The following is a 72,089-nucleotide window of genomic DNA, read 5'->3' on the forward strand; positions in this document are numbered from 1 at the left end:
CTCTTCCCCTATGATCCTCTGATTTTTTTCTTAAATTCCACACATGAGTGAGATGATATGATAATTGTCTTTCTCTGAGTTATTTCACTTAGCATAATACCCTCTAGCTCCATCCATGTCCTTGCAAATGGCAAGGTTTAGGGTTTCTTGATGGCTGAGTAATATTCCATATATATGTAATATATATATATATATATATATATATATATATATATATATATTCCACATCTTCTTTACCCATTCATCTGTTGATGGACATCTGGACTCTTTCCACAGTTTGGCTATTGTGGACATTGCTGCTATAAACATTGGAGTGCAGGTGCCCCTTTTGATCACTACATTTGTATCTTTGGGGTCAATATCTAGTAGTACAATTGCTCGGTCATAGGGTAGCTTTACTTTCATGTTATTTAAAATTGCTTCTTGAGACAGTTTTGCTGATTATATCTTTCTAGGAATTGACAAATTTTGTCTCTGTTTTAAAGACTATTGGCATATATCTGTTAAAAGAAAAGATAAGTGTAACAAAATACCGACCACAAGGAGTTGCGGCAAGGATTAAATGAAGTAAAAACTACATAAAACACCTAGAGCAAACCTAATTCACGTCAGATATTCAATGCATGTTAGTAAATTGTCATTACTATTATTATTATCTTTAAAATATCTGTCCTATTTGTAGTTCTAGCCCATTCTTCACTCCTAACATTGATTTATCCCGTACTTCTTTTTCTTCTTCAAACTTGCCAGAACTCTGTTGATTTTATCAGTCTTCTAAAACATCTTTTACAAAAATATTGATTCTACTATATTGTCTTTTTCTGATCCATTAATTTTTGCCTTGATTTTTTAAAATAGTTTTTTCTACTTTTCTTTTCTCCTCTTGCTTTTTCTCTGTCCTCTTACATGGCATGTTTAGCTCATTAAATTTTGTCTTTTCTAAACATAATGTTTTTGAGAATTATATATATGTGTGTGTGTGTATATATATATATATATATATATATATATATATATATTATGTCCAACAAATTTCTCCCTTCTCATTGAGGATAAAAATGCATGTAGGAAAATAAATAAAATGCACTGATCTTAAGCATGCAATTAGAAGAACTTAAAGGTTTATATACCTGTGACTACACCCAGAAAAATGTATGCAGCATTGCAGGCACTCATGTTCAGTCAGTAAAACCTCAACTTGAGATAACCAGTTACATTGACTTCTATTGTTGTGGATTCATTTTCCTTTCTTTATTGTGGAATAATGCACTGCATTTTCTCTAGTCTGGCTCCACTGGCCCCAAACCATGCTTGTGATATTTATTCTTATTGTGTATATCAGACACTCATCATTTTTTCCCAGAATGAATATAACATGCTTAATCTTTTCCAATGTTAATGAGCATTTGGGTTTTTTTCCAGGATTTGTGTATCATGAATAAAACTGGTAAGGAAGGGGATCCCTGGGTGGCTCGGCGGTTTGGCGCCTGCCTTTGGCCCAGGGCACGATCCTGGAGACCCGGGATCGAGTCCCGCGTCAGGTTTCTGGCATGGAGCCTGCTTTTCCCTCTGCCTGTATCTCTGCCTCTCTCTCTCTCTATGTCTATCGTGAATAAATAAATAAAATCTTTAAAAAAAACTGGTAAGGAAGTCTTGTATATGTCATTTGATGGACAGATGCATCCCACAGGTTTCATTATGTATGTATTTCCATTTTGATTGTGCCCCAATATCTCAACTAATACCTTCAGATCTATCTTTCAGTTCACTAATTGTCTCTTCAGTTGGATATAGCATAGTTTAACATTAGTGGTGTTTTAATTTCAATTTTTATACAAAATGTATAAATTTTTTATACATTTATATTCTATTTTTATGTTGTATTTTCATTTGTATTACATTTCCACTTTATTCTAATATTTTTGTTTGTATTTCATTTTTCCATTTTTAAAAATTTTATTTTGTTATTTCCAAATCTCATAGGTTAAGTTTATAGTCTCTTCTTTTGTCATGTTTTAAATTATGTCTTATATTTCTTAAAACATATATATGTTTTATGTTCTTTTTCTGATAATTTCAGCATTTGGTGTTTTTTCAGGTTTGATTCTGCTGTTGTTTCTCCTGACTCTTGGTTAAGTACCTTGTCTTTCATGTGTATTGTAATTTTTAATTTTTTAAATTTAATTTGTTTCTTGAGAGAGAAAAAGCATGTGTGTGAGACTGGGAGTTAGGGGAGGAGGGGCAGAGGGAGATGGAGAGAGAGAATCTTTTTTTTTTTTTTCTTTAGATTTTATTTATTTATTCATGAGCGACACAGATTGAGAGAGAGGCACAGACACAGGCAGAGGGAGAAGCAGGCTCCATGCAGGGAGCCCGACACGAGACCCGATTCTGGGCCCCCAGGATCACACCTTGGGCTGAAGGCGGCGCTAAACCACTGAGCCACTGGGGCTGCCCAAGGAGAGAGAGAATCTTAAGCAGGCTTCATGCTCAGTCTGGAGACAGATGCAGGGCTCCATCTCATGACCCTGAGATCATGGTCTGAGCCAAAATCAAGAGTCAGATGCTTAACTGACTGAGCCACCCAGGGGCCATTATAATTTTTTAATAATACACTGTTTTCATTAGAACTTTAGTCATGGGAATTATTTGAGGCTTGCCTGGGGGGAGAATTCCTCCCAAGAAGCTTTGTATTTGTTCGTGAAAGGTGACTGGGGCATGAGCAGCCCTGAGCCATCTTAAACTACTTTTAAACTCCAGATTGTGTTTTTGTTTTGTTTTTAATCTCATTAGGCAGTTCAGGTTGTTCAATACTTTCTAGAGGTCAATGAACCGACTTGGTAATAAAGAGGTTTGGAGGAAGAGATTATTGGAGCTTTACCAAAACTTTAGCTATGCCATACCCAAATAATTTGCAAAAAGCTTTGGGATTTCACATGTTCTTTTTCCCCCCTGATACAGTTATCATAATGCTATACAGAAATTTCCCATCTCTATCTTCTTTTATTTCTTTTTTCTTTCCATTCCTCAAATTAATATGTACCCTAAAAGGACATAGCATTGATATTGTTGAAAAACATCTAGCAAGATATTTCAGGCAACTTTTCTCTCGTATACACTTTTGGGAAATCTCTTCATCCCAGATTATAGCACATGCTCTCCTCTTCCAATGCCAATACTACTTATTGATTATACTACTAATAATGTACTTCCTTCTTTTTTTTAGTTTTTAGTTTTGTTTTTGTTTTGTTTTGTTTTGTTTTAGGAAGTACATACATATCTTTCTTTATAAACAAACTGTATGGTTCTACAGTCAGGGACTATGTCTTTATAGTTGCATATCCCTTATCAACTTTACAATATGCAGGATAAAGGGGAAAATTTGCTGATTGATTGGAGGTGCACCTCTGCCAAACCTTGGATTGTGTTGTGAACATCTACATCAACACTTCCTCATGTTGCATAGTTCTTATGTTTGGCTTGCTAACTTGATCTTTCTTTCTGTAGGCTGCTCTGCTTCTTTCCTGATTCTAATTCCTATTTTTCTGACCCTCATCCACTTTATCTTCAACCTCATCCCTTTGAAAACAACAATCCTTTTGGGCAGCAAGTATCTCAGTCACAAATATAGTGAGTTTAACCTAAAAGCAGATTAATTGTCTTTTATCTCAAATGTCTGGCTTTCATCACTCTTGACTTTGTTCCTTGGAATCATACAGGTAAACTAATGCTTCTCTTTTAATAGAAAATCATTAAAGGCAAAGAGGAAGAGCCGTCATGAAACCAGGTACCAACTTGTAATGCTAATAACTTACTTTTCTACTCCTGCAGCCTCTGGGATCATTTCATTACCAACTACATGTTTTACACATTGCCAAATCCATGGATCCATCCTGTCCCTGAGTGTGAATGTATACAGAACTCTCACCCATGTTCCACTGGCATAGCATCAAGAACACCTTTGTACTCTATTCCTTTTATATGTTGCTCTGTATCTGAATTTTAGCAACTTAAATATTTTCTTTTTTTCTTTTCCTCTCATGTCTGTGTTCCTTGACAACACACAGCTGGTTTGGTAGCCCTCATTTTTTAAGGTTAGGTCTTGTATCTATCTTCTGGCCTTCCCCTTTTGCTAGGAGTTTGGATTTCCTCTGATAGCTTGCTCCACACCTGAATATACACCTGTCATCTGAGTTTACTTGTTTTGGTGATTCACAGAGTATTCATATAGGCTGCTGCTTAAGAAGACCACTTATTACCAAGCTGGTTACTAAAACTTTTAGAATGGTCAAGGGAAGAAAATCAAGTTGCAGCAGTTAACGATAATTGGAGACAGATAACTTCCACCTCTGCTTCTAAATCTTGAGTTTTGATAGAGTCAATATCGTTATGTTTTGGACAACAGATAGAATATATCTGGAAATGGGTGAAATGACTGTTACAGGTATGGCATAATTAGAAATATAAATTTTTAGGGAGGGGGGAAGAAATATAAATTTTTAGGAAGCATATAATGTAGACACATAATAGTGTCATTAAACAAAAATATTAAATAATGCCAACAGCTCCATAGCCTAGTGTATCTTTACTGTGCTAACTCATTTTATTTGCCTAACTTGTTTACAGAATACAATAAATTGTACAGCATAAGAAAATTTATAATAGAGCCACTAAAATTAGTTTTCATGTAGTGTCATGGTTGGCCAATATGTCATCAAAATCATATTTTAATCCCCAAATCTCTAAAGAAAGCCATACAACTCAGTTTTCATCTTAGGGATTTCTGAAAACACCATCTCTGAATTCTTACTGTTGAATTGGATGGGGTCAGCACAGAGAGAACAAAAATTGATAGAAACATACTTTCTACAGATAATATTTGGCAGGAGTGGAGGACAATCAATACGAAACCTCTAGTTCAATACTATTACACATAAAAACACAACACCAAACTTTTTAGCGGCACAGAAACATATTAAAATCAATATTAAGTACAAGTATGTATCAGCCCAAAGAAAATGTCAGATGAAAAACCTGTGGAGATCAATACTAAGGCCAAAAAATTCACATATTTTCTTTGTGAGGTTGCTGTGAAATGAAGAAATCTGTATTAGTGACAGTGACAATGTGCAAGATTCTCTCATTAAAGAAAATCCAGCTTAATAAGTACATGTTATAGTGCTGGATTTCTTCCAAACTCTCTCTCCACCCTGTTTTGGCATTTACTCATGAAGGAGATTCTGTGACACCTGGTGAGTATGACTTGTATTAGTTTCAGCCTGGGTGTAGGAACAGTAAAAGGTGTGAGTTGGCAGTGGTGGCAGTCTTGAGAGAGGAGGGAGGATGGCAGGTTTGGGGATGTGTATACACACACACACACACACACACACATACATATATACATATGTATCTGTATATGTATCTATGACATTTCTAGTGTGTTCTTGGGGGAAACAAACATTAAGAAACATCATTTTATCCTATAGGATTTATTTCTCCCTTGAATAATAGAATGAATGCTCTGTCCCTAAATATTTCTTAGTAATGTCACCTAGTCTCTTCATCTCCTAATCAGAATTAGCCTTGCGTATCTGAAAAAAAGCACTAACTTACATAACAAATTTACTTTGGGTACATTTATTTTAGGTTGAGTCTCCCTTTCCACCAGAGAACAGTTTTGCCTGAGACATTTGCAAATTTCAGCAAAGTTTTGTGTATCACAACACAGCACCTCTCTCAACACCTCTTTGCATGATGATGATTAGGCTCATGAAGGAAGCACTCCATAAAATCCGAGAGAGACATCTCATTCCCCTTTTTGTTGCTTTGCCAAAACGTTAATGTCAATAGTTAATATCCTGTTGCTAACTTCTTTATGTAATTCGTTTGTACCATGTATTAGCCGTAATATCAAGACAGACCTCACAACCTCGTAGTCTGTGTTTCCTAATTTGTAAGATGTAATATTTCAACCGCATGCTTCATGGGCCATAACAATCAAAGAAAATGATAAGTGTAAATATGCTTTTGAAAGTTGCAAAGGGCTGCAAAAATGTGAGGTGGCATTCAGTATGGAATGAAACCACATGAGTAGAACTATGATGCTGGTGGCAGAGGCACCAGGGAGACTTTCACATCAAGATCCAGATCCTGTTTCAGGGCTAGAAAGCAACGGTATGGGCAACTGAGTTGTGCCAGTACTAGATTTGTCTTGGCCTTTCAGTGCATTTTGTGAGTCTGCGATCTCAGGTACCTGAAGATGGCCCTTGTTGGGAAATGATTAAAAAAGACGCAGTGATCCTGACTTGTGGCCTTGAGGCTCAGAATTGTTTGATGAATGAATCCAGAACAGCCATTCTCATCCCTCAAGACATAAATGTGATATTATTTAAATATGCAAAATTAGAAAAAAATTTGTGAAACACATTTTCTAACCATGTTGAAAGAGATTCATAATTTGACAAGGATGTGTGAATCTAGGTTCTGACGCTCAGAAGTATAAATAAAGCAATTTGCAGCCCACATTGTAAAAACTAGAGCTCTGCATCCCCCATTAGAAAACTCCTTTGTCTTTCCCCATCACCATAATTAACTAGATGCTATTCATTAAACAATGAAACAGACAATTAAATAGTAATAATAGTACTTTAATTATGAAGGTATTGTTATCTGCATAGAATGTGGAAAGAGAGATCACTTTAGCTGCATTTAAAACGTTTGCTTGTCTGCTTTTTAAATACTGAAGAAGAAAGTGTTCATATTTTCAGAGCCTCTAACAGGAAAAAGGGTAGAATCTATCTCCTCATAAGGCCATTTCTGATAAACAGGAGTCTCATTTATTAATGGAGTAAGCATTGATTAAGATGTGTGAATTCTTAATAAGCATCCTCAGTCTTTTTTCGAGAGGCATCTCTAACAGTTCTAAGAATCATCAGCAAGTATTTTTAGACACAAGGATGCATGATTAAGATGAAAGTCCTGTGCGTGATGACTTTCAGAGTTTATTAAGTACCATGATACTGGGTTTAAATCCAATTTAGACTACTCTGTAACTTGCCTTCTCTTTGTTCCTTTGGGTTGAGTGTGATTTTTAAGAGTATTATGTATATTATGAGTATATTATGATACAACTAAATAAATGACCATATTTCGAGTTACACAAAAGCAAGCTGAATCTCCAAAATAAGTTTTGTGCCTAACATTGGTAACAGTTCCCCACATTTGGGTTTCTATTACTCACAGAGGGGTTTCAGATAGAAACAATGTTCTCATTTATTACAGTCCCCTTTCACCCAGTAAAATCTTAAGACATGGATAGCTTTGTCTGTGTTTCCTTTCTATATCATAATTAAATATAAACTTAGTGTTTCAAAAATGTCACATGTTCATGGAAAACAAGGTAACATTGTGTGGCCATTACATCTAGGTTTGAATCTATGCTTTGCCACTTAGTAGCTCAATGACTTTGGGGAAATAACTCTTCTGAGCCTCTGTTTCTTCATCTGTAAAATGGGGTTACAGTCTAGGTTCTGAGGATTAAATGATCAATATATATAAAACATTTAGGATGGAGCCAGGCTTAGTGAGTCCTTAATAACCTCATTTGTTGTTATCATAGTACATTTCTTACCCTTAATTTCCTTTAATATTGGCATGGTCCTTGGTACAGTGAACTACTGAAATCTCAAAGGTACAAAGAAAGCAGTTACTCCTATTTAAGAAACAAAGCAAATGAGCAAAGGAGAGAGAGAGAGAGAGAGAGAGTGCCAGAGCCAGAGCCACAAGAGAGAAAACAAAAAGCAGACTCTTAACTATAGAGGATTAACTGATGGTTACCCAGAGGAGAGGTGGGGAACGGAGGGTGGTGGGGAAATAGGTGATGGAGATTAAGGAGTGTTCTTGTCATCATGAGCACCAGGTCATGTGTGGAAGTGCTGAATCACTATATTGTCCACCTGCAACTGATGTAACACTGTATTTTAACTATGCTGGAATTAAAAGCTTAATTTAAAAAAATGAGTTATTCTGATAGGTGTGTAGTGATATCTCATTGTAGTTTTGATTTGTATTTCCCTGATGATGAGTGATGTTGAGCATTTTTTCATGTGTCTGTTGGCCATCTGGTTGTCTTCTTTGGAGAAATACCTATTCATGTCTTCTGCCCATTTTTTAACTGGATTATTTGTTTTTTGGGTGTTGAATTTTAGAAGTTCTTGATATATTTTGGATACTAACCCTTTATCAGATATGTCATTTGCAAATATCTTTTCCCATTCTGTACGCTGTCTTTTAGTTTTGTTGATTGTTTCTTTTGCTGTGCAGAGGTTTTTATCTTGATGAAGTCCCAATAGTTCATTTTTGCTTTTGTTTCCTTTGCCTCTGGCGATATACATAGTAAGAAGTTTGCTGCAGCTGTTGTCAAAGAGTTACTGCCTGTGTTCTTCTCTAGGAATTTGATGATTTCCTGTCTCGCATTTAGGTCTTAAATCCATCTTGACTTTGTTTTTGTATCTGTTGTAAGAAAGTGCTCTAGTTTTATTCTTTTGCGTGTTGCTATCCAGTTGCCCCAAAACCATTTGTTGAAGAGACCGTTTTTTCCCCACCATTGGTTATTCTTTCCTGCTTTGTTGATGATTGATTGACCACATAGTAGTGGGTTCATTTATGAGTTTTCTATTCTGTTCTATTCATCTATGTGTGTATTTTTGTGCCATTACCATACTGTCCCAATCACTACAGCTTTGTAATATAACTTAAAGTCTAGAATTGTGATGCCTCTAGCTTTGTTTATCTTTTTGCTTTGGCTATTCAAGGTATTTTATGGTTCCATACAAATTTTAGGATTGTTTGTTCTAGCTCTGTGAAAAATACTGTTGGTATATTACAATTCAGCAATTGCACTACTAGGTATTTACCCAAAGTATACAAAAATACTAATTTGAAAGATTATATGCCCCTTGATGTTTATAGAAGCATTATCAACAATAGCCAAATTATGAAAAGAAGAGCCTAAGTGTCCATTGGCCGTTGAATAGATAATATATATGCAATGGAATATTACTCAGACATAAAAAAGAGTTAAATCTTGCCATTTGCTATGATACATATGGAGCTAGAGAGTATTATGCTAAGTGAAATAAATCGGAGAAAGACAAATACCATATGATTTCACTTTATATGAAATTTAAGAAACAAAACAAAAGAACATAGGGAGGAAAAAAGAGAGGCAAACCAAGAAACAGATCCCTACTGTGGAGAACAAAGTGTTGGTTACCAGAGGGGACATGGTTGGGGAGATGGAAAAAATAGGCAAGGGGGATTAAGGACACTTGTGACGAGCAGCAGGTGTTGTACGTAAGTGTTGAATTACTAAATTCTACACCTGAAACTAATAAAAAATATCAGTTATTCTTGTATTTTTTCCTTAATTAGATACTCTTTGGCTTTTGAATATTCCTGACAATTTCTCTCACACAATCTGAGAAGTCTTCATGAGACTCAGGAACTTATCTGCAGTCATCCCTTCATCTGTCTGAGTTGGCTCTACTACCCAAGTATCCCAAATAGCCTCTTCCTATTTCCAAAATACAGCACCCCTTCCTTTCTTTTCCTAAACTGAAAGACATTTACTTTTACCCATTATAGACATTAAAAGATCATGGAAGACTAAAGTCTTAAAGGTTTAAGCAACCATAGATTCCTTTAGAAGTTTATGTCCCTTTCATATTTTTCTGTAGATAATAATGACATTCTCTTCAGGGTCCCTCATCTTTACTGATCAACAGGATACTAGCCAGCAAATAGTTAAAAACCGGAACCATGGAATATTTGCTGTAAACCCACATATCAGAAAATTCTGGCTGGATGTATGAAATTTTAATTTACAAGGTCAACTACAAGAAAGGTACAATTACACAAGTGAATATATATTTAGAACTCTGGGTTATGTTTTTTGCTCTTTGGGTGCCCAATACATCAGACTTTAGACAGCCCTTCAGGCTAATGTTAGATGTGAGGCTTTTATGCAACCCTAAGTAAATAAATAATTCTCTGTCTTTTTAATTAAAAAGCAATGCTTCTTAATAAGTCTGTGTCAAGTTACACAATCAGTCTCATTTTCTTTGGAGAGTAGGAGAATTAACCAAAGAAAATATAGGAGATGTGACCCCGGTATTATGTGAGGAAACCCTTTAGGTTGAGGAGTGATGAACTCTGTGCTTGACCATGTCTGTTAAGACTCCCCATTGGATCCAAGACACATATTGATCATCAAAGTGCCAGATGGCTATTTGAAGCTCAGCAGTCTACTTGTGGCTCTTTGCTGAGTCCTACCAAGGAAGAATTGTTTTGATCAATTTAATAGTCATTTTTTTGCCAAGGTCATATTGTATTTTTTAATTTACTGTCTAGTAACTTTCTTTATTAATTAGTGAGATCATGAAATCAGAAAGAATTAATATCCTTACCTTTATGCACACAATACTCCTGAGTGATTTTCAATGTTATCATCTACAGTTATTCAATTTTATTTTCAACCTATACTTCAAAGTTTATATAAACACCATTTTGTATTTGAGTGTAATCTCATTATTATTTTGATTGATTAGAACAAATGTTTTTTGAGTTTGTAACTTTAAGGGCATTATCAGGGAAGGTTCCACCATGAATAAAACATAGACCTGTCCTCAGTTGCTTGATTCTTGGTTCGGTGGGGTAAAAACATATCACCTTTTAAATGAGGTAGAATAGACAAAGAATAAGAAGGGCAGACTATAAAAAACAGTCATATGGTAGATTCTGTGCCAAGTGCCTTATATACATGATCTCATTTAATCCCCCCAATATCAATGTGCTATGCATGACTATCCCCATTTTATGGGTAAGAAAATCCAGGCAGGGATATTAAATAACTTGCTTGGGGTCATACATCTAGAGAGTGGCAGGAATGAGATTGAAGTCACTCTGACTTACAGCCATATATTGCCCCTGTCTATACATAAAACATGCAGACACAAGGTTGTAATCCAAGAAAGAAGATAATAAATGTCTTAAGAGAAGAGAAAATCAATAATCATGGGAAATTCAAAGGAGGGAAAGAGATTACCCGTGACTCCAACTCATCAGGGAAATTTCACTGAAGTAGTGGTGTTTAATCAGAATTTTGAAGGACAGGTAGGTTTAAGCTATTCTGGAATAAAGGGCATTCTAGGTGGATGAGAATGCTTATGTGAGAAAAAGGCATTGGGGAAAGGGAAAGTCATGTTCTGGAAAAGCAAATAGTCAAGTTTGACTGGAATGTGGTGTATATGAAGAAGGAGAGTAGGAGGTGTGTTTGGAAAAGTAGGTTTTGAAACTGGTGGCCTTTGGTTCCTGGCTAAGGGATTTGGATTTAATTGGAGACACAACAGAGAGCTCTAGAAAGTTTTTGAGTACGAGAATGGCAGGATTAGCTATGCTTTTGCGCATGTATCTAGCATTGCTATAACAGACTGCAGGGGTCAGCGTGGTCATGAGTCTATGGGTGAATTCAAAGGGATAGAGCTGGAAAGATGGGGGCAGATATGCAATAGAACAAAGGAGAGAGGAGGGAAATGTATCCTCAAGGTTCTAGAATCCGAATGACTGTAAAAATTTTGTGACAAACAAATAATGATATCAGTAGGACAAAATCTTAGCTTTTTGTGTTTCTTTAGTTTTGGAGAATAGGTTTATTTGCTTTGATAGAAGGTGAAGTTGAAGTGGCCATAGGACATCATCTTAGTCCATTCAAACTGTTATAACAAGATACCATAGACCGTGCAGCTTCTAAAAAACACATTTCTCACAGTTCCAGAGCCTGGAAGTCCAAGATCAAGGGACCAGTAGATTTGGTGATTTGGAGTCTGGTGGAGGCCCACTTCCTTTTTCAAGGATAGTTATCTTCTTGCTATATTCACACATGGCAGAAGGAGTCAGAGAACTCTCAGGTGTCTCTTTTATAAGGATACTGATTCCGTTCGTGAAGTCTCCACGTTTCCCAAAGGCCTACCTGAAGATTCCACAATATTGGGCATTAGCTCTTCACATAAGAAAGAATGTGTCTGGGGCCACATTCAGTCTATAGTAGACATCCAGGTGGAGATATCTCAGAGGCAGTGGGGAAATTCCAAACAGAACTAAGAGAAGTGGGACTACAATGTAGACAGAGGAATCATCTGCCCCAGTGAAGAGCTGCAACGGAGAGAAATGATGGGAGATTGGCAGGAGCAAATCCTAGAGCAGAGAGCCATGGTAGAAGTTCAAGGAATATGTAAATTTTGAGTGAGAAGAAGAAAGTCGCCTGGAGAGAGAGAGGGCGAAATGGAAAAGTGCTGAATGCCTTGGTGAGAACCACTGTGGGCCAGAACCAGAGGTGAATGCCTTATGCATGAGAGACAGCAAGCCTGCAAACTAGATATTATCACACGTGGGTACAGACCAGGTCACTGAGGCACAGAGAGTTGAGTTTGCCCAAGATCTGACAATAATAGTATGGTAGGTGAGGAGCCAGAAATGGGATTTGCTGCTCCTGGTTCTAAATCCTGTGCTTTTTTCTAGGTCAGGGGTTGCTAAAGTTTTGTGGGCCATATGGTTTCTGTCACTACTACTTGATTCTGCTGCTGTTGTGCAAAAGCAATCACAGACAGTAGTAAATGGGCATGGCTGTGTTCCAATAAAACAAATTTATGGACACTGAAATTTGAATTTCATATAATTTTCATGAGTCACAAAGTAGTATTCTCATTTTGCGTTTTTTCCAACCATTTGAAAACATAAAGGCATTCTTTAAGCACAGAGAGTGCAAAAACAGGTGGCAGACCAGATTTGACCTGAAAGCTATAGAACTTCAGCAGAAATGGGTAGGGAGAGGTGTCAGAAACATGTCATATCACAGAAGTTTACAAAACTGTACCAGGACTATTGGATTCCAGTCTTTTCTCCGATAATTTGTACTGACACAGGTTTTGTTTGATGTCTTCTCCTTGAGCCTGTAACAGCAAATAGCTTAATTGCAAAGTTACTTCTTAGCTTAATGGTTCTTCTGGAACTGGGGAGTCTCCTCAGGCATAACAGGATCAGCTCTATTTTCCCACTTCACTCAGCCTATTTTTTCTTTCCTCTTTGTAATTCTGTGGCGAAGTCTGACCCTACCCTTCAAGCCTTTTCTCCAGGTGCATGAGCTCCATTTTAACTCTGGTTCTTGATTTGGAATAATTCTGCTCATTAAAGATGCTGCACTCTACCTTCTTCCATAGTAATGAACTTTCAGCATGAGAAGCAAAACAAAGATCACCGTTTTCTTCTCATTCTTCATTCAAAATCACTGTTTCCAGTTTTGTTCTTCTTGTTTGAAAACCAAGTGTGGGAATTTTTGTACATTCTGCCTCTCACCTCCTACCCACTTCTTCATGTAATTACATTTTTGTTTGAACGTCAGTTCTTGTGACCTACGTTCCCCTCTCATACACACATATGCAGGTCCAAAGCAACTCTTTGTTTCTGAAAATGTGTGCTTCCTTTGCTTATTTTTTTTCCTCAGTGCTATTTTCTTTTTCCTCCATATTTCTGGTAATGCAATTGTACTTAACTACTAATTTGGAGGGGATTACATTTACTAAAAAAAAAGACATGTTGGAGAAAGATTTCAGATCCTTGGTTAGCTGGAAGAATATTTGGCAGGGATAGAAGTACATTTCATCACGCCATGATTTACCTAGTTCTCCATTTAAAGTGGACCATACATTTTGAAAAGTTCAAGAGAAGACATCAAAGGTAGGGTTGACCAGAAACCATGCAAGAAACTGGGCAAACATGTGGGAAATCTACAACTTCTCTTTTCAGGTATACTCTCTCCTCTTGAGTTGTTTTCAGAGAGATACTTTTCCTTTGTTTCACTCCTTGCATATGGCAGGGCATTAACACCCCAGCTATAGAGGTGAACAATTGGATGGTAGATGTGGATGGATTGGCATCTCCTTTGCCTGCAACTAGAATGGCTTAGGATGCCCTACTGGCCACTAAGCTTATACCTTTCCCAAATTGCTTGACTTAAAAAAAGGAGGCCATATTCATCTCATTTTTAAAAAGAGACCTATTCATTTATTTTAGAGACCAAGAGTGAGTGGAGTGAGGGGCAGAGGGAAAGGGAGAGAGAGAATCCCAGGTAGGCTCCAGACCCAGTGCAGAGCCAAACATGGGGCTGGATCCCACGACTCTGAGATCATGACCTAAGCCAGTGTCAAGAGTTGGTCACTTAACTGATTGAGCCATCCAGGTGCCCCTCATCTCATTCTTTGTTGATAAATAGTATCAAGTAGTAATATGATTCTGATAGGGGCCTTTTGGAAACCAGAGAAACCCAAAGAAGAGCTTCTGACTGAACTCAGTCCCAAATCACTGCTTTGAAAAAAACAATATGAATAATAACTGTTTCCATGTCATTAGCACTAATTATGCACCAGATCCTGCATTGGTCCTTCACATACATTGTTTCACCTAATTCCGGTTCTTTACATGAATTGCCATTGCCCTTCCACAGCAAATGAAGAAACTGAGACCCACTGAGTTTGTTTACCCTGCCAGGACTTAAAACCAGGTGTGATGGGTTCCTAAATATTGTATTAGGCTACAAGGACCATTTATACTGGTAATCTTGATTTCATATTGGATTTTTTGTTTTTTTTTGGAGCTCTGTGACATCTGTAAGCCTTCAGGCAATTTTAACTAGGAGAGCAAAGCAGCTTTTGTCCAGGGTATGCACAATGAAGCCAAAGGGGCAGCCTTACCAAGCCCATTCCTAGTTTGAATGGTTGCCTGGGCCAGAGCTGCATGATTGGCCTGCAGGTGCCATCATTCCTGAACAGGGTTGTCTCTGTATGAAATGGATTCGGGTTTGCAGGGCTGCATAAGGGGCTCTCTGGTTCCCTAGGAAAGAGTTAACTCTTAGTACTATGGAACATTTAGATGTGGAAGGAATAGATTCCAACATTTAATGGGATCTTAGATGACACCTTGTATAAAATTTTCAAAGTGGGATTCTTACATACATAATTTATCTCTGTAATTAAAAAGCCTAATTTAAAAAATAATACAGATGCAACACATAATGGTGTGATTTCTTGTCACAAAACAAATTATTATCTTGATAATGCAATATTGTAATTTACGTTGCTGCAAAATACAGTACTTTTATGAATTGCATGATAAATGTTGTCTAATTATTTTTCTCCCAATCCTCTCTTTCTTCATTTGTTTTGCTTATTAGATGATAGGAGTTCAGTTGGCATTGGTAGGTTGAGACCTCTCAATCAGCATCTGTGGGGTGAGAATAAAATTCAGGAAGTTCTCTTGGCTTTGTCCCATTGAGTAAGCAAAGCAAATGCCATCTTGTGCTTTAATATTGCTAAAAAAGAAGAGACAACAGTGTCAAAATGGAGTCACTTGTGCTAAGTCCACATCACCAAACCGAGACTTAATACCTAAGATAATTGCAGTTTCAGCCTCTCTCAAAAATGTAATCTCACTGAGTCTGGAATTTTCTGGTCAGCACTAGTGAGGTAATCTGCCTGATAGATCCCTGCTGTTCCCCAAAGAAAGGTGACCTTGCCTGAAACAATCTAATCTTTGCTTGTTCCTGCCCCCTTCCTGCCTATAAAAGTCTCCCATTTTGTACAGCTCCTGGGAGCTCTTTCTATCTGCTAGATGGGATGCTGCCCAATTCATGAATTGTTGAATAAAGCCAATAGGATCTTTAAAATTTACTCGGTTGAATTTTCTTTTTTAACAATATGAATGGGCATGTCACAGAAGGTCTCGGGGGGGATGGGGGGCTGTGTTTTGTGTGCGTATGTTTCATTGCAAATTCCTCAAGTATGCTGCAGAAGCTAGGGGCCTACTGTTATGGAGGTACTTTAGCCATAAATGACCATTATATTTCTGAGCAGCCCCTTCAATTCCCCTTGCTTTCCTCCTGGTTACAGAACCATAATTCTTGACCGGGAAGGGAGTGTAAATAGCTCTCCCACCGCTGATGCCACTTAGCTGGCTGCAAATTGATGTGGATGGCTCTTTAGCTTTGGAGACTATGCGGTTCACCTTCACAGCGCACACGGCTTTCATTGGCCTGGGGCTTCGGAGCCTGAGATAAATCCTTAAGTAGAGCTTGGCTCTCTGCATTGCAACACATCAGAACTAGTAGATGGAAATTTCAAACATTTTGGAAATTTACACCTTGTCACTCTCTGAGGGCAATGATTTTAAGAAATTATGCCATCTCCACCCACCTTTGCATACTAAGTCTAAAAACCCAGAGCCATTGCTAACTCCAGCTAAAGTGCTGAAGGTCAGGGAGGTCAAGACGAGTCAAAGCTTTGTACGTGTTTTCCATTATTATGCTAATCATATGCATGGTCTTTCTGCACTTACACATCCATTTTCATGGCCAAAAAAAAAATACATTGGTGTTTTAAATAATGCTAATATTTAAAACAGTGACAAATCACTGGAAATTTCAAGTAAAGACTCACATTTTGCCCTTGGCTTGTGACGTTTGGGAGAATGAAGTAAAGATATGACCTAAAAATGTGGTTTTTAAATTCTGTTAACTCTTTCCTTTCCACTTTGTGTTTTGTCTCCCGACTTGTATTCATACCATAATATTTCTGACAATTTGTTTTTCCACTGTGAGTTTTCTCACGACCTTGGTGGCTGGTTCAAAATAAATTTTAGGATACATATATATTAACATATTTTCCATGAAACCATCTCAGGTCTTTGAGAGTGACATTATTTATGAAGAGTTTGCTGTTTTTGTTTTTTTTTAAGATTTTATTTATCTATTCATGAGAGACACAGAGAGAGAGAGGCAGAGACACAGGCAGCGGGAGAAATAGGCTCTGTGCAGGGAGCCCGATGTGGGACTCAGTCTCAGATCCCAGGATCACGCCCTGAGCAGAAGGCAGATTCTCAACTGTTGAGCCACTCAGGCATCCCAAGGATTTACTGTTTTTCTGAGAGGTTTCAAACTGATCATTCTTGTCCACTCAACATCCTGAAAACAGTTATTAGTAAATTAGCCTCATCTCTGGATGAAAACATTCCAACTGACTTAACCCCTTCCCAACCCTTTAAATGAATAGTACATTAACCATTTTTCATTTCCTTTGCTAAACTCTGTGGATTACTTTCACCAAACAACTTTTCTTAAATCTGGCGCTATTCCAGGCATTCAGCACATGGAAAGCAGAAGAAATCGGAAGTGACATAGATGACAAATGGTGCTATGCTCCTGATATAAAAAATCATACTAAAGTAATATTCTCAAGAACAGTTTTGCTACATTGGAGGAGAGGTGACCGAAAAGCTTCCAGAGAAGGGCCAGTGACCACAGGTGTGGAGGAGGAGTGAAATCCCCCTGGAAGGGCACAGAGAAGGGCTTTCCAGGCAGAAAGAAAAGCATGAGCCAAGTCATGAATGATCCAGGTGGGGAGTAGAGAGTGTAGAGGAGCCTGAGGAGCTGACACCAGGCTGCATTATAGGGTATTTTAAGAAATGAGGTTAGTAAAGAAGGGTTGGGGACCCCTTATGAAAGGTTTTGGATGATCAGCTCTGAGTTTTAGAAGCATAAATTATTCATCATCACTGACATTTTTTTCTAACTATGCCAAAATACTAGAGTCCTCATTATCCGTATCAGTAACACTGTCACTTAAACTGTTTTGTCCCTTGACTATGTCTAAAATACCACAAAATGAAGAGAAAATTCGCACTTTATATATTTTTTCTATTATCTTCTTAAACTTAGCACCATACTAACAATATACTGCTCATTCAAACATTGTAATTTAAAAAAATTGATCCTGAAGGTGTCCTTGTCTCTTGAGAATGGGAAGCAAGCGGCCCTTTGCATATGCAGTCTGAGCAGTGTCTTGTGATGGATATGTGTCTCCAACTGTTCTCAGGTTTGCTATATTCAGGAAGTTTAGCGCCTACAGTTTTGGATTAAAGTATTGTTTTTAGAAAGCTACCGAGAAAATATGCTCCCTAGTGAAAAGGAAGAGCATATAGCTAGCCCCAACATTGGATCCCTTAGGATGGAACTTTTTGTCAGGTGAATTGTTTATCTCTGAATGTGGACCACGGAGTCTATTGGGTTATGGTTCCATGGTTTTGCAGGTGAGACAGAGCAGGGGCACCATGAGATGATAGGGAGAAAGGATAGTGTAAGCACCTCAGTATGGTACATTAGGCATCCAGGAGCTAGCCTTACCTTTCTTTCTAGCCTCATCCCTCCTTGCCACCCTGTTGCACAGCATCTCTCTGTCATTACCACTGTCTTTGTGCCCCCATCCCCTTCTCCGGGCACACCATGACACTTCATCTCAGTTTCTCATGTTTTGCTCATTCTCTCCCACCTACTATGCTGTTATCCCATGTATACACTGGGCCAACCTTAGTCTCTAACAGTCCCAGAGTTATAAGCACCTGGAATCCCAATGAGCCAGGTACTCAGCACCTATAGTGTCTCCAACACTCCCCTGTTATTTATTTTTTTAAGATTTATTTATTTACTTATTTATGATAGACATAGAGAGAGAGAGAGGCAGAGACACAGGAGGAGGGAGAAGCAGGCTCCATGCCGGGAGCCCAACGTGGGACTCGATCCCCGGACTCCAGGATCGTGCCCTGGGCCCTGGGCCAAAGGCAGGCGCTAAACCGCTGAGCCACAATTTTAATAATTCCATTTACTCTCCACATTTGTTCCACTCCCAACTTTACTGGAGACTCTCATGTGTTGGGCCAGGCCTGGGGTGAGAAAAGCAAGGTAATATCCTCAGGCACAACATTTAAGGGGCATCAAAAGCCCTCTGTGCTCAAAAGAAATATTTTAATGCAATATTTAGAAAAAATTTTAAAAATCCATAATAAGCAGGACGTCAACATTTTAAAATAAACACCGAATATGCATTACTGATTTTTCTTTTTGCCTCAGGCTCCAATATGGCTTGGTACAAACCTATAACTGATCTTGTCTTTTTTTAAAATGTTGATATTTTGTTAATCATCTATTTGAACATGAATTTTGATTTTTAAAAATATTGCATTAAACCGTAACTTATCATGATTAGAGAGGATTTTTGGTACTCTCCTAAATTTTGTGTCCAGGGATAGTGTGTTTCTTGACACACAAGAACAAGGTATTATTCTTTGTTAATACCTAAAACTTGGCACAAGACCTTACCTGGGGTAGGTGCCTACCAAATTCTACTTCATCTACTTCTAGATTCAGTTTAGAATGAACTCTAGAATGTGAGCATGTGAATTTTACTCTAAACTTCAGACTTGCTATCAAGACTCCTAATTCAGTGTCTCCCTCCCAATATAATCTCAGTGGTTGAGAAAACTGTTTATTATCTAAAACAAAACTGAACCCCTCAGGCTGATCCTGAGTGACTGGATGTATCCAATCCATCAATCTCCATTCAGATATGTATTAAGTACCTTCAACATGCCGGGAACTTCCCTGGGCATCATCCCTGTTCCCATGGAGCTTCTTAAAATCTGGAAGGGAAGAAAATGTGTGAATTGATGATGCATGAAATCATAGAAATATGTACAAGATAAAGAAGTAATCCAGGTGAATGAGTGATCACAGCATAAATAAAACTTTCTCCAGCTTGCTTTCTACTTCAATGGCTAACGATCATAAAATAAGGATAAGTTTTCTTTCTACTTGTCCACCGAAAATTGTCACTTACACTGGGCGCAAAGATCTTTGCGAGGCCGCTTTTATGACATACAGCTACTTTCACCTGGAGTCAAAGCATTTCAGAGATCAATTTTCACAGCGCCAGCAGAAGACAAGGGATATATATCTGTTAGTTGCCCTGAATTTCCCTTTTGACAGTGATTGAAATGGTGAAGACCACCTCTGCCCCAACACATTCCCACTCAACATCAGTTACCTGAAAAATGACTATAGATTATCAAAGCAAAATGCTGCTTCCAGGAATACCAAAGGCTAATCATTTGGCATCTGCCTCACTGGGATGATGTTTGGACCATATTTTGTTAACATATGCATGAGACTGTCATAAAAGGAGAAAAGGAAAAGGTGTACTGAGAATTAAGCACATAATAACTTTTTCATCTTTCATAAATGGATATCTTGCTCTTTGCTTGAGTCCAGGGACTTGGTTTTCCATTTAGTTCAAGAAATGTTTATTAAGCACATACTATGACCTACCACTGTTCCATAGGTGATAGAGATACAAAGGTATATTAGAAGTGGGCTCTGCCCTAAAGGAGTTTATAGTAATATGGAAGAAGAGAGCAAATAGAAGAGCCACATAATCATAGACTCAGTCTGCATACATTAATGTGTTTTGTGCAGCCTGACCATTAATAGGATGGGCTCTGGGGTCAGGCTGCTTATGTGGCCTTGGGCAAATCACTTACGCTCCTCGTACCTCAGTTTCCTTTTCTTGAAAATGAGAATAATGTTTCCTTAAATGAGTAAACATGTGTAAAGTACTCAGAAAAGTGCATAGCACATAATAGACCTTTGGTTAATATTGGCTGTCATTATTAGTATAATATCATAATGATAGGATTACAGGGGGACTTCCGTGGGAGCACAAAGTAGAGTCACTTTTTCCAAACTGGATGGAGGCCCTGGAGAAGACAACTTGAGTTGAGTCGAAGAATTCAATGGCGTGTTCAGAGGAGAAGGAAGGGAAGTCACTCAGAGGCAACAACATGCACCAAGTGCAAGAAGGTGAAGAGGAGGGGACTCCTATCCATGTTTTACTGGAGTTTAGTGAATGAGCAAAAGTATGGGATGTAAGTAAAACAGCTGGGTGGAGGTAGATCACCCAGAGCTGTCAGTCAAAGATTTGGAAGGGTTTATAATTCTTGAGAAGCCATTGAAGAGTTTCAAGCAAGAAAGTGACATGGGCCAAATTATGTCTTGAAAAGAGAACCCTGGTTACACATGCAGATGGAGAAGGAGGCAGAGTAATTTTTAGGAGACTAATAAGAAAGTTATTTCATTAATATAATGAGTCGATGGTGGCTTGGAAGGGGATGACAACAGTGGTGGAACTTGGCAGTTCTCTGGGTGGAGAGTTATAAAGGACAAATTGGTAGCAAGAATGTCCATATTTTCTTGCTCCTACAACCTGATACACATTGATGGCATGATCTACCCGAAGAAAAACAATGGAGGAGAAGTAGGTTAAGGAAATTATAAATCACGATTGATTTCAGGTGGAAATAACAGAAGACCCTCTTAACAAGAAACAAATGTATTCCTCATATTCAAAACATTTTCAGGCTGATGTGGGCTTGTGTGACCCTCCATGGTGTAAGGAACTCATATTCTTTCTATCTTGTTATATCACATGTGTGGTTTTTGTTCTCAAGGTCACCTTGTGGACTACTTGGCTGCTATTACTATGCTATTACATCCATATTCCTACCAGTAGGAAAGAAAAAGTGAGGGGAGAAAGGAGCATCCTTCCCTTTAAGGACATTTCCTAGAAGTTGTATATACGACTTCTGCTTGTATCACTATGATGGTTAATTTTATGTGTCAACTTGGCAAGCACATAATACCCAGATATATGGCCAAACTCTAGTCTACATGTTGCTATGAAGATATTTTTTGGATGAGATTAACATTTAAGTCAGTAGGCTTTAAGCAAAGTGGAGTATCCTCCATAATGTGAATGGGCCTCATCCAATCAACTGAAAAGCCTTAATTTAAAAAAGACTAATTTTCCCCAATGATGAGGAAATTCTGCTTTTGGACTTGGGCTGTAATAACATCAACTCTTCCTTGGGTTTCCAACCTGCCAGATTTTAGAGTCACCAGTCTCCACAATCAGGTGAACCAATTCCTTAAAAATCAATCTGTCTCATTTATCTATCTATCTATCTATCTCTCTATCTATCCATCCATTCATCCATTCATCCATCCATCCATCCATCTTTCTATCATCTGTCTGTCTACACACATATACCACCACCTGTTTTGTGGAGAACTCTAACTAACATAGTCTGGTGGGACCTGAGTTAGGCACATGATTATGTGGCTGTGAGGATGGTTGAGAAATGTGTTAATTCTGGTGGTCAAGTAGCCAGCTATGGTTCAAAAGAGTATTGTGCAAGAGCAGAAGAAGATGTAGGGTACTGGGGATAGCTGGTAGTCTTAGCCATTGCTAACTATTTAAAAATGAGCTTAAACAGGTTGGACATGATCATAAGACTTCCACATAGAGTCAAGGGGTTAGTTCAGAGATCTGGACCTGAAGCAATGAAGAGAGGACTGGGATGAGGAAATAAATTTGGCCATCTCCAAGCTGTGTATAAATTTACAGTTGTGTACTGGGATAAGGTTCTCCAGGGAGAGTGTATTGCATGAGATATAGCTTAACTCTGAGTTTATGCAACTTCAGCATTTAAAGTTTGTGTGAGGGTGGGGAGAGGAGATTATAATTTGAGATATGTATAAAGGGGAAAATTAGTTGAATTTAGAAATTAAATAAATGTAAGGTAGAGAGAATGGTGAGTTTAAGATGACATCATAGTTTCGGTTTCGGGGGAGACAATGTTGTTAAGGAATAGTGAGTAGGGAATAGGAAGGATGGGGAGGAAGAATGTGGATTTGAACACGAGACTGGATCTGGACCGGTGGGACACCCTAGTGTCAGAGCCAGGAAGTGGAGCAGGAGTCAAGCCCTGAAAGATATCATCTGGAGTAGGGACTGAGGGAGGTCATCAGCTTATATGAGTAAAAATTAAGGCCATGAGACTAGGGTGTGTGAGTTGGAAGAAGGGCAATGGATGGAAGACAACATCCTGAAGAGGAATTCTCAGAGAAAGCCAAGAATGAATGGGCAGAGAGCTGTCTCAGAAACAAAAGGAATTGTTAATGTGCATTATCAAGGTTCATAACATAAAGACTGTTAGTGATCAGTTAAAGGACAGTAATGGAGTTTGTCACAGTGGTCTGGTCTGGTAAGAGTGGAGGCCAAGTTTTCCTTGAAGAATACAGTGGTGGAGAAGGAGAAAGAGGGGAAGAGGGAGAGATTTGGAGGAGGGAGGGGGGAAGGAGCTGCTGGAGGCTCACTGTAGGCTACATGAGAGGAGTTAGATGGTTGGTGTTTGGTTTTTGTCTTTATGAGAGCTAGTTCATCATGTTTATAGGCAGAAAAGAAGAACCAATGTGAACAAACAGGACATGACAGGGCTGTGTGAGCCAAGAAAGTCAGAGAGGTCCTCGCTATAGCCTTGAAACATCTATGGGCTTACGGGAGTCACCTGGGGAGGCAGGAAGACTTTTAGATAGTTGGAAAAAGTAATCTCTGTACACTCACTGCATTCAAAACAGTTCCTTGCACTTAATAAATATCACATTAGTTGATTTGTCAATCTGTTGATTATTGTTTCTGCGTTATTTATCAGGTCTGTCACTTTCATACAGAGGAAATGTTGGCTTCATTGAAGGTTTCATGCAGTTGTTCATTTGGGACAAGTTCTCCCACGATTCCCCTATTTAATTCCTAATTTATTCCAGTTCCACAGCTCACAGCTTTGTTATTGAAATGATTATCTTGGGACACAGCCAATTCGGTTCTTCTAAGAAAAAATCCTTTCTAGAAATATATTAGTAGATTTAGAACAAAAATTAAAATAAAGGTAAGTCTCCTGTTCAAAGGGAGGCTGAAGTAGGGCAAATAGAGCAGTGTTCTGGTGGGTGATGCCAGGGCCAGTGCTCCCAGGTTGAATACATCCATTTCCTTTCCAAATCAGATGCACCTTTGGTATTTTCCTATTGCATTCGTCAAACTCATTCAGGACACTCTTTCTACAAATTGCTACCTTAGTTTCAAATTAGGTAGTTTCAATCAGCTTTCTCTTTCTGTCCATAATGTCTAAGCAATACCAAATTTGGGGATAGCATTTTAATTATACCATCATTATTAAGGCAGCAGGTGGCTTTTAATGAGATCTTCTTGAAACAGAACTGTTTCCTCTATATCCTATCAAAATTTGCACTTTGCTGCATTAGCATGAACAGAAAACACTGAACTGTTTTTGTCAGTTTTTAGGGAAATGAATCAATGAAGATTGTGATTATTCTAAAAAGTTGAAGTTTCTGATTAAACCTGTTTTTATATTTTACAAGATGGGGAAATATTATTTTTTAGAAATGAATAATAGCTGCACTGGCCCCCAAATAAAAAGAAATTCATGCAAATATAGTTCAAGCCTTGTGTGAACAATTAATTCTGAACCACAACTAAGGAGCTCTATTTTTCAATTCTCAAACAGTTTTATTGAAAGAAACCTGAAAATCTGAAAATGCATGTACTTATTCAGCATGAAAGAGACTTCTAGCAAAAGAACTTATAATAGTTTGGCTGAGCAAAAAGCTGCTATTACCTATTACCTGGGTTTAAAACCCTGATAGATGTCAACATTTTGTTTTGTTTTGTTTTGTTTTTTCTTGCATATAAGTCAGAAAGTTCAGTAACATTTCTCAGAAATTACATTTTCTCAATTTTTGAAAAGCTTGTTGATTTAGGAGAAAATAGAAACCAGGTCCTCTATCAGAGGAGTAAGTACTCATATTTTATTTTTTTAATTTTTATTTATTTATGATAGTCACAGAGAGAGAGAGAGAGAGGCAGAGACACAGGCAGAGGGAGAAGCAGGCCCCATGCACCGGGAGCCCGATATGGGATTCAATCCCGGGTCTCCAGGATCACACCCTGGGCCAAAGGCAGGCGCCAAACCGCTGCACCACCCAGGGATCCCAGTACTCATATTTTAAACTATCATTTTCTTAAAGTTCACCCTCAAGACCTCTCTACATATGAGTGGAAGAAACAGATGACCATTTACATAAATGGAGAAGTGCTGCTTATACTGCCAAAATATTAAGTACTTTTGCTTGGTGGATCCCAGATATTTCACTTGTTTTACCTCTTTGCTTATAGATAGAATCAAAAGGTTTATGGAATGAGATAATCTAGATCACTCTGCTGCCAAGGTAGTCCCATAAATTAAGTTTAAACTACTTAACATAAGGGATCTTACCTTGTCTACTTCCTTGGCCCCCACAGCACCTAACACTGTTGCTCAATTGCTGATTTAACTTGCTCTATGAAGAAAATGCCATTAGAAAGTGACATGTTGCCCACACTAGGAACTCACATTAATTTAGGTTCTAGAATTTAAGAGAATTGGGAGCACATCAATGAGTACCAAGCTTTCCAGTCCCCAGATCAATGGAAACAGTGTAGTGCCAGATGAGTGACAGAACTGAAAGGAGTCAACGAGAATGGTCTTGTGCACAAATTCCTTGAGTCCAAGAGTTTGTTGCTTTTTCTTGTCTTGTCACAGCATGTGTTTGACCAATTCCCATCCTATAAAAATCCTCAAGGGGAACGCTGACAGGCACCAGGCTCAGGAGTGAATATTGGGAGCTCTGAAAGTCCTCCAGTGGGCCCTGAGAATGGAGTGAGCGCTGGAGGTGGGGATGGGACCAGCTGACTTGCCTGAGGCATCCAGGTAACTGGGACTTGATGGTAGGGGCACTAGAAATCCACTGATGGATTTAAAACAAGAGGGTGGGATGAGCACTGGGTGATATGCTGTATGTTGGCAATAAAAATAAATACTTATACAAATTTATAAAAATTTGTTTAAGAATGCAAAAATTTGTTTTTTTATTTATTTGAGATAAATAAATAAACAAATAAATTTGTTTATTTATTTATTTGAGACCGTGAAAGCCAGAGAGATCATAGAGGGAGAAGGGGAAGCAGACTCCCTGTTAAATGGAGAGCTCCACACAGAGCTCGATCCCAAGACCTCAGGACCCCAGGATCATGACCTGAGCTGAAGGCAGATGCCTAACCAACCAAGCCACCCTGGCACCCCAGAAGATGAATTTCTCAAGGTTAGGAAACCATACCGGACTTCTGTGATGTTCCCTGTGGAGATATGATGTGTGGTCAGTAAAATCCTATATTCATTCCTTTCCCATGGTATTTCTAACTTTCCTATCACATATTTTAAATTTCTCTCTCTCTCTCTCTCTCTTTCTTTAGCATTTTAACTTACATCTTGTTTTTCCTGAAGAAGTATTTAGGACATAGTAGAAATTCTATTAAATAAGCTGCCACATAAGTATGTCACATATTTAGATGCAAATTTTCTGCCTGATACTGTACATTCCAAATATTTTCATCACACCTTACTAGTTGAGCAGTGATTTGAGCATTGACAGTGCCTTATATTATGTAGGCACCAGTTTTTCCATGATTCTTAAACCTAGGTTTTACAACCAGTATGAGAAAGAGACTTAAGACATTGCAGCAATGAGAAAATATAAATATTTTAAAAGATGTGTTTTTTCACAAGTATTATTTTATTTTTAAAGATTTATTTATTTGAGAGAGAGAGAGTGAGAGAGAGCAAAAGCAGGAAGGGCAGAGGGAGAAGAAGAGAGAGAATCTCCAGCAGAGTGTCAGCTGAGCACGAGCCGGACATAAGGCTTCCATCTCATAACCCTGAGATCATGACCTGAGCCAAGACCAAGAGTTGATTGCTTAACTGACTGAGACAGGCTGTTGCCCCCATACGTATAATTTCAATAACAGCAGTACCAATAAATGCCAGGTTTTATTTTACTATTGTTATTAAACAAAGAAAGAAAAAATATTAGCTTACTTTATGTGAATGTGATGGGAAAACATAGTTCCTGATTTTGTGAGTGACATTAACATTTTCAACGAAAGCTATAGGCCTTTTTTCAAATGTATTTCTATTATGAGTCTGCTTCATTCTTAACATATTCAGGAATCAATGTTATAAACTCACAATTTTCTCTGATTTCATAATGAAAGAAAATTAGAAGAAGGGTTCACCGAAAACTATTAAAACACCTCTGTGCTCATCATCAGGCGTATTTGAATGCCTGTGATCATTATCTGACTTGTTTTTGACCATCCTAGAAGGAAGTAAGAGTTGTGATGTCTCCTTCGCAACTGTTCATCCTTCCATCCTCTCCCTTGTTCATTCATTTAGAAAATATTTATTGAGTATCTACTATGTGTGGACATTCCTAGCCACCTAGTATCCATTCCCCTTTGTAAGAACCCCTTGATTTCCTTTTGGGATATTACCTTCCCTCTGTTGGAAACCTTGTCTGGGTGGTAAATAAAAGATTCTGTCCCACCCCAGAAGCCAAACGTTACACAGAGGATCCTCCTTTTCATCACACTGGAGTGTGCAACGTGTCTTCATAGGAAATGAAAGTAGCCAGCTGGACTCTCTCTCCCGTAGTGATAAGTTTTGAGGGCAGGAGTATCCTGACCAAAAATTGGTTAGAACTGGTCCCTTCATTCCAATGTTGGAGGCAGGGAGGAAAGAGGATACAGTCCTTGAGTATGTCCTGTCTCTGAAACTTTCCATTGTTTCTTGATTCCTGATTGTTGCAAACCTGCTCTTTCTGCCTTCTATTTTGTCCTCTCTGTAAGTACCTTCTCATTCTCCTATTAACTTCTCTTTTTCCCTTCATTTAGCCAGAGATCATTGCTGATGCTTGCAGTCAAAGAATGCAAGCTAATAAAGACATAAACCTGAATCTAAGGGCCTCACAGTCTAGTAAGCAGGTAATAGATCTTGAGATCAGACCACGTTTGAGTGACAGGGATATCATGTCGCTTTCAGCACTCTGTTTTTCAAGTCACCAGCATTTCATACTTGTCAAATACCAGGAGCACACACAGTCCCATTTGTACTACACAGTAGGAGCCCAGCAGTGTAAATCTGAGTTGCTCTGTTACTTCAGGGGAGTGGACATATAACCCATAAAACATGAAGCATATATGGTTTTGTCCACATAGCAAATGGCCAGCACTCATATTAAAAATAACTTTCAATCTCCTCTACCTCTAAGTAATTGATGGCAGATATAATCTGCTACCACAAAGACCAAATCTAACCACTCAACAAGTTAATGGGCAGATCAATTTAATTTTCTTACCAAAAAAGCCCACTCAACATTATTCTTGGCATTTGATTACATTAGAAAAGATCTAAATCAAAGGAAACAAAGCATCCAATATAATTTAATGAGAAATAAATCTATTAAAGTATATAGTTTCATTGCTTTGAAAAGATAAGGAAGAGTGAGTTTGACTTTTTTTTTTTCTAAATGGATATTACTGGGCCACTTTCTCAGGCAGCCTCTGCACTAGAGTTGAAAGAGATTTTTGCACAAATGCCAGTAATGGTTTTAAACAATATAAATACTTGCTTAAAGATGGATACTAATGCCCTCTTTGGAACTATTGTGGTCTATCAGGTCAATAATATTCATTTAAAAAACTTTCCAAAAGTGTTTTCATATAATAACTCCTGAAGATAATGAAAGGGCCATTATGGTCTCCTGAGTCAATAATCTGTATTTTTCATACATACTCCAAAATTCACTTCCTTTTCTATGTCAGTGTCTGTTTAAACTATTTCAATTAATTATTGTTAAGAGGAAGAATTGCAGTGGGTTTGAACTTTATCTTTCACTGCTATTCGTCACAGATTTCTCATCACAGTTTCCTTGTCCTCTTATGTTAGTCTAGATTGTCACCCACAGCCCAGAGCTCTGGACCATGGTAAAAATCATGTCTTAGAGAGAAACAAGAGGAAACATTTATGGAAAAAAAAACAAAAAACAAAAAACAAAACAAAAGGACCTTCTGTACCAACAACTTAGACTTATCAGGCAAAAGCAAGTTTGCATGCTCAGTCAGCCAGGTTGTTGCAGATATTTCAGATTGTCTGGATTTTTTTTTTTTAACTTGGTTTGTAAAATAGTAATACTAGTGATGTTAAATCTGGCCAAACAATGCAAGTGTGACCAATGGGCGCCAAATAACTTGTTTTGAGTATAATGTCACATTCGGTTTACTTGTGATAGTAAGCAGTGCTATAATGTTTAAAATACAGATGGTCCCCGACCTATGATGGTTCCATTTATGATCTTTGTTTTTTTTTTTATTATTTTTTTTTTTATTTATTTTTTTAAAAATTTTTTTTAATTTATTTTTTTATTGGTGTTCAATTTACTAACATACAGAATAACACCCAGTGCCCGTCACCCATTCACTCCCACCCCCGCCCTCCTCCCCTTCTACCACCCCTAGTTCGTTTCCCAGAGTTAGCAGTCTTTACGTTCTGTCTCCCTTTCTGATATTTCCCACACATTTCTTCTCCCTTCCCTTATTTTCCCTTTCACTATTATTTATATTCCCCAAATGAATGAGAACATATAATGTTTGTCCTTCTCCGACTGACTTACTTCACTCAGCATAATACCCTCCAGTTCCATCCACGTTGAAGCAAATGGTGGGTATTTGTCATTTCTAATAGCTGAGTAATATTCCATTGTATACATAAACCACATCTTCTTTATCCATTCATCTTTCGTTGGACTCCGAGGCTCCTTCCACAGTTTGGCTATCGTGGCCATTGCTGCTAGAAACATCGGGGTGCAGGTGTCCCGGTGTTTCATTGCATTTGTATCTTTGGGGTAAATCCCCAACAGTGCAATTGCTGGGTCGTAGGGCAGGTATATTTTTAACTGTTTGAGGAACCTCCACACAGTTTTCCAGAGTGGCTGCACCAGTTCATATTCCCACCAACAGTGTAAGAGAGTTCCCTTTTCTCCGCATCCTCTCCAACATTTGTTGTTTCCTGCCTTGTTAATTTTCCCCATTCTCACTGGTGTGAGGTGGTATCTCATTGTAGTTTTGATTTGTATTTCCCTGATGGCAAGTGATGCAGAGCATTTTCTCATATGCATGTTGGCCATGTCTATGTCTTCCTCTGTGAGATTTCTGTTCATGTCTTTTGCCCATTTCATGATTGGATTGTTTGTTTCTTTGGTGTTGAGTTTAATAAGTTCTTTATAGATGTTGGAAACTAGCCCTTTATCTGATAGGTCATTTGCAAATGTCTTCTCCCATTCTGTAGGTTGTCTTTTAGTTTTGTTGACTGTATCCTTTGCTGTGCAAAAGCTTCTTATCTTGATGAAGTCCCAATAGTTCATTTTTGCTTTTGTTTCTTTTGCCTTCGTGGATGTATCTTGCAAGAAGTTACTATGGCCGAGTTCAAAAAGGGTGTTGCCTGTGTTCTTCTCTAGGATTTTGATGGAATCTTGTCTCACATTTAGATCTTTCATCCATTTTGAGTTTATCTTTGTGTATGGTGAAAGAGAGTGGTCTAGTTTCATTCTTCTGCATGTGGATGTCCAATTTTCCCAGCACCATTTATTGAAGAGACTGTCTTTCTTCCAATGGATAGTCTTTCCTCCTTTATCGAATATTAGTTGCCCATAAAGTTCAGGGTCCACTTCTGGATTCTCTATTCTGTTCCACTGATCTATGTGTCTGTTTTTGTGCCAGTACCACACTGTCTTGATGACCACAGCTTTGTAGTACAACCTGAAATCTGGCATTGTGATGCCCCCATATATGGTTTTCTTTTTTAAAATTCCCCTGGCTATTCGGGGTCTTTTCTGATTCCACACAAATCTTAAAATAATTTGTTCTAACTCTCTGAAGAAAGTCCATGGTATTTTGATAGGGATTGCATTAAACGTGTATATTGCCCTGGGTAACATTGACATTTTCACAATATTAATTCTGCCAATCCATGAGCATGGAATATTTTTCCATCTCTTTGTGTCTTCCTCAATTTCTTTCAGAAGTGTTCTATAGTTTTGAGGGTATAGATCCTTTACATCTTTGGTTAGGTTTATTCCTAGGTATCTTATGCTTTTGGGTGCAATTGTAAATGGGATTGACTCCTTAATTTCTCTTTCTTCAGTCTCATTGTTAGTGTATAGAAATGCCACTGACTTCTGGGCATTGATTTTGTATCCTGCCACGCTACCGAAATGCTGTATGAGTTCTAGCAATCTTGGGGTGGAGACTTTTGGGTTTTCTATGTAGAGTATCATGTCATCGGCGAAGAGGGAGAGTTTGACTTCTTCTTTGCCAATTTGAATGCCTTTAATGTTTTTTTGTTGTCTGATTGCTGAGGCTAGGACTTCCAGTACTATGTTGAACAGCAGTGGTGAGAGTGGACATCCCTGTCTTGTTCCTGATCTTAGGGGAAAGGCTCCTAGTGCTTCCCCATTGAGAATGATATTTGCTGTGGGCTTTTCATAGATGGCTTTTAAGATGTCGAGGAATGTTCCCTCTATCCCTACACTCTGAAGAGTTTTGATCAGGAATGGATGCTGTATTTTGTCAAATGCTTTCTCTGCATCCAATGAGAGGATCATATGGTTCTTGGTTTTTCTCTTGCTGATATGATGAATCACATTGATTGTTTTACGGGTGTTGAACCAGCCTTGTGTCCCAGGGATAAATCCTACTTGGTCATGGTGAATAATTTTCTTAATGTACTGTTGGATCCTATTGGCCAGTATCTTGTTGAGAATTTTTGCATCCATGTTCATCAGGGATATTGGTCTGTACTTCTCCTTTTTGGCGGGGTCTTTGTCTGGCTTTGGAATTAAGGTGATGCTGGCTTCATAGAATGAATTTGGAAGTACTCCATCTCTTTCTATCTTTCCAAACAGCTTTAGGAGAATAGGTATGGTTTCTTCTTTAAACGTTTGATAAAATTCCCCTGGGAAGCCATCTGGCCCTGGACTCTTGTGTCTTGGGAGGTTTTTGATGACTGCTTCAATTTCCTCCCTGGTTATTGGCCTGGTCAGGTTTTCTATTTCTTCCTGTTCCAGTTTTGGTAGTTTGTGGCTTTCCAGGAATGCATCCATTTCTTCTAGATTGCCTAATTTATTGGCGTATAGCTGTTCATAATATGTTTTTAAAATCGTTTGTATTTCCTTGGTGTTGGTAGTGATCTCTCCTTTCTCATTCATGATTTTATTAATTTGAGTCTTCTCTCTCTTCTTTTTAATAAGGCTGGCTAATGGTTTATCTATCTTATTAATTCTTTCAAAGAACCAACTCCTGGTTCTGTTGATCTGTTCCACAGTTCTTCTGGTCTCGATTTCGTTGAGTTCTGCTCGAATCTTTATTAACTCCCTTCTTCTCTTGGGTGTAGGATCTATTTGCTGTTTTTTCTCTAGCTCTTTTATGTGTAAGGTTAGCTTTTGTATTTGAGTTCTTTCCAGTTTCTGAATGGATGCTTGTATTGCGATGTATTTCCCCCTTAGGACTGCTTTTGCTGCATCCCAAAGATTTTGAACGGTTGTATGTTCATTCTCATTAGTTTCCATGAATCTTTTTAATTCTTCCTTAATTTCCTGGTTGACCCTTTTATCTTTTAGCAGGATGGTCCTTAACCTCCATGTGTTTGAGGTCCTTCCAAACTTCTTGTTGTGATTTAGTTCTAATTTCAAGGCATTATGGTCCGAGAATATGCAGGGGACAATCCCAATCTTTTGGTATCGGTTCAGACCCGATTTGTGACCCAATATGTGGTCTATTCTGGAGAAAGTTCCATGTGCGCTTGAGAAGAATGTGTATTCAGTTGAGTTTGGATGTAAAGTTCTGTAGATATCTGTGAAATCCATCTGGTCCAGTGTATCATTTAAAGCTCTCGTTTCTTTGGAGATGTTGTGCTTAGAAGACCTATCGAGTATAGAAAGAGCTAGATTGAAGTCACCAAGTATAAGTGTATTATTATCTAAGTATTTCTTCACTTTGGTTAATAATTGATTGATATATTTGGCAGCTCCCACATTCGGAGCATATATATTGAGGATTGTTAAGTCCTCTTGTTGAATAGATCCTTTAAGTATGATATAGTGTCCCTCTTCATCTCTCACTACAGTCTTTGGGGTAAATTTTAGTTTATCTGATATAAGGATGGCTACCCCTGCTTTCTTTTGAGGACCATTCGAATGGTAAATGGTTCTCCAACCTTTTATTTTCAGGCTGTAGGTGTCCTTCTGTCTAAAATGAGTCTCTTGTAGACAGCAAATAGATGGGTCCTGCTTTTTTATCCAGTCTGAAACCCTGCGCCTTTTGATGGGGTCATTAAGCCCGTTCACATTCAGAGTTACTATTGAGAGATATGAGTTTAGTGTCATCATGATATCTATTCAGTCCTTGTTTTTGTGGACTGTTCCACTGAACTTCTTCTTAAAGGGGAATTTTAAGAGTCCCCCTTAAAATTTCTTGCAGAGCTGGTTTGGAGGTCACATATTCTTTTAGTTGCTGCCTGTCTTGGAAGCTCTTTATCTCTCCTTCCATTTTGAATGAGAGCCTTGCTGGATAAAGTATTCTTGGTTGCATGTTCTTCTCATTTAGGACCCTGAATATATCCTGCCAGCCCTTTCTGGCCTGCCAGGTCTCTGTGGAGAGGTCTGCTGTTACCCTAATACTCCTCCCCATAAAAGTCAGGGATTTCTTGTGTCTTGCTGCTTTAAGGATCTTCTCCTTATCTTTGGAATTTGCAAGCTTCACAATTAAATGTCGAGGTGTTGAACGGTTTTTATTGATTTTAGGGGGGGATCTCTCTATTTCCTGGATCTGAATGCCTGTTTCCCTTCCCAGATTAGGAAAGTTTTCAGCTAGAATTTGTTCAAATACATATTCTGGCCCTCTGTCCCTTTCGGCGCCCTCGGGAACCCCAATTAAACGTAGGTTTTTCTTCCTCAGGCTGTCGTTTATTTCCCTTAATCTATCTTCATGGTCTTTTAATTGTTTGTCTCTTTTTTCCTCAGTTTCCCTCTTTGCTATCAGCTTGTCTTCTAGGTCACTCACTCGTTCTTCCACCTCGTTAACCCTCGTCGTTAGGACTTCTAGTTTGGATTGCATCTCATTCAATTGATTTTTAATTTCTGCCTGATTAGCTCTAAATTCTGCAGTCATGAAGTCTCTTGAGTCCTTTATACTTTTTTCTAGAGCCACCAGTAGCTGTATAATAGTGCTTCTGAATTGGCTTTCTGACATTGAATTGTAATCCAGATTTTGTAACTCTGTGGGAGAGAGGACTGTTTCTGATTCTTTCTTTTGAGGTGAGGTTTTCCTTCTAGTCATTTTGCTCAGTGCAGAGTGGCCAAAAGCAAGTTGTATTGCGAAAAAGAGAAAAAGAGAGGAGAGAAAGAAGGAAAGAAAAGAGAAAGAGAAAAAAAAGGGAAGAAAAAAAACGAAAAAAAAAAAAAGAAGAAAAAGAAAGAAAAAGAAAGGAGAAAAAAAAAAGGGGGTGGGGGAAGGAAACAAATCAAAAAGCAAAACAAAACAAAACAAAACAAAAAACAAAAAAAAAGAACCACCGGGGAGTATCTTCTGATTCTGTGTACTTTAAGTCCCTTGGCTTCTCCTGGAAGTTGTCAGTCTAGCTGGTGTTCTGGGGGAGGGGCCTGTTGTGCTGATTCTCAGGTGTTAGCAGTTGGGGGAGCTGCTGTGCCCCTGCCTGGTGCAGGGCTCAGTGGGGGTTGTTTACCCCGTGAGGCCGCAGGAGGAACAGCCCCAGTGGCGGGGCAGCTCTGGAAACCTGGAGTCAGCTCCGGCAGGAACTCCGTCTGCAGGGCCTGGAGGCTCCGGGGCGGGGCCGCTGATCTGCTCAGCTGGGGCAGGAGCGTCCTTGCTGTCCTGGGCCCTCCCGGCCTCTGCCTGTCCCGGGGGAGGCGGGATCCTGGGCTGTGTCCCGGCGCCCTGTGCTCCGGAGCCTGCGCTGGTGGATTCGCGCTCCCGCCCCCCAGCCCCCTCCGCGGAGCCGCCGCCCGAGCCCCTCCGAGCTGCTCCTGGAACCGCGCAGCCCCCTCCACACGGAGCCTCTTCCTCTGCCCGAGCCCCTCCGAGCTGCTCCCGGGGCCGCGCAGCCCCCTCCGCGGAGCCGCCCCCGAGCCCCTCCAGCTGCTCCGGGTCCCGCCGGGTCCCGCCGTGCGCGCTGCAGCCCTTAGGGAGCTCGGCGCACTCTCCTGGGCGCGCATTTGCTCTGTTAGTGTCCCCGGGAGCCCGAGGGCATCCCCGCCCTCCTGGGTCCTGCTCCAACTCCCTGCGAGCCCCTTTCCACCCGGGAAGGTCGGTGCAGCTCCTGCTCCTCCGGGACGGGGCTCTCCTGTCCTGGGGACACTCGCCCCGGCCTCAGCCCGGCTCCTCGCGGGGCCCCTCCCCCTCGGAGGCCTTTGTTTCTTTATTTCTTTTTCCCCGTCTTCCTACCTTGATAGAAGCGCGAACTCTTCTCACTGTTGCATTCCAGCTGGTCTCTCTTTAATTCTCAGGCCGAATTCATAGATTTTCAGGATAATTTGAAGGTTTTCTAGGTCGTTTGGTGGAGACAGGTGATTTGGGGACCCTACTCTTCCGCCATCTTGCTCCTCCCCCATTTATGATCTTTGAACTTCACAATGGTGCAAAAGTGACATGCATTCAGTAGAAACCACACTTGGGATTTTGAATTTCCATCTTTTCCCTGGCTGGCGACATGTGGTTGGATCCTCTTTCGTGGTCTGGGCAGCAGTGGCTCCCTGTCAGCTGGCAACCATGGGAGTGTTAAACAACTGGGCACACTGGTAGCCCTCCTGCACTGGTACCTCTGTTGGGCTTCTCACTCTTAGTACAAGATTCACTAAGTGACATGAGATAGTCAACACTTTATTGTCAACAAAATAGGCTTTGTGTTGGATGATCGTGCTCAAGTGCAGGCTAATGTAACTGAGCACATTGAAGGCAGGTGGGCTAAGTTGTGATTTTTGAGAGGTTAAGTGTATTAAGTGCATTTTCCACCTAGGATATTTTCCAGTTAGGGTGGGTTTATCAGGATGTAACCCCATCGTAGGTTGAGGAGGAGCTGTATAGACATTTTAAATATAGTTTATCTATTTAGTATCTGAAATCGAGACTAAAATTGCATGTACTTTTATAGAAACTCTGCCAAGGTTTTAAGGACTAAATTGTTAAATTTATTCTGGAGGGAAGCACTGACGATTTGAAATAAGGTTACATTTATTTTTTAAACATCTTGTTTGTATGTATGTATGCATGATTTAAAGTGTTGGTATTCTGTAATTTAACTGTATGATTTTATGCCTACTGCACATTGGATGCTCATGAAAATGAGGTGCCTGTTCTCCTTGCTCCTCTGCTGAACAATATTTCAATAAATATTTTCTTTCCCTTCCTCTCTATTGTGGTTTTATAAAAAAAAAAAAAAGAAAGAAAAAGAAAAAAAGCCTTTTAGCTTAATTACTTAACCTTGGTTTATTTTGCTGGGTGGAAAGAGGCTAGCGTTTCTGCCTAGCTCTGTTATTTGAATTTGACAAGGTTCACAATTTCAATTAAGCTGGATTTTCTAATCTGTTGATCTGCCCCTACAGGCTGCAGTGAGATCCTAGAAATAGGGCAGCACTCTGGAGATGGGAGAGGTCATAGGACTGTGTACAGAGAAAGGGTAGATGGATCCTGGAGGGACCTGAACTTGTAACATGAGGGAAAATGATGCAGCCACGGGGGTTCTGGGATTAGTCAAGAGGTACCTGAGCGGAAATGAAGCTGGACCATATATGGGGGTGGTGTGGACTTTGAACAGGAGGAGAGGGTGAGTCCCATCTTAGTAGGAAGATTCGTGTTCTTGGAACTGGGCACAGAAGGTAATGAGTTGTAGCTGGTTCAGGGCCTGTAGTATACAAAGATAAACCATGTTAGGATAATAAAGGCCATGCAACCGTCAAGCCTAGGGCAAATTCTGACTTCATAATCCCCATGCCCTCCTTGGTACCACTCCATTTATTTTACAAGCTCTGTGTTTGAGTTAGCAAGACGAATCTTTGAAATTAGACATAACTCATTCTCTGAGATTTATTGAGGGCTGACCATATGACACACCCTCAAAATTTGGGGAAAATGGTGAGCAAAGACCAGCCCTACCCCCCACCTTTATGGAGCTTCATGAGAGACATGTTTATGAGAGTGTCTTAGACAGAAATGTAAAATTAGAACCATGGTAAGAGTAGGCAAAAGTTAGGGAGAGCTGACCTGGTCAATGAATGCTGCCCTGGAAAACAAGGATTTAAGTGAAAGATGCAGAGTTATTAAAAATTAAAAACAGTGACAGTAATAATGCTAATGTTTCTGGTGTAGCAGGTAATATTTACTCAGCTTTTATCATGTTTGGGGCACAATTTTTTAATTTAATTTTATTTTGTTTATTCATGAGAGACACACAGAGAGAGGCAGAGACATAGGCAGAGGGAGCCTGATGTGGGACTCAATCCTGGATCCCGGGATCATGACCTGAGCCAAAGGCAGATGCTTAACCACTGAACTACCCAGGTGCCCCTGGGCACTGTTTAAGTATAACAGTTTACTTAATCCTGTAGCAATTCTGTAAGGTAAGTATTGTAGTTGATGTCATTTTACCCAAGGGGAAACTGAGGCATTTTCTCAAAGATATAAGTAACTTCCTTGCCAAGATCACACAGCTCATAAGGGTGGAAGTAGAGTTTGGATCAAAACAGTTTAGCTGCAAAGTTTCTTTTCTTTTCTTTTTTAAAGATTTACTTGTGTATTTTAGAGAGAGAGAGGGGCGGGGGGGATCAGGGGAAGGGGCAGAGGGAGAGGATATTCAAGGAGACTCCCGCTTGAGTGCAGAACCTGATGCTGGGCTCCATTTCACCAGCCATGACATCAGGGCCAAGAGTTGGACACTTAAAACCAATACTTGGACACTTAACTAACTGAGCCACTCAGGAGCCCCCAGAATTCCCATTCTTAACCATCACATGTGAACCTTCTAAGCAAATAGATTCTGGAATATATGGGTCCTCTGCCACTAGAAATAATTATAATCATGAATACTTACAAAGTATTTTTGATTTGTCAGACACTGTTCTAAAACTGGTTATATTAACTCATTTAATCCTCAAAACAATACTTTAAGATAGGTTCTATTATTACCCCTATTGTGCCGGCAAGGGAATTGCAAACTGCTTCCAGAGTTTTTCTCTGAATCACTTTGCTATTCAGCCTTGTACTAAATAGATAGTGGATAGAAGTGCAGGACCCTTCTAACTATGCCATGGGAGGATGTCATCTGTCTGCTTGGGGACAAAGAATGCTGTTGAAAAGTACCTGGAAAGACCCACTAGAGGATAGTTTGTACTGAGAAATTTTTGTTTCAATATTATAAATATTTATAAAATCTCATCATGAATAAAAAGTATTCATAATAAAGAAGAGGCTATGGAACAAGCCATAGATTAAAAATGTAACTCTCTAAACCACACTATTGAGTAGATGTGTAATAAGTAAACTTATATACAAATTAAATCAAATGGAATCCATGGGCTCCAATAATCTATCTCTGAATGTGGGCCAAGTCTTTTGAAATAATTCTCTGAAAAACCAAATAATTTTTATATATGATATTTTGCATATCTCAAGACATTTACAGACAAATTTAGGTTACAGGTATTGTAGTGTCTTATTAATCAAAAACATTAGTTACAGGCATCATGGTTATTTGGTTTTCAAAAAATTAAATGAGTTATATGTTATCTGCAATTTTAGAATGTAAAACAAAAATGTCCTTTTAGTTAATATTTGTGTTTAAAATCTCATATTGCTGTATACATTTTCAAGATAAGTCACCAGAGACAATATATATAATATCATATTTTCTTCTAACATTAGATTCATATGCTTTTTTAATACATTTAATATTAAAAAGAAAACACCACTGTTTGTCATGTTAATGTTTGGATCATTATTTTTGAACTGATATTCATAGAGTACATGATTATCATAAAAGGCCATTCTAGAACACCAATGAGGTCAGCATAAGTGAAAAAAACTGGATTATTACTGAGAGATTACCACAACCTGTACTGGTCTTCAGATACCTAAGAATAAGAAGTTCTAGTTCTAGTAACTTAAGATTTATTATTCATAACCCATTAGGCTAACTCTTTTAGCAAGAGCTGGTTCTTACCTACTGTCAGGCCAAATGGAGTCATGAAATAGAAAACTGTTTTCTTTAAATCCAAATTTTGGGTTGATATAGATCTATTTATAGGTGCTCCCATCAGGTGGGAAGAAAATTCATCTCTCTCTCTCTCTTTTGTAATCTGTGACAGAGCTGGGGCAGGGAGCGCTCAGGAACTAAGCCACAGATCCACATATATGACTCCAGGAGAACCTATATCCTCAAGCCTCCATGAGGAGTGCGTAAGTTGTGTTTCCTCTGACTACAAAAAAGATTCAACTCCATCTCTATAAATTCAAATGTAGATTTTCAGTGATGAAAGTTTTTACTAAGATGATTGTTAATTTCTTAGACTTCCACTTTTCAGCTTCTAAAGGGTCCAGATCCCAAATCACGAAGTTAGGAAATTATGAATTACAGATACATGTATATAAGGTCCCAAGAGACAGATTATGAGCTCTTTAAATATGTATGTCTGGAGATGTGTCACTACACAGTTGATGGACATATTGTTAAAAGACTTTCAATAACTCTAAATGTTTGGGGGAATTTCAGTCCCTCTGTTAGAAGAAAGTTGTAATCCTAGCTCTGAATCCCATATTTGTTGTCACTTGCTCCTGGTCTCTCACAGATGACAAGGAGCTCTTGGTATACATTTGAGGAAAACTGCAAACATAACTGGACTTGACAGCTGTTAGTTTTCCCATAGAGAAGTGAATTTGCACATAGAGTAAAACAATTCATGGTGAAAGATAATTTTTTTAACATGTATCTTAATAGAAAGCCTCACCAATATTTCCTCTCTAGGGATGCCTGGGTGGCTCAGTAGTTGAGCATCTGCCTTTGGCTCAGGGCATGATCCCAGGATCGGGAATTGAGTCCCACATCAGGCTCCCTCCAGGGAGCCTTCTCCCTCTGCCTATGTTTCTGCCTCTCTCTCCCTCTCTCTCCCTCTCTCTCTCTGTGTGTGTGTGTGTGTATCTCTCATGAATAAATAAAAGTTATTAAAAATATTTCCTCTCTATATTTATATTTCAATTTGTAAATTGACTTGTTCCATCATTATTAGATTTTTTCTAGCTTTTTAAAAAGTTACTTTAAAAAATCATATTGAAACCTCCTGCAACAAAGTTGTAAAAGACCTGTCTTCTTTTTATCTTATCGGTGAGAATTTATGAAGTTATCTTCTTCCTCTAAGTAACTGATCTCAGAAATTCACAGACCTTCACTTAAACCATGTGAAAATAAAAATCAGGCACAGTATTTCTATCAAGAGAGAAATCTTTCTTTCTACCTTTTTTCTTTTTTACTGTATTTGATCATGGACAATGAGATATATAGATGTAGAGAGACATGTACATTTGCTTTTCCATGGATAAAATTCTCCCTAATATTTGTCCATCATTCATCTTGACTATTTTGATTTTCTTCTGCTTGATTTTCCTCCCTTATTTTCTTCTTTCCTGTCTACTCTGAAGATTTCTGCTCAAACTACCAATTCTTTCTTTCATCTTCTTTTTTTAATCAGTTCTGACCAAAGGCTGTGAATTTCTATAGGGCTGGCCTTTTTTGGAGGGAGTATTTCTTCTTCACTGAGGATAGCCCATCTATATTTTGGTTAGGGAGGGATAATTTTTCTTCAATAAAATTGCCTTCTCCATTAAGCAAAGAAAAACAGCTCCTTCCCTTCCTACTCAAATTTTAATATAGAAAAATTTTAACATAGAAGTACTGATAGACAGTTGAATCCACAGTAAGCCATACATTTGCCAAAAGAATTCCTGAGATTTATTGAGTCAGTAATTCTATTTTACTCAATATTCTGAAAAGTAAGAACTGGAGGCAGAGCATTGAGCTTTGTTGTTGTTGTTGGGGGTTGTTTATGGGGTTGTTTATGAGGGTCATATTTGAATTACATATTCTTTTATGCCTATAAATCAGAGAGGAATAGTAGCTACTGTTGACTCATCAACTTTTTTAATTCTGTGAAGCAAATCTCTCTGGAAAAATGAATATTAATAATTAGACAATATCCAATTAAGGGCCATAGGCCAGAGCTAATCCCTCAACTCAAAAATCCACAAAGCACATGTAATAGTAGAAACTTAAGTTAACAAACACTATTAACATAAAATTAATGATAATTGTATAGAGTGAGGGATTTCAGGCCCCTCCAAATAAGAGCCTATTGACATAGTTTTTTTTTCTTTTCCTCAGGAATTCATTTCTAGCATAAAACTTTAATACTATCCTTTGAAGCAAATATATAATCTTTTACATCAGTTTAAGAAGTTGTATTTCCATCAATTCTTAGACAGAAGCACTTCTTCTCCAGTTGAGAATACATTTAACTCTACCTTTTCCTTCATTTGAAGAGAGGAATTTCTGTGTTTTCAACAAACTAAATGAGGAATTGCCCCATTTCTGACTGATGTAGTGGTGCCAAACAGATGTCTCATAATAATTTAGTTTTATTAATATAAAACTAAATGCCTGTATGTCCATATCACAGCCATTTTTCTTTTTTTTAAAGATTTATATATTATTTTATCTTACTATTTAAGAAAGATTTTATTTATTTACTCAGGAAAGGCACATAGAGAAAGGCAGAGAGAGGGAGAAGCAGGCACTCTGCAGGGAGAAGCAGGCAGAGGGAGAGGGAGAAGCAGAGGGAGAAGCAGGCACTGCAGGGAGAAGCAGGCACTCTGCAGGGAGCTGGACGCAGGACTTGATTCCAGGACCCCAGGATTATGCCCTGAGCCAAAGGCAGATGCTCAACCACTGAGCCACTCAGGTGCCCCTATATATTTATTTTAGAGAGAGAGAGAGCATGAGTGAGGTGAAGGGAGGGAGAGAAGAGGGAGAGAATATCTTCAGGTAGACTCCCTGCTGTGGGGCTGGATCTCATGACCTTGAAATCAAGGCCTGAGTTGAAGTCAAGAGTCCAATGCTCAACTTACTGAGCCAAGCAGATGCTCCAATTGCAGCCATCCTAATTAATTAATTAATTAATTAATTAATTATTTTTTTCATAGCCATCTTTAAATGGTAATTATGAACTCCATTTTACAGAGAAGGAATTGGTAGTTCTGATACATTAAATGGGATGCATAATGTCACCTGGAGGTGTCATTGGAAGGAATTCTGGGTGACAGAATGAGTCTTGAGCTGACCTGTTTTCTCCTCTGCTCATCTCCTCCATAATTCTGCCCTCTCCCAGTCACCCAGAAACCTGGGGAGAGTGTGGCTTTGATTCTTGGCCCTTGACTCAGCCAAGTGGAAAGAAAATATAAGAGGCAGGAGTGATGGAAATAAAGTCAATTTCCTTCAATCTATGCCAATGTTCTCTTTGGGTCCATTTTAGAGATTTTCACTCTGATGATAAAATCAGATATTTTTTATATCACTCTACTTCATCTTGCTGAAACTATGCAGAATATTAGAAACAGATCCATAAAATATTCATGTGTATTTCTTAGGGACACAGAACTGGAAACTATCCTTCCATATTTCAGTTTTCACATATAAATAAAATTGAACAAATATTACTGGGGAGGAAGGTATTCATTCAGCTTCTCAACAATAAAAGAAAAAGGACTCCAAATATATTAAGGCCTAAATTGTACAGTACACACAAGTGGACACAGGCAAGAATAATCTACAAACTATTCCCTTTATGTGTAATTCAGTACACAGATGCTTTTTATCTCACTAAATCAGAATTCAATAAGAAGTGTTAAAGCTTCATTATTAACCAAATGCACCTCTCCCCTCAATTAAATGGTGATCTTACTTTTCAGCTCCACAATTTAGAAATTATTCTCATGGATACATTTGGAGTACATTTGATTTTTTTTCTTAAAAGTTTCTTGAAAACAAATTTCTGTGTTATACTTTTAGTCTGGTCCTTTCCTTTTAAAATGAGAATTTCTGTTCATTTAGTTGTCAAAAGTCCTCAGCTCTTCCCAATTAAAGACAAAGAGAGGGAAGAAATAATTTTATCTTTTATTCCTTCCATCTACATGCCCACAAAATTTCATAAAATGTTTATTTTAACTGATTCAAAAATTTAACCTGAATAGTTTTTAAAATGCAGATTTAAAACAATGAAGAAACACCAGTCTTAGCCCATTGAATTGGCAAAGCTTAAGACAAATGATAATGTTCTGTGTTGGCTAGGGTGTGGAGGAATGGGTATAATTACACACAGCTGGCAGGATTTGAGAATTGGTACAGCATGTCTGTAGAGCAATTGAGAAACATCTGTCAAAATATATCAAAATGCACCTAGCTTTTGACCCAGAAACTCTTCTTCCAGGAATTCCCAAGAAAAGTATCAGAGATGTGTGTAAAGATACTTGTCCAGGGCTTTTTCTTATGCTATTATTTACACTAAGAAAACTTATAAAAATACCCAACAATAGTGGATTATTAAGCAAATTGTGGTACCTCCATGTTATGTAAAAATCATGTTGTACAAGAGTGTTGGATATGAGCACATGTTCACTATTCTTACATTTATTTTTTTTAAGTGAAAGGAGGAGTCCTTAGAACAGTACCTAGTGTTATGCTGTCCAACTCTATTAAGATCTATTTCTGGGAGAAAAAAATACTCCAAAATGCATCAGTGGTTTTATCTATGTAGTAGATTTCAAATGGGTTCCTGTCCTTCCTTCCTTCCTTTATTTCTTTTTAATCCCTTCTTTCCTCTCTTCTTTTTATTATTTCTTCTTAATTTTTATTATGAGGAAATTTGAAATAAAAAAGATTACTAGGTATCTCCAATAGAAAACTATTGCATTGTTTAGAGTACCATTTTCCATGTTATCTGATTTTAGGCTTTCATTGCATTTGGGTTATTTTACAGCTCTATAAATTGTAGGTAACTCTGAGCAATGCAAAAACTGTGTTGTCTTTACACATACACATCAATAGTCTATCCAGTGGGGCTTCAGTTGTCACTCCTTCTTCTGTTGGCAAAATCAGTTTGGTGCCCATTTATAAATTCATTTCAATTCCCATATTTCATATAAATTTGTACTGCTTTAACTTCTCCTCTGAACTAGTTGTAACACCTTTCCTGGTTCTTTCATTTAATTAATAGGTTAAATAAAATATCTGACAAGTATTCATTTTGTATCTGTATGAAAGTTATGATCTTACCTTTTCAGAAAATTACCCTTTAACATAGGTTTCCTACTTTGACAAATTAAGCAGGTATTATTATTTTTTGATTATTAAAATGAAATACCAGCAAACGTGATTTAAAAAGAGTAGACCGTGCTACAGTCCAGCATTACAATATCCACCTAACATTTTTATAAAGCATCTCACATCAAATTTTCTTAACATCTCTACAAATGAATTTAATAAACACTCATGGAGTGCATAGAGTTTTCCGGTCAGTATGCCAAATTGGAGAGTGTATAAAGATGCATAAGATTATGGCCATAACGTTCGACATCTTGTAATAGCGACCATTTTTATATTAAATATCAAAATTATCTACTATTTCATTATTAAATATATCAAAATGTCAACTATTCCAATATCAATGATTTCAACATATACTTACATGAAATGGCTTTAGCCATTTTGGCTTAGTCTCTGCATGACAGAAGAGATGTGATGCTGAGAAGCACGGGAGCTGCTTGGCACAGCAGTTTTGATTTACTGAATAGGCACCAGCAGGTGCTATAGTCTTACAATTTCACAAAGTGCTATTTGCCTTCAGAATTCAGCCATTAACATATAGTCTATAATAGAGTAAAGAGTAAGATGGGGTGGTAATAAAAAAGAATAAGACACATGACTTTGGGCAGAGGAAGTAATTCAACTCTGATTATGTATAAAATATAATACACATTAGGTTAGAGAAAATATTGGCTCTGGCCATCCCAGAATTTGTTTCAATAATAAATGGTCTTTTACGTGTACTAAGTCTTTGTTTTTGTTTTTGTTTTTTTCCCTTGGCCAGAGTAACACAGAATGACAATATGAAGTGAAATGTTTTTGCTAAGTGTCTGGGACAACCGCCCCTTCCCTGTTCCATTGGTTTTCATGAGAAGTTTGTCCTATTTTCTTTTTGCTTCTTACTCCCTCCTTGCTCTTCTCTCAGAAATGGGGAAGAGGGCAAGCATGGATTGACCGGGACTATCAAGCGGGTGGCTTTTCCTGTGTGGGAAGGAAGCATCAAAAGAGGATGAAGTGATCTTTCCCTTGGTCCAGATGACTGGCTGGTTCCACAGCAGCAGCTCTGGGAGCTGTGTGGCCTAGAAACTCTGCCTCATAAGAAAGTGCTGCTTCTCTTCCTCAGTCATAGATGCTTGGGTGCAGATTGCTATTATCTGACTTTCAGGCACTGTACTTTCCGTCTTCTAAGGGCAAAAGCAAGAATCCAGCAAGGACATCATGGTATACACACAGTTAATAGAATGTACCATCCCTGAACTCTTATGGCATCCTAGGAAGGTAGCCAACATTAGGCAAAGGTAGGGTCATAATATTTGTATATTATTAGGTTAGTTAAAGTCAACGGCTTCACTCTTTCTAGAGCCCTGAAGTTAACTATCTCTGATTTACTACACAAAATCTGAAAATATATAATTGGTCCAGTGCCATTCACAACACTGTATTTGGATTTCTCAGATGCAATTCCTGATCAGGCTGGTTTGAAGTATAAACTCTACGAAGAAGCTGCCCCTCTATTTGAACCACCTTTGGTTTCAATAGTGTATTTTGTTGTAGATCTTACTCTTTTGTGACATCAAGGACTAATACATTTCTCACAATTTCCAGAAGCAAGCATTTTAACCACAGAGGTCTCCAAAATAAATATATTCCACAGCAGGCAGAAAGCCATCATCAAGATTTCCAAAAACTCCTTTGCAGTGCTTTTTTTAACCCCTTGCAGTCCTCTGCCATGAGATGTGAATGCGTTTGTTAGCCTTTCATTGAAACTTTTAGTCAACACCTTCTACTTCCTCTTTCTTTTTTGTCAATTAGTCTTTAACATTTCCTATCAAATCAAAATTATGGCATTTTTACTGCTTCCCATTTTTTTCTCTGTGTTTTTAAGATTTTTTATATAATTTTAAAGTTAATATCCTATTTTATAACAGTAAATTTTAATTGATTTTTAAAATTTAATTTTAATAGTTTTTCTATTTAAAAAGCACTATTTTTAAACTACAGAAAATCTGAAGGAAAATCCTGACAAGTACTGGGAAAGGGAGAACTACTATTAACATTTTTGCTCATGTTCTTATGAGCTTCCCCCCAAGCTTATAATATTTAAAACAATATTTTCCCTAATAGTGCCTTGAATAGACTTGTTACAAAAATGAAACCAAAAGGGTCAAATTTGCTGCTTCTTAACCAGTCGTTCCAATCCTGTGATTATCCCACTTCTTTTCATTAATTCCACCATCCATCCATACATCAAAAGACCCAAGAGAGAAAGGGACCACTGAAAAAAATAGCAAATAACTTTTAACGTTTATGAATGGTGAGAAAATTTTTGTTATGTTTGCTTATTAGTTTTTTTTTTTTTTTCCTCAGGTAGGGGTGTTGCTAGTTGACCATTCCTTTCAATGTTCCAGGAGGTGAAATCAGAACTGAATAGTATCTGGAATTCTATGTGATTTTTTGCCAAAAATAATTTTTCTTATTTAATTTATTTATTTATTGGGTTTTTTTGTTTTGTTTTGTTTTTTAAGAAAGGCAGATTGCCACATGTGGCACATCATTTGGATGTTTCTGGAGTCTTAGAAGCTTGACCATTCCTATGTTCTTCTACAAATGGACCTTGAGAGTTTGTTTGGATGTTCTAGCAAGGAGCGCAGTCACTTGTTACCCTTGACTGAAGAACGGGCCCTCCTCTACTGGGAAAGGTCATTCTCTTAGACCTAGTGCACAGCTTCTAGATGGATGCACATGGAGCAGTGAGGGAGGAAGGGAGACACCTGCTTAGCCAGCCAGATCAGCTGAATTAACTCTGGTAATCAATGGGGTGACAGATGTCACAGTCAGATCACCCTCACATCCCTTTTTTCTTATTTTAAAAAGAAATAAATACATATTACCAAAAAATAAAAACACAAAGAAATATATATATTTATTTATTTTAAAGAGCAGTAAAACAAACACCAAACATGATATCATCTGTCACCTATTTACACAGAGACAATCAATGTCATTCCTTGTATATGTACTTATTTCATTCCAGAAGAATTTATTAAAATGCTTACTTTATGCTAGACTATCTTCTAGGCATGGTAGAAAATAAGAGAAAAGTTTTTGGTTATGAGAAGCATATATTCTGGTAGAGAAAAAGACTTTAAATTGAAAACAGACTATGAACAAAATAATTTTGACCTTGTAATTATAGTGTTGTGAAGATAACGATCAGGATGTATAAAAAGGTATCTATCTATCTATAAAAAAGATATCCATCTATCTACCTACCTATCTATATCTGGGAACTTCATATGGTGTCTATTTGTAACTACTTGGAAATTCTTTTTCTCCCATTGAGGGATGTAGAACTATATTTCTTTCTAAGGGGAAAGTAGGCACACTTTCAGAACTACCTTAAAATGGGTGGGTGATATCAATCCAAATCAGTTTTCATCTTACTTGTCTGTTCAGAGCGACACAAGGTCATTTTCTCTTAATCTCTGATCCATGGGAAGATTTGAGGAATCTGTGTACCTCCTAAAATAGTGTGCAAACTTTTATTTGCAGTGTCTAAGAGGATGGTCTAGATATCCTTTTACTCCAACCTTCAGTGACATCTTTGCCGCAGGAACATCCTGACAATATCAGGATGCATCAATATTTATGCTCATATCACATCTGGTACATTTGGATCAGTTTAGGTTTGGAGCAGTATTTTAGAGTTTCAAGTAAATTTTGTTTCTAGTTTTCTCTTGAAAATATGCATCTCTTTTCTGTTTGGGGGTCTTCTAATCTCTGCAGATTTTCATTTCTGCTCTTGCAGAGTGGCTTTGCTTGTACAGTTGCTATGCGTATGAATAAAGAATCACATACACACATAGTCTAAGTTTTGATGAATTCAAAAAGCAGAACTAAAAATGGCTACACAATCATATGCTATAGTCTGGAATATAATAATTTTAATTGCTGATCACAAAACAAATAAAGTATGTGTATGTTGAAAGCTATGAAATGAGAAGCAGCTGTCTTAAATCCTTCCTAGAATAGTCAGAGGATGTATAAACAAACAAACAACAAACAAACAAGGATGAAAGTAGCCTTGTCTTCAGGGTAGTGCAGCAGACTCTTTTTGATTCCTTTATGTACACATTTTTCATTCTGAAAAATAAGTGAAACCATCTCCTTGTAACTTATTCTTCCCAATGGAAAATGTAATCAATTGTAACTATATTTATTTATGCAGAATTTTATACCTCATTGACATTCTCAAAATGAGATCTCTAACATCCAGTAGGAAAATTCTCCAATACATGTCAAAGAATTTAAAGTACCTTCCTACTGACATATATCATACACTGAAACCAACACTGTGTTCAAGAGAAAACGTTTGTGTTCCTTCACTGACATGTCATGCATGCCCACTCATTCGTTTTTCTAATATTGAGTGTTGGCATCAATTCTCCCTTCCTCAAATTAAAAAGAAGAGAGTTCCAGATTTTAGATTAAAAGAAGAAAATGCATAGATGCATGGGTTTAGTGAATAGGAAGAAAAAGCCTAAAAGCTTTCAAGCAGATGGAAACCTGCCTATTAATTACATGTTCTATCCCATTATGGTAGTAACTATTTCTTACACAGACAGAACTCACCTTTATAATCTCTGTGCATATCGAATATGTATGTGTTGATTCATATTTAAAACCTGCTTTAAATCCTCTGTTCAAACTCTTTGAGGGGAAGTATCTGGTTTACTCTTTTCACTGTTGAGTTTCAAGTGTTAGCACAGTGGCCTCTATGGAGCCTTTTAGAGTAATTATTTGAATGAGTAAGTAAGTGAGTTAATTAATGAAGATACTAGGAAATATTTCAGGTAAGTGTTCCAATGACTTCTTTAATTTCTGTATTGTATATATGTATATTTTCTTGATATCAAATTCTCAAAACTCACTTGTGTACTCTTTTTATTCTTTTATTAGAGAGCCTCCTTTTTCCCTCCTCAGTTTTCCCAGTGGCTCTGGTCAACTAAGGCTTTTGCACAACAGCTCTATAAAAATTCATCTTTTATTTGGACATGGAATGACAAGCTGTTAGCAGCTGAACAGGCTGGATATCATAGTATGGTGTTGGTCAGCAGTGTGCCATCTGTACGTTAATCTGGAAGTTCTTAAATCATGCTACATGATTCAAGGGTGATTGAAAAAGCCAGAATAGGAAGGGACAGAGGTTTGGGAAATGTGGCTGGTTCTGGAGCTGGCCATCAGAAATCAACGGATTATTCCAAAGGCACTTAAAGAGCTCAGGCTCCTGTGGCCAGGAATGCAGACCAATGATATAACGTTGGCAGCCCAAGATGCTCAAAATTCAGAGCTAGGGCCTAGGTAGGATATTATAAGATGAAGCTTGACCTCATAACAAGACATCAATCTTAGAACCTGTATTTCCACTGGATCAATATGACACAGGTGAGGGGTAGGCCATGATTTAGAGGAGGAGATACATAGGCATCAAAGAGAAATTCCAGGTCTTCCCTACACCAGCTCTATAAGGCTGAGTTTAATTCCGGATGTCATGACTAATTATGTACTTCCCACAGAGGGGCTGAGAGTCTCGATCTGCTTCCAGGTCACTTCTAGATGGCTCAGGGACCAGCAGATCCTGACCTGTAGGTAAAGGACACCACCTACTACAGCTGAGGTTTGAGAGAGGCAAGGACTGCCAAAGTGAATCCATCAAGAAGTTAACACAAACCCTTGGTTCTGGGGATTCTCATTTATTCATAAAGAAACTCTAAATATGTGGAAATGCACTAGTTAGAAGCCCAAGGCTTCTAAAAACCTTACTTCTATTCAGTTCACTATTCAGGTAGACAGAACTCGTCAAAAAACAAACAACAAACACACCCCCCTCCAAATATGAACATAGCAAGGGGAGACTTTTATTCAAAAGGATTATTATAAGAAAAGGAAAGGAAAGTGACTTAGCAATAGGGAGAGGCAGACTCTCCTGACCAGGTGAATGCCGTGAACTAACGTCTGCAAGTGGCTCATGAGCTGGGCAAAAGGGTTTGCTTTTATAGAAATGAATAGACAAAGCTAGAAGAAAGAACTGAGTGTGGCAAGTGGCATGAGTAATAGGGTGATCTAATTCTAGATCATAGAATGTTCTACCCCCGAGGCCAGCCTTTCCTTGGGAGGGATATTCTGTGGGATCCAGTTACAGTTGGGTTAAAGTTCAGGCACTGGGGTGAGGGAGAAATGGTGGACCCCAAAGTCGGCCAAATAGTATTTTGTTTAGAATGATTAACAGTTCAGCTAGTCACTTAAGAGGTAAAGAAAGGGAATTCTGAGGATCTGTCTAGCCTCGTAATAGATAAACAAGGGGTCAGGCATCTGAGAGTCTTATCTGTCAAATGGGGAAAGGTGCTTCTTTGCAGTAAGTGGTTTCCAACACAAAAAAAGAGAGTGGAGGGATTCCTTTAACCTTCGCTGATCACAGGGCTCAGGTAAGATTCCACACTGTCGAGCTCAACTCTGGGGCAGGCTTTTCTTTGGTAGGGTCTAACTCTACCTCAAAAAGGGCATGGGAGCTGCTACAAATCCTGGCCTCTGCTTCAAGTGGCTCCTTTCATCTCAGGTCCATATCATCCTAGCTGCCCAGTGAAAAGAAGGGAGGATACTATTGAAGTTATTGCTGGAAAGTCTTGCTTAGTAGCCCACTCACTGGGTACCCACGTGGACAAATCTCGAGGCATCGAAACCACTGCAAGTAAAGTGCCAAATGTACATGAATTTAGAAAATTCCCTCCCTGCTGCATACATTTTTCAATAGTGAAATCGACTTATCAGTTTAAATATATGGAGGGATTCATAATTTGGTATCAGGAATACTAAATTTCTGGATAACTGGCTGAATTTTTTCATTCCTTGTCATGGTACTATAAGGGTTTGATCTGGCCAAAGTGGTAAAAATTATCCTGATATTGATCTAATGGTGGAGAAGAGAAAGGATGTGATATTTGTGTGCAAATGAAACCATCAAGAAGTGCAGTAGTATTTTTTTTTCCTGAATACATTAAAAAATAAAGATCCATATGGTGCCAGGCCATTGGCCTGGGAGGCAAGAAAGGCTAGCTCAAATACAAATATACTGTTTCTGATTAAGAAAACACTTTTTTATTCATATAAAGTATTTATTAGGTATTGGATTTTATAAACTGTTTGGTCCTGGAGTCTTTATTTTAAAAAGGTTATTCTGAATGCATTACCAAGTATCCTGTGGAATATTTCACATAAAAGGAAGCAGAAAATGTATAAATGTAAACAGGCTAATTGTATGCAGATATAAATTATGGATGTTGGTCTTATGAAAAAGCATTGCTGATTTGCAGGGGGCTTACTCAGCAGCGCTGCGTCTTGTCTAAGGGGATATTTAGTATGGCTGTGATGTGCAGAATTTAAAACAAAACTTTAAATTCTGGAGAATAAAATATAGCCCAATTGTGCTAAGACCACACTGTTGGGAGAATGAGGTTTTTAGTTTATTTCATTGCTGTTGAAGTTGACACTCATTAGCTCTGTTATCCTCCGTATGCTCTTGTCTACAGATGCTGTGCAAAAGCAAAGGTTTAGTAAGAGCTGTTTATAGTTATGTGACACTTCCCAATAGTCACTGCAGGTGACACTGCCTCCACTACTCCATGTGGTTTTCATTGCTCAACTAGGCATGTTGTGCTCACAATCAAAGGCAGGCTAGGGAGAGGCCTAGAGTCTCAGGAGATAGAATTACTGACACTTCTTTTTTTTTTCCTAATTACGAAACAAATACAAATATGAAACTTCTAACACATACCATGAGATGAAAGACAGTCAAATGAGTAGTGCAATGGAAAGAACTATGATAGGATTGCTCCTTATGGTGGGTAATTTGCCATGCCACCACCAATTTTTATCTAATTCATACCGATAAGCTTAACCTTGAGTTAAAAACTCTACCCCATCTCATCCCAAAGAACTGAGGATATCTGGAAAATGAACAGCTTCATAAGTGTAAAATAATTGGTCTGATATTTTACCATACATTACACAAAATATTATCGAGATTTATGTGGACAGCATAAATTTTTAGCTGACATGTGATGTCAATGCTTCCTAGTAAATAATTGACAAGCACAGCCATACTTTCCAGCCCTTGTTACCCAGAGAAGGAGTACAGAATTGAAATATGAGGAAAGGCATTTTTTTTCTTATTCTAAATCATGAGGAGGGAACTTAGTATTTCAACAAAGCAGAAGTTTCCAGTATACATAACAATAAAATATATTTTAAAATAATTTTTGATACAACTTAAAGAAGGCAGCCCTAGATATTAACTGGAATGAAACATATTGCATGGCAGTTTTCTTATCTGATATAATAAAGCCCACAAGGTTTACAGTTGTCTCAGGACAACTGTGCTTTCCCTTGAATTGTCATGTTTTTAGCCAAGACTTGCATCGAGAGGATATTTTGTGTGGATCACACTATAGACTGGATTATCTAGAAGAAGCTTGGGTTCAGCCTTTCAGTTCTTTTTCAACTTATTTTTTCTCCATATCCCTTCTCTTTATGTATCCCATTTGAAGGGCTACTCATGGCGCATTTCTTTTCTCAGCAACCTCAAAGTTTCTTAGGTAGCATGTGACACCCAGAGCTTGCCCAGCCAATTTAATGGGCTACCTAATTTGGACAAACTAGTTTGTGTCTGTGAGTTAATATATTGGCCTGCTTGAGTCGCAATACTCAGGTTTCCATTGGGAACTTCAAAAAATGTGCTTGGAAGCATTGCAGATATTCGAGTGCTTACTGTAAGCCAAAATGATACAAGAATATTGTTTAACAAGCCTACAAGGTAGGCATTAACCCAATTTTAAGATAATAGAAATTAGGGTCAAAGATTAAGTACTGCCACTGCATTATGTTGCCCTTCCTTACCATTGTACTTGGATATTGCATTTACAAAGCACTCAGTCAAGTAGAGTCTAGCAAATGATCTGGTTAATTTAAGATGCGTGGACAGCCAAATCTCATTTCAGTCTGGGGTCCTGATAGTCAAGTATAATAATCTAAACTGCCCAAATCATCCAGATAGTCACCAGTGAGGCCCTGCGTTTAGTGCTGTATAGACTTAGCTTTGTTATTCTAGAAGCTTGATACATCCACCCTGGATTCCTCAAAAATGTGTTATATATTAAGTTCACATATATGAAATATTGTTTTGTATGTATTTATTTAGTACTCATCAGTTCAGGTCTGAAAGAGGTTCCTGAAAGTGTTGGAGAATGGTATGACTTTTTGTTTAACATACAGATCTTATTTCCCTTCTCCAACTCCATCCCAGTAGGCCCAGTAAGAGTCTCCTTGATGTAAGCATTTGCTCTGGGGTAATGAGGCTGATTAATAAGTGAAGAAATATAGGCCACAACAAAATATCTACTTGGCTAGACAAATTATCTCAGCTCAGAAAAGTGGATTCTTTTACTGTAATCTAAATTTTAAAATATATTTTTATTACTACTAAGATAGCTCTGTAAATATAACAAAAAATCTGTTAATAAAGGTTATTGTATCTAAAAATTATTACCATAATAACTAGAACTCTCAATAAAATTTCCAAGAAACTTGATGGCTTTTTCTCCCTTGATAGAAATTATACTTGTATATAAAAACTTTTTGATGTTGTAAAAATGCTATAATAGGATTCTGGAAGGTACTTTCTGTGGGGCACATAAGAGCTGAATTATTAAGGGGAACCCCAGAAAAGTGGGAGGAATTCATCTGAACTTGTAAAGGCTTAATGAGCTCAACTCTGACCTTTCATCTACCTAAAGTTTGCAAATGAGCTGAAGCTAGAGTCATTTCGGGAAGACCCTGGACCTTAGTGGGTAGCCATAAAGTAGTATGTGACTTTTAATTCAGGAAAAGATAAAGAGCTATTTGTGGCTATTAGAGATGCTAGATGCTATTAGTAATGTAGACTTTCTCCAGGCAAGCAATAGCCATGAACTCAAGGTTACCTAAGCACCTAAGCTAGATATTGGTTTAGACCAGTAAGTGGCAAAGGAAGTTTTTTCAAAGCATTAGCAACCATGTTCTTAATCCTCATGTGACTTGATTCTCAAATTGAGTTTGAACCATGAATTTAGACTCTGCTTATCATTAAATAAATTAAAAATGGTAATTTGGGTATAAAGTCCATTCCATTTTTTTTTCAGATTTACTGCCCTTTTTGGTTCTATCTAGAAATCAGAAGAATTGATTTTCCATAGTTTGATGTCAAAACCACCTGATGCTACCATCCCTAGTTCCTGAGTCAGGTCGCCTTAAAATTTCAGATCCTAAAAATGAATTGTGAGCTCTAGATAAAAATACACAGACATACATAAATCTATGTAGTGATAGATTACAATGAAGAAAATGAGCAATAACAACAGATAATAATAGATACAGCCCAATATAAATTGGGAGGTCAAGGAGGTCCTCTTTCTGACCACAACCTCATGAGAGAGGAGCAGCTAAGATGTGCCGGGACTCCTAACCCATAGAAACTGTGAGATGACACATCTGTCTTTCTTTAAGCCAATAAGCTGTGGTAATTTGTTATACAGCCACACAAAACCAATACAGTATCATGATGTTCTTATAATCTGTTACTATTTTACATAAATGTTTTCTTATGGGCTCTTTTATTTGACTTTTTCTTTAACATTTTTGTTAAAATTTGAATACATGTAAATAAATATTTAAAATGTATGTAGAGTATAGAAAGTAAAACAATAATTCAAATACCTCCCAGCTGAAAAAAGAGTCTTTACCAATCCCCAAACATGTACCTTCCCAATCCCCCGAAAAAGAAGTAAATAATGCCTTGCTTTTTTGTCTATCACTCCTTTGCTTATCTTTCTAGATTTGCCACATATATATATATAGGTGTCATTCTATTTTACACACCTTTGTACTTTATATAAATGAATGTTCTGAAAATTGCTTTCCTTGTTTGATATCATGTTTTGAGCAACAATATCATGTTGATGTGTGTAGCTTTAGTCTATTATTTTTTTCCATTGTAGGATATTTCGCCGTTTTGTATGGAGTCTATGATGTATTGATCCATTCTTTTGTTAATGGACATTTGGGTTGTTTGTTTCAAGGGTTTTTTAAATTATTATTATAAACATTGCAGGAATGTATGTTTTCGTCTCTGCCTGCAGGTAGAATAGTTGGATCCCAAGATATGTATGTTTTCCACTTTCCTAGAAAATGTCACATTATTTTCTGAAGTGGCAGTATCAACTTAGTTTCATTACGGAAGTTCCCACTGTTCTACATCCTTGCCAAAACATCTCACTATTAAGTGTTTAGTTTTTGACAATCTGAGGGGTATAAAATGAAATCCCTTTGGTTTTATCTGGCATTTCCATAATTCATAATGCTGTTGAGCATCTTTTCATGTGTTTATTGGCCTTGTGGATTTCCTATCATATGAGGAACCTCTTTAAGTCATTGCCTGAATCAGTCAGGGTTCCAGAAGGAAGCAGATGGCACCCACCTTGGGCAATTTGAGGAGATTTTGATAAAAGGATGATTTACACGTGTGTGAACAGGATCCCATACAAATTACTGGGCTATTCCTAGTTATACTTTTAGACCTAAAGGTTGGGAGTGGGGGATAACTCAGAGTAGGAATGTGACCCTCTGTGGAGGATGCAGTAGGCCTCAGGCAGCCCCATAGGGAAAGAGGTGTATGTGTCTGGGGGCAGGGGGAATGAACTCTCCCTCCCTTCATCTCCATCTCATGCTTCCATTAGAACCTGCCCCCCATCTCCACCCTGGGAAGCAACAGGTAGCAGAGAACCTATTTCTGTGGTCATACAGGCCCAGGGCAGGGCAGGGAGTGGTGGAAAATAGACTTGGTGGGGAGCAAAATGGAGCCTTCAGTCAATGCACCATTTCTCTACTAGACTGATTGCATTTGTTATTGTGATTTCATGGTGTTTTACACATATAGATGTTTCTCTAGCCTCTGTCTGGCCTATTTCTGTGTGAGATCTCACTGCTTTATAGGTGCCTATTTCATATTTGATGCGAAGTTTCTCTTTATACTGAGTAGGATTTGCCTTCTTGAAATGCCCAGTCCTAGATCTTGTTCTGATACCCTTTTGAGGACAGGCCTTCAAAATTCAGAAGATGCTTTCACGTCCTCTTTATTTTGTCAATGTCTCTCTTCTATCCTCTTTCCTTTCTTTTCTTTTCTTTTTTTCTTTTTTTGGCACCCATATTCAATCGATGGTACACATAAAATTTGTAGCATACAAATCACTACCATCCACCCTCATTTCACAGGAATTGCTATTAATCCAGGTCTCCTTTATTATATTCATACACAAATTATTTTTATTTTTTAATTTAAATTATTTTTCTACACAAATTAAATCTAAATTCTCACTATACATTTATGCCTATTACATTTTTATCTTGATTCAAACCTTGGACATGTGTTCCTATTGCAAACTGTGCAAATTTGATTTCGTCATTAAATGTATTAGTCCCTTGAGTCACATATAGTCTTCGGTTCAAATAAACAAATTCAAATTTGGCTTTGCTGCTTACAATGTGACTTTGCACAGATTTCTTATCTTTTCTGAGATTCATCTTTTCATTCACAGAAAGAAGTCCAATCTGTCCTGTAGAGCTATTGTTCATTATTTTCAAAAACTTCAAGCTTAGAGACAAAGGATGAAGATAGCATATGTGAAAACATCTTTACAATAGAAACTCTGCAGTGTAATGGAGACATTGTTTTAAACATAGAATGTGCTTTGCTTTGTATGTTACCGAGTGTGAAACTTTTGCCCTAGCTTACTTCAGCCTCCACCTGCCTAAAGTGACAGAGGGATTTGTTACAGCTGAAAGGCAGAGAGAAAAGCCAATCAAAATCAGATTATGCAGCAAGGCAGCCATTTTCCCAGGCAGGCTGTTGCCTTGAGAAAATGATTTGCTCTCCCACATTCTTTTTTTCTCCTTCTTTAGCCTATTGGAAGACTCAGCAGATGACATTCCCTTGTAGACCTTGTCTGCCATCAGGGACCACCTGAAATTAGAAGGAAAATACGACAGAAGTAAAGTTTAAACTAATGAAAAGCCTACCTTCTTTCCAGCCCTAGGGTTTATGGGAAGAAGTAAAACCAATACAACATGTTTTTTGATTTCCATTCTTGGAGCTTTGGCCTAGAGGGGAGATGGTTTAAATAAGGTAAGCAAGGAATCTCTCCCTTGTACTCATTTGGAATGCTGGCAAGAAGTAACTTGTACATTGTCTTAGGTCATGCACCTTTGTGTGGTCAGGCAAGTGAAGGTGCTTGTATTTAGTGTTCTCACACTGTCCTTGTTTCTGGCTGGGCAAGGACATGACATGGAAGTCATGGAGAAAGTCTGCCTGGGAGTTTGTCCATGTGGGTTACCACAACAGAGACATGCACAGTGAATGTCACTTAGGGCTCGGGAATAGACTACTCAAGCTGGGAGTGAATGGGTGGCAGATGCTGACCCCAGATGCTCCAACAGTGACCGGGAAGCCCATATGGCTCTGAGCCAACAGGAATACCACTGAGCACTCACTGATCAGGCCAAGAGTGGCCAACTCAAAAGTCATGTCAGCTTCATATTTCAACTTTAAGTCTCAGTCTGGAAAAGACTGAAGTCATCTCCTCTGAGGAATCCACAATCTTCTTCTGCCATGAAGGTGCCTAAGCCCTCCACACCTTCTAGTCAGAGCTGACTTAGGAAGACAAGGGTAAGGGACTATTTCAAAATGAGTGTTTCCTTAAAAAGGGACAGCTTATATTATTAACATAATGCACTAAGTTCAAACAGAGTTGGATCTCAAGTTAAACTTTTCCCTACTTATCAGCAGATAGAGGCTCAAAAGGAGAATAGTTACAAATAAGATAAACTATCTTTGCACAACCATGTTGTCGTGGATTTTTAAAAATCTCGGTTCAGTAGGTATCCATCCAGTAAATGTATGTTAACTTTCCATATTTCCTTCTTTCTCCATAAGTGAATTTAAAAAAATGTTTAACAGCCTGGCCTAAATACAGAATACTAGATTTCTATTAAGTGTAGATGACAAGCACAACCTTGATAATTTCCACTTTTATCTCTTATTTTCAATTTGGTTCTTTTTAGTTTGCTTCTTTATTTCAGCTGGAAATGCATTTCAAGCTGGCTTAAGCAAACAGAAACAAAAATGTAATTCTTTTAGTTTAGGGATTTATTTCACACATGATTGGGTATAGGCAAATGGTATAAAAATACCTGGCATTTATTCATTCTATCTTTCAGCTATACTTTGACCCCATGGACCTAGAGCCCAGAATGGATGCCTCCACATGGTAACCTCCAGCAGCTCCAGGTCAATATCCTACCAGCTTCAAAGCCAGTGCAAAAAAGGGGGATATTTTTATGCTAACAACTCAAAAAATGTCCCAGAATTGAGTTTTTTTGGTATGTCTGATATCCACTTGCCTACCCTTAAAGCAATTGCTCTAGCCAGAGGGGTGGAATGTCCTGCTTGACCAGGTCTGAATCAGGTGTCTACTCCTAGAAGCAAGAAGTCAAGGCAGCTTTATCTGTATCACATGGATTAAAGGTAGAAGGGGATAGTTTCCAGAGGAAAAAAACTTCAAGGTTGCTGTCATCAGAAAAGGGAACTGGATGCTGAGCAGGAAAACCTTACAAATGTCCACCACTCACTTTCATCACTAGTCTTCTGTCCATATCTCACTCTCTGTGATTCTGAAGTTTCCTGCATAAGATTCCCTTTGAAAAGTTTCCCAAAGAATCTTCCTCACAAAAGGTTACCATTGGAAGTTGCCCCAAAAAGTTCCCCATTAGAAGGTTGACCTCAGTAGTTTCCCTTCAAAGATTTCCCAAAAAGATTCCTCTCAGAAGTTTCTCTGCAAATGTTTCCCCTCAAAAGATTTCCCTAGAGAATCCCCTCAGAAGTTTCCCTCAGAAGGATCACCTCAAAAGATTTCCCCATAAATCTTCCTAAAGATTTCCCCATAAGATTCCCCTAATAAGGTCTGCCCCAGAAGGTTTCCTACAGAAGGCTCTTCATAGAAGGTTACTTGTGTAAGGTTTCCCTTGAAAAGTTTCTCTTGGAAATTTCTCCTCAGAAAGTTTCCCACAAGAGGACACCCTCAAAAGGTTCACCTCAGAGGTTGCATGATTGAACTGGTACTTCTTTCAGGAGTGGGCAGCTTAATTTATCAGGCCTGAAGCCTTGAGTTTCCCATATTCTTGATTGAAGAGTGGTCTTCCTCTCTCTGGAAAAAGCCTCTTTTTCTTAGACTGAACACCCCACTGTGGAAGTGGTAAAATAGAGTGGTGAGGTGCAGGGGAGTACCGTTTAGGCCATCCAGTCCAGCAGAATCAATGACAGGTTGCCAACAGGTGGCAGATGCCAGTCAGATCCTCTTTACCTTATACTTTCTGGCTTCTTAATGTGGAGCTAAACTCTCTAGTATACATATTTATTTTACCTTTATTTGGATGAAGAGAATTCTTTTTTTTAAATGATTTTATTTATTTATTTGGGAGGGAGAGTGAGTGAGAGAGATAGAGAAAGCACAGGCAGGGAGAAGGGCAAAGGAAGTGGAAGAAGCAGACTCCTCGCTGAGCAGGGAAGCATCCCAGGACTCTGGGATCCTGACCTGAACCAAAGGAAGTAGCTTAACTGACTGAACCACCCAGGCACCCTGGATGAAGAGAATTCTTGATGAAATAGCAAGCCAACCAATGTTGAACGAATAAAGAAATATTGGCATGAAAGAAAGCAAATTATAAGCCTAATAAATCTGCCTTCTTTTAACTATTCACATTACCTCTGCAGTGGAAACTTCTAGAGGCAAGCAGTCAAGGCAGCTTTATCTGCACCACATGGATCAAAGGTAGGAGGGGATGATTTCCAAAAAAATAAATAAATCAATTCAGGATGCTGTTGTCAGAAAAGGAGACTGGATGCTGTGTGGGAGGACCTCACGAATATCCATCATTCCCTTTCATCACCAGTCTTCTGTCCATATCTCAGTCTCTGTAATTCTGAAGCAGCTCTGAAAGACAATTTTTTACCTGATAAAAAGCTCAGCTCATTTTGGGGTGAGGCTTCCTGCAGCTATTAAGGGCTTGAAGGGAGGGCTGTAGAATGAGCACTGACAACATCAGAAGTGATGAGCTCTAAGAACAAGAGTGGAACCTGACCCTAGTCACCACATCTCTCCAAGACCCAGTGTTCTCTATTATCAAACACACAGATTAGACCAGAAGGTCTTGAAGGTCTTACAGCAACGAACTTCCATATTTCTGAGTGTGTGGCACTCTTACCTTTGAGCTTTTCAGAGAAATCACTGTGAATATGCTCTGGTGAGTTGAATGTCTCTCAATGTTCTCCTCAGAGTATCTCATCAGAATCCCACTTTTTAAGGAGTAAGAAAGAAAGAAGCAGCCCTGACACCTGTCAGCTGGTAGCTGACCTCGAGCTATTAAGCCATGGTGTCCATTATTTAAACAATTCGGAGTTCTTCTCTCAGATCTATATCTATAGATCAATATCAATATTCATATCTATCTATAGAGACAGAGAAGGAGAGGGAGAGATAGAGATAGAGGCAGAAGTACCCCACTCCACTGATGGGATTGAAGACTATTTTTTATGTTTCCACTTCTTGAATTTTAGGCCAGGGCCAGGAGCCCTGATCTCAAGGGTAATCTCACTGCTGTAAAACTAACACATTTATCTCTCTTTTCCATCTTTTAACTTTGTGATTGTTTGGGTCAGTCTACCAAAAGCTTTCCTGAACCATAACTCAAGCTTGCTGACATATGTGGAGCTCACACCTTGGCTGCTCAGCTCTGTCCCAGAAGCTGTCTGGCCTGCAGCACCAGTCCACCCCTGGGCTTCCCATTGTGATGGTGAGCATAGGGTAACTTTATGCTCCAGTTTGCTGGGGACAGCCTAGTTTATGCCTGCTTTCCCAGCATATGACTAAGCACTTCCTTTCATGCTCCAGAGTGTATTAGTTTGGATGATAAGTTGCATGCTCACCCTAGCTAAAGGACTAGTTACGATCTGTGTGAACTGTAACCTTAGTTCAACAAAATTTGAGTTGTGACAGAATGAGTTTTCCATCACTTCTTCCATAACCCAGTTCCCTTATCACTAGGAAATGTTGTCTGTTGCATTTTTTGTTAAAAGAAAAAGCTTTGTCTCCATTTTTCTTGTGTTACATGAATACTCAAGATACTACTTTTTCTTTCTTCTTTTTGGAATAGGTAATCTGTTAAAGAAAAGGAGGAATTTGTTATTAAATAAGGCCTTCCATAGACATAAATTTATTTTTATGAGATTTTCATATTTTTTTTCACGTAGATCCATGTTTCCTGTTCACATTTACATGTCTTTTAAATTTATTTATATATTTTAAACAAAAATTGTACATATTTGTACAACATGATGATTTGATACATTTAAATAGTGAAATGATTACTACTAATAGTTTTAAGTTTTCAGATCTTACATTAAATTCTTTAATATATTTGGAGTTGATTTTTGTGTGTGGAGTGAAATAGGGTCCAATTTCATTCTGCATATGGAAAATCAATTTTCCCAATATCATTTATTGAAAAGAATGTTATTTCCTTGTTATGTGTGTTTGACACCTTTGTTGAAGCTCAATTGATCCTAAATGCATGGATTTATCTCTGAGCTCTCTATGCTGTTCCATTGTTCTGTAAGTCTGTTTTTTTTTGTTTTGTTTTGTTTTGTTTTGTTTTGTTTTTGCCAGTGCCCATACTGTTTTGGTTTTTATAGCTTTGCAGTAGATTTTGGAGTCAGGAAGTTTGATGCCTCTTACTTTGTTCTTCTTTCTAAAGATTGCTGTGGCTATTTAGGGTCTTTTGTGTTTCCATATGAATTTTAGGATTGTTTGTTCTATTTCTGTGAAAAAATGCCATTAACCTTTTGACTGAGATTGAATCAAATGGGTAGATCACTTTGGGTAATATGGATGTTTCAACAATATTAATTCTTCCAGTCCCAGAACATGGAATACTTTTTCACTTATTTGTGTCTTTTTAAATTTCTTTCACCAAAGTTTTCCAGTTTTTATTGTACAGATCTTTGACCTTTGTTGTTAAATTTATTCTTGGTATTTTGTTTTTTTGATGCTATTCCAAATGAGATTGTTTACTAATGATTTTTGGATAGTTCATTGTTAGCGAACAGAAGTGTAACTGATTTTTGTATCTTAATCTCTTTGTTCTTATTCTTTAAACCATGTTTCATAAAACGGATTCCATTTATCCTAGTTCAATTGCTTTCCTAGAGATCCAAGAATGTTTTGATGACCTAAAAGCAATAATCATTGTTTTAGAAAAGTTTTACATGACACAAAGTGTCATTTACATTTACCTCTGTCCTCCCCACACGTCTCCTGTGCATCTCCAAATCTTGTCTTTACCTAAGGCAGGGATTCAGTTTCTGAACTGTCTTTGGATGACAATGCATCCTATTTTAGTCTCTACTCTCTATTGTATTCTATAGCATTTGTAGTTTGTAGCACATGATTTCATGCATGTATGCTGCCAAGTTTCTCTTGCTGTTTTCTGTTCATTGTATTCTTTTTCCACCTAGATTTTCAGTTTGTTTAGGGCTGGATTAGGTCTTCTTGCTTTCATGTGTGTCCACTTTGGGAAGCAGTGCAATGCTTGAGACAACCCATGATCAAAGAACAGGCGCACCTCCATGGTTAGTTTTTCTCAAGTCAGCAACCATGGCACTACCACTGTTTTCTGTTGTGTGAAACATCTTCAGATCAGCTTCCCATGGCCATTGTCCTTCCACTTCCAACGTTATTCCTTCTGTTTTATAGTACAACATTATCTTCATTGAATTTGACTTCTGCTAATATCTCATGTTGTTAAGTACTTATTTCAGCCTCTTACACATTTTTTTAACAAATTCGCTTTCACACCAGCCCTCTTTGAGCTTTAGTTTTTATTTTTATTTTTATTTTTTTTAAGGGAGAGAGGGAAGGGGTAGAGAGAGGGAGAGAGAGAATCTTAAGCAGGCTCCATACCCAGTGCAGAGCCCAGCACTGGGCTTGATCTCATGACCCTTAGATCATTAACTGAGCCAAAATCAAGAGTCCAGCACTTAACTGACTGAACCACCTAGGTGCTGGCTTCAGCTTTTAAACTTAATCTGATTAATTAGTTAATTCCATCTAGTCAGTGTGGAACATTTAATGATCAATAAATAGCCCACTTCATTTACAAACATTATTATAAATTTTTTGGATTTTTAAAAAAATTCAAATGGGTAGCATCCTATATGTTCTCATTTTGACTGTCTGATGAATTATTTGTACCACTTTGATGTGGTGATTGGCTTGTATCAGGCAAACTATTTTTAGTTACTAATGTAATTTTCTTGGTCTCTCTATGAATTGCTGGGGTGATTCACTGCTAAATAATCATGCTACACTGGCAGCCTTTCATTTTATTTTACGGTGTACCCTCCCTCCACATTTGCTTCAGAAGGCCTGTAACATATTCAAAGGATTCATGGATCCCTGAATATTTGGCTACGTTACTTTCTGCCTTACACATTGTTACCCAACATGACAGAATGACAGAGCTTCCCTGAGATAGTAAAAGCAGAGATGCAATATTAGCATTATGAATTAATATTATTATTTACTCAGCATCATCATTTGAAGGTGCCTGAGGTTGACACACTAATCTCAAAAGGCTTAAAAGCATAATGACAGAATCTGTAGTGTTTATTAACAGACAAAGATAAATGATAATTTAGTGGTTGGAAAGCTGGTGTGGAACACAATCAATTTGGATTAGATTCACATTACCAAATTGAATACCTTTTATTTATGCATAATGTTGGATCATGAATCAGATTTTTATTTATAACACTAGACTATAAAGCAATCGAAATTCTGAGTTCACTCTAAATTCCTATTAACAGAAAAATACAACAGGTTTTCATATTTCAAAAAGAGCTAAATTACTTAAGGGTAACTATTTAATCATAGTTTTAAGAAATTTGGACAGTTGATGAATATATTTTCATCTGGGGATAATGTTTTACAATGTCAGAAGGAGAACTGTCCTATATCATACTGGAACTATGATGATTCACTTTTTATATACAGATAAAGGAAGACAGAATGGACAAAAAGGAAAGCATAATCGGAATACACATGATTGTAGAAGACAGTTGGTATTAACTGGGTCTAACCTGGAAAGAGAAGGTTTTGAAATATTCAGTGATAATGATATCTGACACAGTCGAGAAAGCAATAAAACTTTCCTCAGGCCTCCCAGGAGGGAAGTTGCCAGTGGGGACTTGGGGATTTGAGAGGTATTCATGAATGTGTTTAGTGAGTGGGTGTTACATCAGGTGTGAACTGCCAGTTCAGAAGGAAGATCAGCTCATGGAGCTGATGTGTCTGATCTTCAGTGGAAATGGATACTTCAATCAAATATATTTTCTGCTATAACAAATATTTGAAGATTTTCCTATTGAAAGTAACACTTAAGTCATTATGACATATTTTTTCCTACTATTTCCACTTGATATATCCTATCATACTGATATCTGAGAGTATTTATTAACACTGAACTCCTATTTAAGGCAAATGTATATGGCACATCAAACAATTACTCACCACCACTATCCCTCTTCCATTACAATTATTGAAAGCCTTTGCACATAATGTATTTCAAAGCACAGCTCAAAGGAGTGTAATGACTTCTAGGAATATATTTTTAAAGGAATATCTACAGATGCTAAAAAAAATTAAGCATATCCATTAAGGAAATTCCACTCTTACACAAATGAAGCAGTTTATAACATTGAAAAGACATCTTACTATTGTTTACTACAGAATTTTTTCCTTTAAAATTCTTTTCATTAAAAATAAATGTATGAACCATGAAATAAGTTGAGGCACTCTAAAACATTTAAATTCAAGTTATAATAATTTTTTCTTTATTATTACTTGACTATTGATAATTTTCATCTTAGAACATTCATTGATTTTTATAATATGAAATTTTAAGTAAGTAAAAAATAAAAATATTTCTATCTTAACCAGAACTATACTTTCTATCAAATTTATTTTATTAAAGATTTTCCTGTTTGGTTTAATAACTTGTTTCATGATCTCAAAAAATACTATTTTATGTTTTAGCAATTCCTTAGTGTCTAGGAAATTGTTCCTCTATCTAACCAATTTTTATAAACAAGGCTGTTAATGTCCAACTTCCCTATGTTATAGCAATATCTTAGGGTTTTTGGTATGCAGTAACAACATTTGGATTGGCCTATTGGTAATTTATCTTCATCCATTATTCAAGAATAGTGATTGATCGATTCTCTATTTATTAATGATTGACTCCTTCTTCTTTCTTTCAATGTTCCTCTCCTTCACTCAAAGAATTATTGTTTTCTTTACCCTGAACTATCTTATGTTAAACAAATCCCATATGATTCTGTTACTCCCCAGATTCAAATATATTTTAGAAAATATTCAGTGTCTCTTTGTTTCCTCCTACTTTTCAAACTTCCTACATTATGACTTATTTGGAGCATTCAACTCAATCCTTCCCATCCATTTTATATCATAATCATACATCTCCATCATTAGTATCTTTTCAACTCTCTTTTACACGTGTGTTTTTTCTTTATAAGATATTATACCTACATGCCATGGGTAAAGATAGAGCATAAAATGTCTGCTAAGCATAAAAGAAGTGAACAAAGTGATGGAAGTAGGGAGAGAGATTTGTTTTTGTTTTTGTCTTTTGGATACCTATAACCATAATTTGGGAGTCAAATGATTATTCTCATATTATCAACTTTTATAAAAAGGCTCAGAAATTAAAAGAGATTGATAAACTCATACAACTAATAAAAGACAGCATAGGGATATGAAATAAAATCTTCTAAATATGATTCCCATTGTCTTCTCCTAGATTGTACTACCTTCTTCTGTGGACAAATAGATTTTATGTCTCCTGATTATTGGTGTTTTGTAGCACACAGTAGCTCAGTTATACTTAGCTCTGAAGGTTGTGTAACAGGCTGAAGCTAGACTGCCTTTGAGGTAAGATCAGATGCCACTTGAAAGACAAGTTGTAGGCTGGCTGGATATCAGTCACATGTTTGGACCTACTGTACATGGAATTCTGAATTCTGAGATCTTTTGAACAGCCCTTGGGTTCCAGGAGGGGATAAAGTTGGAGCACCATCCTGATGGAAGCTATTCCATATGTCTCATTCTAATGAAAATGACACAAGTTTTGGGGGTTCATAAGATGACTAGCAGGGAATTTACGTGGTTTTAATCTTTAAAAGAATACCAAAAATACTTGTAGCTCCTCAGCCTGCCTTTGCACAAATCACTCTCAGAAATTCCATAATTGCCTTTTCATATATGAATCAAAATTCCAAAATATTGACAAATGTTGCTATTGAAAATAATTAAAATCTGCATATAAGAAATGTCAAAAGACAAATGGTAAGCAGGAAACATACTGCATTTCATATCAAAAACAAAGAATAAAGTCTTTAATATATACAAATAGCTCCCCTAAAATGGGCAAGAACATAAATATATAATTTACAGCAAAATGAATACAAATGATGCTTAAACATGTAGAAGGACATTTAACTTCAGTAAGAAAACAGATACCTTACATTCACTAATACCACATTACTTCCTCATTTCCAACCATGCCTTACATTCCACACATTTTTGTTCGCTTTGTAACCTTTTTAAAATTCCATTTCTTTGCTCAACCCTCTTTGCCACATTTCTCTTTCTGGAAAGATCATTTTTTAACTTTAAGGATAAACACTGTCTCTTCTCTGGAGTCTTCACAGATGCTTTCCCTAGTATAATTAGTTGTGCACTCATGTGTCTTTCCTCAGCACATTAAATATACTAGTAGTAGAGTATTAAAACATAATGTATTACTTTGTGTTGTAGTTCATTGGATATGTTTTTGTGTTTTTATCTCCTCTATCAGACTGGAAAGGAATATTGTCTTAGTCATCTTTTATTCCCTGCATTTGGGCATGCTAAATGAGACATAGTAGGAATTCAATTAATTGTTAAATAAATGAATGAATAAGCTAATGAAAATTTGAATGCAAAAAAAAAGAAAATAATACAAATGAAAACTACACTGATCTCCTAGTTGGGGTGTTTCAAGAATTTCAATGTGTGAGAGAGTAAGATATGGGCTAACAGGAGTCTCTTGGATTTGGCAGTTGGATGTGACTGCTCTTCAGTAGTTTCTGACCTATGATTGATGGAAAAACCCAGAGGATTAAAGAGTACATAGGAAATGAAGATGCGGGCAGATTGTTGTAGTCATTTCTTTGTGGAATCTGGCTGTGAAGAGAAGGCAAGCAGTCAAGTAGTTTAGAAGAAGGTACAGAGACAAGAGAGTGTTTTTCACCTTTTACATTTCAAGTTTAGAGAGATCTGAACATCTTGCACTACAGAGCAAGAGCTAGGAAAAGGAAGTTCAGTTTTCTATAATAGATGTAAGGTAATTTGGATCAACCTTTCTGTAAGAATTAGAAAAGTTAAACCAAAATGATCTGTCTAAAGAGCTAATAGAGCAGGAATAATTATAAGGCCAAGTTCTAATAGAAGATGGAAACCCAGAAAGGTGATCATAGCTTTTCCACTTAGGATGTCCACTGATTCTGGGAGAATGAAAGGCTGAGAAACTGTAGCAGATTTTTGCTAGATTCTTACAACTAGGGTGACATAAAATAGAGTTTAGGTACCACCAAAGCCCAGGGTGTGTCATAACTCCCTAGATATTGGGAGGGAATTAGAAGGACAGCGTCTCAAGAATAAGAGATATTCGGTTAGATTGCTCTTTTAGGGGCTGAAGCTCTTATTGGATGAAGTTATCCTGAATTGCTAATACTACAAGCCATCTACCAGAAATAAACCTAAAGTTTCTCTGGAGGAAGGCAGCACCATCCTAGGCCTGAAATTATTTCTATCAATTTTTAAGTGACATATCCAACATTCAGTCAAAATAAGCATACAATCAAGGACAAATCATGAACAAAATCCAAGAGAAACAGACAAGCGAATAAGATTATGTGAAAATCAGATAATGGAGTAATCAGAAATAGACTTTTAATAACTATCTTCAATATTTTCAAGGAGCTATCAGATGAGAAGGAGAACTAGGATTGAGAATTATGACAGAGAACAGAGAATTAGAAATAGAAATTTCAAAGCTGAAAAATCCAATAATAACAGTTAAGTTCTCAATGAATGGATTGAATTGTACTTTAGGTACAACCAAACAGAAAATGGGTGAATCAGCAGATGGATATAAGGAATTATCTAGAATGAAACATGGAGAATCAAAGGGTATCAAAAGCACACAGATGAGGCAAGAAACAGAGGCTTAGTTTGGTTAAGTGTCTGCCTTTGACTCAGGTCATGATCCCAGGGTCCCAGGATTGAGCCCCATGTCTGGCTCCCTGCTCAGTGGGGAGCCTGCTTCTCCCTCTTCCTCTGCTCCCCAGCTTGCGTATGTACGCTCTCTCTCTCAAATAAATAAAAATCTTAAAAAAGAGGCAAGAAACATCTAAGATAGAAATAAGAAAGCTTAATATAAATTTCCTGAAGTCTCAAAGAAAAGAATGGATTAGAACCAATATTTGAGAATTTTCCAAAATTAACATGTTATCAAGCCACATAGTCGAGAGTCCTTACAGATGTCAATTGAGTATACATAAAAAATACTCATCCAAGTAAAATTAAATATGAAAAAAATCTTAAAAAGCAGATAGAGGGGAAAAATCATATTGTTTTGAAAGGAACAGTTATTCAATTGAAAGTTGCCTCTTAAGAGAAATAAGGAAAGCCAAAACACTGTAGAACAATATTTTCAGAAAGTACCTAAAATTCTACCACCAGTGAAAATATCCTTCAGGAATGAAAGCTAAATGTAAACAGTTTCAGATAAACAAAACAGAGATAAAAGGGTAAATGTGTGTCTGAATAAAAGTCATAATTAATGTCCAGAACAATAATGTATAAGCTAGAAAGGAAGAAAATGAACACTTTGTCTGGAAAGATGGTAAAAATAAAAAGTAACATTAGAACTTTCTATGTAAAGGATGTTTTTATCTCTAGTTTAATTCCCTAAAAAGTAATAAAAGAATATATAATGACTAAATAAAAATGGAATATTTTTAAAAAAATCTCCCCCCAATAAAAAGATAAGAAAGAGGAAACAAGTTTGAATTGATGATACAACTGCAAAGCAAATAGTAAGATGGTAGATTTAAATAAATAATATCAGCAATCACATTAAATATAAGTGGAGACTAAATAAACCAATTAAAATATAAGGATTAACAAACTAAAAAAATAAAGTCCTTAAGGTTCAAAAAAGACATATCCAATATATCGGGATACAAATACATTGAAAGTAAGAGAAAAGAATTTAAAAGGATACTCTGTGCAAACACTGACCAAAATAGAACCAATGCAGTAATAGTAATGGTAATAGTAACTTTATGGAAAAGATCATTAGTAGACATAAAAGAGGATATTTAAAAATAATAACAAGTTTAATTCACCAAGAAAATACAGCAATCCTATGTTCTGGATGTACATACAATGCTAATATAATAAAGGCACAAAATACATAAAGCAAAAGTTAACAGAACTAAAGGAGAAGCAGATTCTCAATCACAGTGGGAGAACTTTAACATGTCTTTTTCAGTAAATGATAAAATAAGCACGTTAAAAAAGTACTATCCAACTGACTATATTCTTTTCATAGGCCAGAGAGAGGTTGAATATATGTGAGAGCAGGTGAGAGCCTTCCTATGACAGCCTGTTGCCTCAGTCATGTGGAATTATGCAGCTCTACTAAATACATTTTCACACATCTTACTTTTTGTTCTCTATTACTTCAATGTCCTACTCTTTTTCAACTGATGAACTCTTATTCACTTTTTTAAAAGCCTTGATTCACATATAATTTCCCTGTGATTTCTCTCTTCTGAGCTTTTACAGAATCTGAATTATTTTATGTCACATGTTGTTTTGCAATGTAGGATTTATTTAGACCTTGTACTAAGCACTCTTCCAAGGAAGACATTGTGGCTTACAGGTAGATACATATAGCATAGTTCTTGATATTATTTATTTATTTATTTATTTATTTATTTATTTATTTATTTATGATAGACATAGAGAGAGAGAGGTAGAGACACAGGAGGAGGGAGAAGGAGGCTCCATGCCGGGAGCTGAACGCGGGACTCGATTCCGGGACTCCAGGATCATGCCCTGGGCCAAAGACAGGCACCAAACTGCTGAGCCACCCAGGGATCTCCCTCTCCCTTTAACTTCTATTATAAAAGTAAACATCTCTCCTCCAAAATACTCAATTCATAGTCTTGCTTAAAGTATTTTAGACTATTGAAAGTATACCACAGCTAAGGTTAACAGAAGCGTTAGAAATATCTAGAAACATGGAGGCACAGGGACTAGCTGGGATGGGTAGGAAATCTCTGGCTGCATTATGAATATCAAGGTTATAGTCAGAACACCAGTCAGTATGGAAAGTGAAGGATGAATAATTAGAAAATTGGTTACCTGTAGCACTTGAAAATGTCTATGATCAAGACTTAAAATTTAAAGCCTCTTGCTTTTGGCAGAAAACATTAATTCATTAAGATTAATAGTACTTCAGAATGTATTTTCAAGGTCTGAAAGGATGGTGTGAAATATGGCCTGGTTTGTCAGCTTGCCTGTACACAACTTGGTCTTGCAATTTTAGTCCACAGAGAAGAAAATAGCCTTTTCTGGTTAACTCACTCAGGAATATTTTATTTATTTATTTATTCATGAGAGACATTAAAAGAGAGGCAGAGACATAGGCAGAGGGAGAAGCAGGCTCCCCAGAGGGAGCCTGATTTGGGACTCCATCCCAGGACCGTGGGATCATGACCTGAGCCAAAGGCAGACAGACAACCAATCACTGAGCCACCCAGGTGCCCTTATGTGTGGTTTTTAAAAATGTTTTTTCCCTATTATATTCTCAGGTCAGTGCGTTATCAGATTCAAAGCTGTGCTTTTTAAAAAGTTTACCTGAAAGAATAAAAGAGTAAATGGATATCTTACTACATGCTACTATTAAAGATCTTGACTTTAAACCATAAAAATGGAAGGATAAATGTCTTCCATATATATATAATATTATAATGGGTTGTGAACTTTTGTTCTTAATTTTACTTTTGAATGTTTTTTATTTCCTCTAGTCCAAATTTTGAACGTGACAAGTTTCAAAGCCAAATCTTTACTCACCTCCAAAGTGGCTGGCTTCATTTGTCTGTTAATTTGTTAAAGCTTTCTTTCAGACATACTCTAAGTCTTTCCATAGTCTCTCCTTTCTCTAGAAGTTCTCTCAAACAATTCCTCTGGAGCCTGACACTTCTATACCAATCACAGTTATCTCCATTAAAATTTTATCTTTCTTTCTGAAGAGCTTGTCTTTCCTTCCTTATTTATTATTAAAGTCTTAAATATCCAAAGGAAAACTGATTAATAATTTCTCAGAACTAAAAATCTGAGACCCAGAAAAAAAAAACAGACTTCAACTTGTTTATTTTCCTAAGACTTGTGAAGTAGGATCCCAATTGCAAAATGCAACACTTTTTCACAATTTATACTGTCCAGACATCAAGGTATAATCTTTTAGTAATATAAATAGAAAATTCATTTTCCTGATTGGTGTGTAAA

At 37.5% G+C, this 72,089-nt stretch overlaps 1 long non-coding RNA gene across 1 annotated transcript; it reads right to left on the bottom strand.

Moving 5' to 3' along the window:
• Positions 1–15,131: 15,131 nt before the first annotated feature.
• Positions 15,132–35,389, bottom strand: LOC140616452 (uncharacterized). Its single transcript, XR_012016955.1, has 3 exons — positions 35,238–35,389; positions 19,519–19,578; positions 15,132–15,421 (listed from the first exon to the last, which is right to left on the bottom strand). It is a non-coding gene; the product is annotated as an uncharacterized lncRNA (long non-coding RNA).
• Positions 35,390–72,089: the final 36,700 nt, after the last annotated feature.

Source organism: Canis lupus, chromosome 1 (genome assembly GCF_048164855.1).
Source record: "Canis lupus baileyi chromosome 1, mCanLup2.hap1, whole genome shotgun sequence".
Taxonomy (NCBI): Eukaryota; Metazoa; Chordata; class Mammalia; order Carnivora; family Canidae; genus Canis; species Canis lupus.